General features: G+C 36.1%; 2 protein-coding genes and 1 non-coding gene across 4 annotated transcripts; 1 reads left to right on the top strand and 2 right to left on the bottom strand.

The window, feature by feature from the left end:
* The first annotated feature begins 3,742 nt into the window (after window positions 1-3,742).
* LOC132626451 (zinc finger A20 and AN1 domain-containing stress-associated protein 8-like) lies at window positions 3,743-5,972 on the top strand. Of its 2 annotated transcripts, none has more exons than XM_060341322.1 (2): window positions 3,743-3,899; window positions 5,123-5,972. In XM_060341322.1, exon 2 carries the CDS (start codon window positions 5,136-5,138, stop codon window positions 5,637-5,639), a length of 504 nt encoding a protein of 167 aa, XP_060197305.1. In that variant the 5' UTR covers window positions 3,743-3,899; window positions 5,123-5,135; the 3' UTR covers window positions 5,640-5,972. The 2 variants fall into 2 exon arrangements, with proteins under 2 accessions (XP_060197305.1, XP_060197306.1); XM_060341323.1 differs by lacking the exon at window positions 3,743-3,899 and adding an exon at window positions 3,979-4,001.
* Window positions 5,973-20,499: 14,527 nt separating this feature from the next.
* On the bottom strand, window positions 20,500-22,193 carry LOC132628524 (uncharacterized). The gene is made up of 3 exons (XM_060344304.1): window positions 21,226-22,193; window positions 20,956-21,122; window positions 20,500-20,657 (listed from the first exon to the last, which is right to left on the bottom strand). The coding sequence occupies exons 1-3, from the start codon at window positions 22,191-22,193 to the stop codon at window positions 20,500-20,502; spliced, it is 1,293 nt and encodes a 430-aa protein (XP_060200287.1).
* A 7,186-nt stretch (window positions 22,194-29,379) lies between these two features.
* Window positions 29,380-29,486, bottom strand: LOC132629586 (small nucleolar RNA R71). Its single transcript, XR_009578354.1, has one exon. It is a non-coding gene; the product is annotated as a small nucleolar RNA R71 (small nucleolar RNA).
* Window positions 29,487-72,089: the final 42,603 nt, after the last annotated feature.

Here is a 72,089-nt window from a genome sequence, read left to right on the forward strand (position 1 = left end):
ATTAGGCCCATAATAGTAATATGAAAAATTGAAATGATTAGTAGTGTGCTTCAATATTTTTACAATGATAGGATCCAAATATTTTATTAGGATAAAGTTTTTAATTTGTAATAGACAAATTCCCTAATAGTTTAAAAGATAAGAGACAATTGCAAAAAAAAAAAAAAAAAAATTGAAATAAAAGACAAATATATGGGTCAAAAAATTAATTTGATGTATAACTATATAACAAAAACTTTAGTAGAATTTAAATTAAATTTTAAAGATAATACATTTATGATGTAAGACTACACGATAATATTTTCACTAAAGTACTTATTAACAATATATCATTGTAATTATTAAAGAAGAATAGAAGCAAATATTGTATCATGCTAACAACTTTTCTGCTATCTGTCGAGATAAATTACGCATTTGAATTATGCGCTGAACTTTCTAATTTTTATTTGTGAATGGTAAATAAGAAATGATTGATCTTTAGGAGAATAATGTATAATGACTCACAGCTGTTGTATAAAATACATTTCAATCTAAGAAGCAAATATATATATATTTGCAAACCTAATAAATTTATAGCATTAAGCGATAGTAAAAAACAGATAGAATGTTAGATTTTTAGTGCGTTCTCATAATTAAAAAATAATAAGTTATGTTACTTTATTAAATTATACTATTAAAGTTTTAGTTAGGACCAGTAGAATGTAAAGATTTCAACGGAATAAAAATTTTGAGATGAAATGAAACCAAATAATTTCCTGTACATATTTCTTCAAACTAAAATATAATTATACTAATATTATATTTGTCGTTAGCTCATATTAGGCCTATGTGCACGGGCATCAACATCTAGTTTTCATTATATATAAGTGCGGTGGGGGTACGAACACAGCTGCCCCCACTTGTATAATGAGCTTCACGAATTGTACACGGAATGAATATTTGTACCATGAGCTATATAATTTTTGTACACTTTATCCAACTATTTTTTATATCCCATGTAGACATATGTCATATTACTTAATATTTATTCCCTTCTCATGTATAGACGTATGCACTTCAAATTTAATTCTCCGACATATTTATTTCCTCTGTGCCCTTTTACTTGTTCACTTTTGACTTTTTATATTTTAGTTGAATATTTATTCTCTTCTCATGTATAGACATATGCAGTTCAATTTTAATTCTCCTACACAAATTTATTTCGTCTGTGCACTTTAATATGTTCACTTTTGACTTTTCACATTCTTTAAGAATTAATAAATCCCACGTGGATATATGTCATAGTACCGAATATTTATTTTCTTCTCATGTGTACACGTGTGCACTTATATTTTAATTCTCCGACACATTTATTTCCTTCGTGCGCTTTTACTTGTTCACTTTTGACTTTTCGCGTTTTTGCTGAATATTTATTTTCTTCCCATGAGCTTCACAAATTGTACACTCAATGAATGCTTGTACCATGAGTTATATAACTTGTACACTTTATCCAACTATTTTTATATCCTACGTAGACATATGTCATAGTACTTACTATTTATTCCCTTCTCATGTATAAACGTATGCACTTCAAATTTTAATTCTCCTACACAAATTTATTTCGTCCGTGCACTTTAATATGTTCACTTTTGACTTTTCACATTCTTTAAGAATTAATAAATCCCAGGTGGATATATGCCATAGTACTGAATATTTATTCTCTTCTCATGTATACACGTTTGCACTTCTATTTTAATTCTCCGATACATTTATTTTCTCCGTGCACTTTTACTTGTTCACATTTGACTTTTCACGTTTTTGCTGAATATTTATTTTCTTCCCATGTTTCTAATATATATAAGTGATTTGAGGGTACGAACACAGCTGTTCAAACTTAACCAAAAGCTTCACAAATTGTATACTTTTGACTTTTTACATTCTTTAAGAATTAATAAATTCCACGTGGATATGTGTCATAGTACTGAATATTTATTCTCTTCTCATGTGTACACGTGTACACTTCTATTTTAATTCTCCAACACATTTATTTCCTCCGTGCGCTTTTACTTGTTCACTTTTGACTTTTTGCGTTTTTGCTGAATATTTATTTTCTTCCCATGAGCTTCACAAATTGTACACGCAATGAATGCTTGTACCATGAGCTATATAATTCGTACACTTTATCCAACTATTTTTATATTCCACGTAGACATATGTCATAGTACTTAATATTTATTCTCTTCTCATGTATAGACGTGTATGCACTTCAAATTTTAATTCTCCTACACAAATTTATTTCGTCCGTGCACTTTAATATGTTCACTTTTGACTTTTCACATTCTTTAAGAATTAATAAATCCCACGTGGATATATGCCATAGTACTGAATATTTATTCTCTTCTCATGTATACACGTGTGCACTTCTATTTTAATTCTCCGACACATTTATTTTCTCCATGCACTTTTACTTGTTCACTTTTGACTTTTCATGTTTTTACTGAATATTTATTTTCTTCCCATATTTCTAATTTCTAATATATATAAGTGGCTTGGGGGTACGAACACAGCTGCCCAAACTTGTACCAAAAGCTTAACAAATTGTACATGCAATGAATGCTTGTACCATAAGTTATATAACTTGTACACTTTACCCAACTATTTTTTAATCCCACGTGGACATTTCTAATATGTCATAGTACTTAATATTTATTCCATAGACATATGCACTTCAATTTTAATTCTCCGACACATTTATTTCCTCTGTGCACTTTTACTTGTTCACTCTTGACTTTTCGCGTTCTTGAAAAATATAATATGTGTATGTCCAAATTACTTGTTCATTTATAAAACCAAAGTAAAATTAACCCTTTCTAATAAATATTCTTGAAAATAGTCTATTGGAGAGAGACTATGACAAATGTCGAAGTGGGATAAAAACGTAATTGGTTAAAGTGTGCAATTTATATAACTTTTGGTACAAATTTGCATTGCTATTGTTCGTCCTCTTTTCACGTTTAAAGTATTAAGAAAGAAGGAACCGTTTTCCTTCTTTATCAACACTTTACTTATCTTACTCTCCTTTGCATTCTCTGATTATTGTTTCTTTACATTTATAAAATGTATTACTTTATATTTTCATTTCGGAATTAAAATTTGGTGATTTACGATGTAACATATCACATTTCTAATATGTCATAATACTTAATATTTATTCTATAAACGTATGCACTTCAATTTTAATTATCCGACATATTTATTTCCTCATATTTTTAAATTAATTTAATAAAATTTTTTTATTAGCTTTGCTTTTAAAAAATTCAATATATACAATAATGGTTCTTATGTTTAGATTTGAACAGTTAATTGATTGAGATGAATATTAATTTGTCGGTATACATATAAGATATTAAACAATTTTAAAAAAAATTAAAATCTAAATATTAATTTTCCCTCACCTTCTTACTAATTTTCTTTTTCACATTGATGAACAATTTTTATTGTCATAACTATGAAATTTTTTTAAAAATTATTTACAAAATATAAACTTTAAAAATAAATCAATTAAAGTGAATAAACATGTTCGGCCCAATAGGTGAAAGATAAACCAATTTCAACGAGTTGGATTAAAAAAAGAGAACGAGCGAGTTAGGGTCATTTTTGGCCCGTTTCCCAAGATATTTTAAAAAGGGACTTGCGCAAAAAGCATTTGTTGAAAAAGTAGAAAACGCCACGTAAAGTATGCACGAGCACAAGACAAATAGGAATCCCACACGATACATCTAATCAGTACGTATTGACAGAGAAAACAAAGAGACATACAAAAAGGACAAAACAAAACAACTTCTCAATTTTCCCATAATTCAAGAACAAGATTATCTCTCTCTTCGCTCTCTTGCTCGGTGATCTTAGTCTCTTGCGCGGTCAGTTCTTAAACCCCTTTTGCTCTTATCTCTCAATATTTTGTTCATTTGAATAATTCTTTTTGCTGTTTTTGTGGATCTGTGAATTACTTCAAGAATTGGGTAATATTTTGGTTCAATTATTAGTTCTTTGGCTTAGTTTTATGTCTTTGAGTTTCAATTTCAAATCTTTACCCTTTTAAGAATTATTATTGTTAATTGGGGATATAGCTTATATGATTATAAAAATTGTGATGTTGATGAAGCTTGACATGAGTAGTTGAGTACTCTTTTTTTTCTTGGGTTTTGACTTTGTGAAGAATTAATATTGTTATTAATTCAGAACCAAAAGCGCTGTAACTCATTTTTGGTTCTCTATGGAACAAAACGCTGAGCTTTTTCAGAAGTAAAACTCAAAAGGATTGCAGAAAGTTAGACTTTATAGAGTGATTGTGACTAGTTTTAGTGGCTGTAGGCAAATTTGAATATCTTGCTCATATTTATTTGAATAAAGGGGAATAGATAATAGAAAATTCATATAGCCTACCCCAACTGATTTCGGATGGAGGCGTAGTATATTACTTGCAGTCCATTATTGGCAGTCATGCATTTTCCTTTTTGCTGAGTATTGATCTGTTTATTGCGTCTGATGAACACGTGTATGTTCTTTATCTTGTTGTCTTTTCACTCCCAAGAACGGCTTCATGTATTCTTGCTTGTTTACAATGTGGATGATCAACCTGTTTGGCCAAGCTTCCAAAATTTGCTTACATTGAAAAGTTCTTTTGTCAGAAGTGTTTTTCGAAAATGTATTTCTGGATAGTAGCAGTTTGTGTTTGGCTAATATGTAAATTTCTTTTACCAATATTAGACCAGTGTTTTGTGCTTGGCTAGTGTTTTAAAAGTGTTTATGGAGAAAAACTACTTTTTAGCTTCTGAATAACAACTTTTGTCTTCTGCTACTACTGAAAAGCACTTATTTTTTCCCAAAAAGCTTGGCCAGACACCTTGACTTTCTAAAATAAGCATTTTGGCTTCCCAAAAGCTTGGCCAAACAAGTTAAGAGTACTTGGTCAGAACTAGCTCGAATAGTCCATATCATAGCTACCTAATGCTACATGGTTTACAGCAAGCCAAAGCAAATATATGCTCTCGTTTCGATCTTGTCTTCTCTATGGAGAAGCAGGTTTATGAGGTTTCTTTTATAGTTTTGTATTAATGCTGTTCAATTGGATATTGTGCAGGTGTGTTGACAATATGGAGCATGATGAGACGGGATGCCAACCCCCTCCGGAAGGCCCTGTTTTGTGTATTAACAACTGTGGCTTCTTCGGAAGTGCTGCAAACATGAACATGTGCTCTAAGTGTTACAAGGACACGGTATTGAAACAAGAACAAGCTAAGCTTGCTGTATCATCCATTGAAAACCTTGTCAATGGATCGAAAGGAATGGTCGTTGTTGGCCCCGTAGATGTGCAAACTAATGCTGTTGAAGCCAAGTCTATAGCTTTGCCATCATCTCAAACATCAAGCTCTAGTGATGTGGCCGAAGTAAAGGCCAAGGTGGGTCCCAACCGCTGCGGCGCTTGTAAAAAGAAGGTTGGCATCACTGGATTCAAATGTCGATGCGGCAACCTTTATTGTGGAGCACACCACTACTCTGATAAACATGACTGCCAGTTTGATTACCGCTCTGCTGCCCAGGATGCAATAGCAAAGGCCAACCCTGTTGTTAAGGCAGAAAAGCTAGACAAGATCTAGAAGGGGGAAGTATTGTGCTGAAATTTGGTGATTTGATTTAGTGTCCAGAAGGGTCTTATTTTTAGATCTTATTAAACCTGGGGACGAAGAAGAAGAAAAAAAGATATGTGCAGGTTGAAGAAATATTAGGGGAATTTGGGTGTCGGTTCCAGTTTCAGGTCTTTCATTTTGCTGGTTTGATATCACTTCGATTATGTCTTGTCACGTGTCGTTCTGATTAACCTGGTATTCTATCAGATTTTACATGTCTAAATGCTATGTGAAAATCTAGATAACATGTAAAAGTCCATTGACTTGGTTGTGCTTTATTATTGTAAATTTCCCTTCATGATCTCTTGTATGTCTTCATCCTAGATTTCAGATGCCATCTTCATTTCATTTTGCTTTCTAGATATGTCGCACCTGTATTGGCAGAAATCCTCTGAAATTTGGTGATTTCATTTAGTCTAGAAGGGTCTTCCTCTGATTGGCGACATATAACATGAGATCTTACTAAACTTCGGGGCAAAGAAGATAAATTTGTGAAGGTTGAAGAATTATTTTGGAGAATTTCTGTGTTGGCTCCAGTTTCAGGTCTTTCTTTGTGCTGGTTTGATGTCACTTTGGTTATGTCTGTTACATGTCGTTCTAATTCACCTGGTATTTTATCAGATATATTACATGTCTGAATGGTATGTGCAAGTCTAAATAACATGGAAAACGTCCATCGACACGGCTGTGCTTCACTACTTTGGCATTGTAATTTTCACTTCATGATCTCTCGTATATCATATTCAATTCATTTTGCTTTCTAGTTATGTCTCACGTGTTCTTGCTACTATTTTGGGAGCTTGAACTTCACTTATCAAATTATCCGTGTACGCATGTGTTTATGGACTAGTCATGTTTCCAGGAGCAGATACATATTCCACTAAGCTTGCGTTTTAGTAGTTCATTTTAGGAACTGGGAGTCTGGAAGGTAAGGCTTGTCAGAAACAGGATACACATAACCTGCAGGAGCTATGTTTAAATTTTCATAGATTCTGGTCTATTGATTCACCATATTGCAGAGAAATGAAACAACGGAGAGGAAGTGACATATTGGTTCAAATCTCAGGATTAACAAAAAACGTGATTTCTTTCTAGTTGCCTAAGCTTTTGTGGGCATAGAGTTATCTAGTACCTCTTATAGTAGAAGATATGCGGTGCCATAGTCAAGGTGTGCACAAACTGACAACAGAAAGTTACCCGAGGTACCCAGTGGAATAGTGAGAAAGGTGTGTGCAAGTTGGCCTGAATATCAACATTATCATAAAATGAAGTTATCTTATTATTATCTATGTAACAACTTGCTCCTAAGCGAAGGATCTATGAGTTGTTGCCATTTTTTTTCTCGGTTTCTCGCTAAAATCTTTGAGCTGTGGGTGAAATTTAGGGCAGCATGATGAACTATATAACTTCAACCCGGTGTAAAGTTGCAGTAGCAGTTAAAATTTAGTTTTTCATCAACTTTTGTTTTATGTTGCATTCTGCTACAATGAAGAAATTGACTGAACACCTTCAGGGCGTGAACAGGGTTTGAGTTTATTAGCTGAATCTCGTCCAATGTATGCCTGCCAAATTAGGTTGGTATGATTTGTTCCTATCTTTTGAAAATACGGTTTCCTTTTAACTTCCTTTCTATGGGTGATCAGGCAGGACATTACGAAGTCTTCATTGACCCTCCTATCTGGAGGTCGAGGATTAGGGTAGAAAACTAGTAGTAGATAGTTACGGTTTTTGCTTTTCCTTGCCAGTAGAATTAGTAGTATTATTTCTTTTAAAAAAATTATTGTATTGTTTTTGTATTTCTTATCCTTAATTTTTCCATTACTATGTGTTGTCTCTTCTGCTTCAATTTTATTAATATCTTGTTGTTGTTATCGCTTATGCTTTTATAACTGTTGTGTTTATGATTTTCGTCAGCCAAGGGTCAATAAGAAACAACCTCTTTACCTACGCAAAGAAGGCGTACTGTTTGCGTACCCACTACCCTCTCCAGACCCACTTATGGAATTACAAGGAGTATGTTGTTGTTGTCCTTCTTGTTGTCCTTCTCGGAGGATTGAGATGGATTCAAGATTTAAATTGAATGGGTTCAATTTTCATATTTTTTTAGCATTGAACTTGCTATAATGTTAATATTTGTTTAGGTTTTAGTAGCTTTTTACATATATCTTTATACTTTATGTTGAAAGTTATAATTTAGATAAATCCATAGCTGAAAGGCTACATTCCCCCTAATCGAGGGGAGTGTGAGATGGTTGAAATCTCTTTATTCTTAATTAGAGGCATCGAATGTTACTCCCGCAAATGTTTGAAATGGAGAGCTTCTTGTGGGAAGTGTTTACTCTTTTAGTGGTGGGCCCATGCGGCGTGAATGCGATTAACTATTGCGTTGCTTACGCCGGATTCTTAAAAATAAGAGGGAGTTTTTGCGCGGATTATCCTTCAAATACGCTGGTCTTTAGTTTTTGCCCCTTATATATGTGATTTTTAATTTTTGTCCCTGCTGCTTATTTAATGAAAATCAAGACTTGCTTCGCTCGACATAAGTTCTGTAACATTTTATCTTCTACAATAGAATTTTTGCCTCGCTTGACACAAATTTTGTAGGAATTAAGTTATGCGGCATAAGTTGGTGTAGTATTTTTTAGATTATGTTAAGTGTTGAAGGTTTTATCTTTTTCGATATAATTTGTGGGATGATATGATACATTGAATCTAAATGCAAACTATGCGGAGCGAAATTTAAGTTATGTCTTGCCAAAAATGCTAAAAGAAAAAAAGTTAAAGATCACAAATTTTGAAGGACAAAACTTAAAGATCACCCCGAAATAGGGGGAATTGTGCGAATGACCCAAAAAGAAAAAAAGAGATCCAAAGAGATGGAACATGCTAATAAATGGACATCAGCTAGCTTTAGATCAAATGCATTTTCTTGTTGTGACCCCACGAAGAAAAGATTATGTTACTATGTTGTCTAGCATGATATTCGCAAAATTTGCTGACGCAATAGGGCCTAGCAGCAGGCGAATGAAGAGTTCGAAGGAAAAATTGGGTGGCAGGACCCTAAAGTATTTTTCTAAGTGCAGGCCTTCATTTTCTTTTCCTTTTATTTTGGTCCAGAAATTACTATCACTTGATTAGCAAACTCGAGGGGGCCTTTTTTTATTTTAAAAAATTTTATGGTCCCTTTTTTCTTTTCCTCATACTTCTTATTTCTTTTTCCCTCCAACATCACTGATCATAAGCTTCACATTTTCCCACAACTCCATCTCCAAAAAACTTTGAATGAAGTTTTGGGATCGAAAAAATCTATTTCAAGAGCCAAAATTTTATTATTTCAGCTGAAGAACAGTTGCAGGTTACAAAAGCCCTATTTTTTTTTCCTATTCTGATTTCTTTCAAGTTCAAAATGGTATTTTTAATGTGATGTTCAGAGTTTACAGTCATGGCGAAGCCCAAATTTGTTGATTCTGATTGTTTATTGATTCTTATTTTACATTCATGGCCGAAGCCTTAATTTCTTTTCGTTCTGTTTTTTTGTTAAGTTCCATTATGTTTTGCATGTCTTATTTGTAGAGTTTATAGTCATGGTGACGATTAGAGGGTGTTCCGGATCACTTTGGAGAGTTGACTACAAGCCTTCTTCATCTAGAAAAAGGTTAAGAACAGAGGTCATTGACCTGGATTCCGACGTAGGTGAAGATGAAGCCCCAAAGAAGAAACAATCAAAGAAGTTAAATAAGAAACAATCAAAGAAGTTAAATAATAGAGGAAAGAAACAACTAAAGAAGTTAAATAATAGATCAAAGAAACAAGAAGAGTTAAATAATAGACGAAATGAAGAACCAGATGAGTTCATCAATAGATGAAATGAAAAACCATATGAGGTGATTAATAGACGAAATGAAGAACCAGATGATGTGATTATTAGACGAAACGAAGAACTAGATGAGGTGATTAATAGACGAAATGAAGAAGAGGTAGAAGAGACGTCTCTTGATAAGATTCTCGAAGAGATTGATGAATTTGAATTTGAAGAAGAAGAAGTAGCCAATTGTGGTGTTGGAGAAGAGGATTTGGCGAATGCGAGGTTCCGGAAGATGAGAAGGACAATAGTGATGAAGAAGTAGTTAATTGTGGTGTTGGAGAAGAGGAATTTGGCGAATGCGAAGTTCCGGAAGATGTGGAGGAAAATAGTGATCGCCTATCTGTTCATGAAAATGTCAAGTCCATCGCTGTAGAAAAGCTGGAAAGGCTCGGATTGACCTCATGGATATTGGAAGGAGTTGATTTCCCAGCCGGTGTCATGGTAGGGTCTTCTATGAAGTTGTGATTCAACTTTAAAGTTCAATTACGAAAGCATTGTAGCGGTTCTATTTTTTCCGATTCGGATTTGCACTTGCCTCATTTAAAAAGGAAAGTGTCCCGGGGATGTACGGTTGCCAATCGTACCGGGAAAAAGGAAAAAATATACTTCTACGTAGATGGTGCTCTAAATGGATATTGTTTAGAGTCGCCAACTAATTTTTAGGAAATTAGGAAAATCGATTCGAAAAGGGTTCATTTAAAACGGTTAAATATTTAAAAGAAACCTAATTTAACCAAAGTATGGGTAAGGGTTCTGGTGATTCCCCGGGGAAGGTGTTAGGCACGGTACTAAGGATCCGTAAAATACGGTTTACCTACGGGTTCTAATAGTATGCCTTTGTAGATATGAATTGTTTATAGTGAAAAAACTATTTTGGTTTATATTTCCGCAACAAAAAGTTAGTCATTCATGCGAAATATATCACGTTTCAAGAAACGAAAGTGGTAGAGTTTTGTCCAAAATTGGGCGTTGGGTTTCGGATTAGAACAACTAGGTTAAAACCCGAAGCCGTTAACCTAAGTAGAACACTACGAAGTCCAACCAAGTTTAGAAAAATGTTTTTTAGTAAAAATGTATTTAAGTATAGAAAATAGTTTTTGAAAATAGTTTTTATAGACATACTAATATACTCCATAGGCTAGCCATATTTTTAGAACTTTTATCCAATTCTTGGTTTTAATCTTTACAAAAAGTCTCAAAGTTAACTCATTAGCTTTTTTAATAGTCAAAACAGTTCACCCAAAATGATAATCCAAGTTTACAAAACATCTTTTCCAACTCAAGTTTCAAATCAATCATAGTAGTCCTAAAGTTTGCCTATAAGTTCAAAATCATATCAAAGATATCCAAAATCCTCAAAATCATCCGCAATCCTAAATTTGCCTAAACGGTTTTTTTGTTTTTAAATTTTGAAAATCAATTTTAGCAACTCTTAGGCTTGATAATCTCATTCAGGGTTCCAATGTATATACAAGCATACATATATATAATCAAGTAAATAATATAAAGAGTAGGGAATTGGGCCGATCAAGCCGAATAGAAAAATGATAAATAAATATTTTCGCTCCAAATTATGCTCCAATGCCTTAGTCCTTACATGATAAGGGTTGACTTAATCTAGAAATGTTACTGAGCCTCGAAAGATCCACCAACAAATTGGGGAGGTCACAAAAGATAGGTGTACAAAACATTAGTAATAGACCGAGGTCAATTATTTAATTTACAAAGCCAAAAAAATGAATTACAATACTTTTAAACCAAGCCCATAATTATCATACAAATAAATCAAAGGACAATTTATGCAAAAGGCCCAATAATTGCTATGAATTAGTAACAAACTCACAAGAACTAAGGTTTTTTTTTTTTAATTTTTTATATATATATATATATCAAAAGCTAACAAGAATGAATAAATCACACTAAACCTATCAACACAATGTCAAAATTCTAACTTAAGCTACTATTTTTCTTATTTTTATTAATTTTAATTAACCTAAAATCACTTAACATTGTCAAAAATAGTAATAAATCCATAGGTTACTCACTCAATCATGTAAACAAAGTTAGGCTAGCACATAGTCCTTTTCAACTACACAAGCATCATAAATAACATATAATCATAACTTAAAATGAAATACGGGGTGGAATCTCTTTTTCTTATTTTTTATCGATTTAACTAACCTAAAATCACTTAACATTATCTAAATCAAATTTCTAATTTATTTTCATTTTTTCAAATAGTAATAAATCCATAGGATACTCACTTAATAATGTAAACAAAGTTAGGCTAGCACCTAATCCTTTTCAACTACACAAGCATCATAAACAATATATAATCATAACTTAAAATGAAATAAAGGATGAAATTTTTTCTTATTTTTATCAATTTAACTAACCTAAAATCACTTAACATTGTCTAAATCAAACTTCTAATTTATTTTTATTTTTTCAAATGGTATCAAATTCACATAATATCCACTTAATCATCAAGCAAGACTAAGCTAGCAAAGAATTATTTTTAACTAACAAAACTATCATAATAAATATATAATCATAACTAGAAATGAAATAAAGGATATCACGAGATGTTACCTTTTGATGGGGCAACCTAAAGATCAAAATGAGGATTTGTTCAATCTTCTTCAAACACCAAACACTTCACAAATCTTTAAACCCCTTTTTCTTTTAATTTTTTTTCTCTTTTTCTATATGTATATCTTATATTTCTATCTTTTGTTGCTAAGCTTTGAATATATAAATCAAACTTTAGCTTTTAGGATGCCAAATTTGAACTCTTTTTTTCCCGTTTTTTCCCCTCTTTTTTTCTCTCTTTTTCCCAAAAAATAGAAAAAGAAGATCCCCCCTTTCTTTTTCTCTCAAAAACGTCCCCCCCTCCCCCCTCCCCCCCCCATAAAAAAAAAGTCCCCTTTTCTTAATGTCCATCCCTTCTATTTGTAGGCAAGCCAATTTAGAATTTCATGAACAAAAATAGGCCATGTGACCATAGCTTTCCCCGTCAAAATCCTTATTCAAATTTTCAAAAATCATCCAACTAAGCAATTAGAATTTTATGGAAAAATAGGCCACTTGGTCGTACTTTCCCCCCCAAAAATCCTTATTCAAATTTTCAAAATCATACAACTAAGCATTTAGAATTCTATGGACAAAAATAAGCTACTTGGCCGTACTTCCCCCCCCCCCCCCCCCCAAAATCCTTATTCAAAATTTCAAAATCATTCATCTAAGCATTTAGAATTCTATGGATAAAAATAGGCCACTTGGCCGTACTTTCTCCCCCAAAAAGACCTTATCCAAATAGTACCAACAAAGGTACAAATGGATAAAATCCCCTTCTTATTTTTCATAAAAATGTAGCAAATTTTTTATATAGTTTTAGGTTAATTAGTCTAATACGCCCCTCGTAAAATAATATTTTGATGAAATAAAAATTATAATACGTCGTTTTAAAATACGAGCTTCAAAACGAGCCCAATATTGACATACTTCCGAGCAATATTTAAAAATGTGAAAAAATGCGGTCAAAATGAGCCGTAATTCATACGTCATTTTTAATTAACAATTTTCCCGATTTAGACAGAGCGGGATTTGTATCTTCTTTTCAAATCACGTTTGTGAAAGTAAATAACTCGTAATTTCTTGTAATTTTTAATTTTTATGAAAATAATAATTAAACGTCAATTTTTGCAATTTTCTCGGGATTTTTAAATTTTTATTTTTTTATTTTTTAAGGGCATCTTTACTCCGTCTTGGACTCGGGAAATTTGAAAATTAAAATACGCATTTTATGAGGTGAAAATTAGGTGTCAACAAGCATAAACTTGTAAATATGTTTCGTAAAACTTGTTTCGGCCACTTCTTGGACCTGCCCTTACATTGGGATAAATTTAGTGGAAAGTTTGTTCTTTCGCTTCTTCTACAGCAAATTGTTAACCGAAAGAAAAAGCATGTGATGTGCTTTTTGATTGAGGATATGCCATGTTGTTTTGGGCTAAGGGAGTTTGCATTGGTCACTGGGTTGAATTGTGGTGCCATCCCCAGTGAAAAGGAGGTCATACAAAAGGAGAAAAGTTCAATAAAACACTTAAAACTTCAGGTGTTACCCAGGATTTGCTCATGAAAAGCTTGGAAGACAAATCATTGACCAAATCAGATAAGCTTAAGGAGTCGTTGCTGTGGTTTGTTCACTGCATTTTATTGGCACATGATAAGTCTAAAACAATTGAGAAGAGATGGATAAACTTAGTTGATTCGTTGTCGTGCTTTAACAAATATCCTTAGGGAAAGATATGCTTTAATCTGACACTGGATTACTTGACGAATAAGGTGGACATGTTGAAATTGTTTAAACAAGTAAAAAATGACCCCACTATAAGGCCAAGAATATGTCTTTACGGGTTTCCCTGGACATTGATTGTAAGTTGGAAAGTTATCCATATCAATATCATTTTATTACAGACCACTGGTATTTGGTTGACCCTATTATGTGTTGAATTCCATTACAGGCATGGGCATATGAAACAATCCCCTTTGTTAGACGTAATTGTGCCAAATCAGGGATTGTTCCGCTTCCAACTCCAAGGATGCTGAAATGGCGCACTTCAAGCCAAAAAAATTCTAATCAATTCAAAAAGAAAATAACTGCTGAAGAGGTAACAATTCGAACTTAAGTCTATTAGAATGTCAATATCGGTACATTATAAACTACTTGATGCATTCAAAAAGAAAATAGTTGTTAAAGAGGTAACAATTCGAACTTAAGTCTATTAGAATGTCAATATTGGTACATTATAAACTATTTGATGCATTCAAAAAGAAAATAGTTGCTGAAGAGGTAACAATTCGAACTTAAGTCTATCAGAATGTCAATATTGGTACATTATAAACTACTTGATGCATTAAAAAAGAAAATAGCTGCCGAAGAGGTAGCAATTCGAACTTAAGTCTATCAGAATGTCAATATTGGTACATTATAATCTACTTATTTTATGAACTGATCTTGTTGATTTCTTGAAATTAAGAGGGTGCGTCCTTTTCTTTACCCAACTGTTGGTCAAATGGAGAAGGACTACATAAGAAATCTTGTGTCTTATGACGACGAGGAGGTGGATGAGGAAATAGATGCATTGAGGGAGGAGATTGCGGATGCGACATGGATCAATAGGCTAGGAGAGCCCCGACAACAACATGTAGTGGATGAGGAAATAGATGCATTGGAGGTGGAGATTACGGATGCAACAACATGGATCAATAGGCTAGGAGAGCCCCGACAACAAGGTATAGTGGATCAGGAAATGAGAAATCAATTTCCTAGTAGTGCATTTTGCAAGGAGTGTGGTCGAGGGCTGAATACCATTCTAGATAGACTTGCAGCAATTGAGAAATCAATTGTTGAGTTTAAAAATGCATCAGGCAATTGATTTAGTTGTGGACAACTTGTACTATTAGGACAATTTGTAATACTTATCTTTGTTTGTGGGAAGATTTAATGGATGACTTTAATAGCTATGCCAAATATTAAGTTTTGTTGTTGCATTACTTTCAATTAACTTTTAGAATTTGATCTACATGTTCAAATTAATTAGTTGCGCCAATTATAATTTGATTTGTACTATTAGGACAATTTGAAAAACAAAAAAAAAAAAAAAAAAAACAACATGAGCACCCAATGTAAACATAATCCTACAAATGGATATACATTAAGTGTAGACGTGATAAATCATAAACTTAAACACTTTGAAAATGCATCGACAATCGCGCACCACTAGTCTATGGATTAATTGCTGCTACATATTTTCTGCAAAAAATCTAATGATTACACCTATTCATCCCTTCCCAATGTGGCTTTTCAACCTCTAAACAAGGAAAAGAGGGTTTTACAATTAATGGTTTGATGAGAAATAGAAAAGACATTCATTTTAATCCCTATAAATAAACCTCTCCATCTTCAATCATTGATCATAAAAATTCAGATTTCATAAGCTCTTCAAAAAACTCCTATACTCTTAAAAATGGCCAACTTCCACAACAATACAGACCTTTTCAATGGCCTTCCAAATGGTCATTATGACCCCAACCCCCCCCCCCCCCCCCCCCCAAAAAAAAAAAAAATCTAACGAATACCCTCGGGTTGGTACATTGCTGTGGCAAGTTCCCGTTGCCAACGGGAGCATCCACACTCTTTTTGGGCTTGTTCGTAGGCTTCAAGAGGACGTGTGGTTTGTCCGTCAACTTACTTTCAGAACCAGACAGGCGATGGAGCAGCATCATAGGAGAACAAATAGAATTCTCACTGAACTCCTCGCTGATCGGAGAGAGGTGCTCGAAGACTACAACACCCCCTCCTTCTTCTCCACATTCCCCTAAAGCTTCACCCCCACATTCACCTGAAGTCTCTCCCTACCCCCCGAGCCCCCAGTAGTTGTAGTTTCTTTTTTTTTGTTGTGTTTAGGATGATGCTTTTGTTGTTTTGTTTGACATGCCATGCAAATCACCCTTTGTTAATATTAAGGTTGCAAGTTGGCTTTATCAATATTCACTTATTTCCATTCTATTTTATCTTCTAATAAACATAGACACTAGACCTAATTTTATCTTCTAATAAACATTGTTGAAATTTGAGAAAAATATGCTTTGATAGCTTAATTGTTCCAGCACAGACACTAGACATACCTGAGTCTTCTACTAGATCCTATTGAAAATGGGGAAAATAAGAAATAATTGCTAACTGTCAAACATAGACACTAGAACTAATTTTATTTTCTACTAAGCGTTGTTGAAAAATGAAAAAAATTGCTCTGTTATCCGCCACACATAATTGTCTATTCTACTAGACGTTGAACATTGGGAAAATATGCACTGATAATTTAATTTTTCCATCATAGACACTAGACGTAATTGAGTCTTCTCCTAGACGCTATTGAATTAACTTTAAAATAAACAGTAGACCGAATCTTCTACTAGACGTTATTGAAAATAGGGAAAATAGGAAATAACACCAATATTAATGGGAAAATTATGCACGTTAAAATTGATGAGTTAATTCTTGAATTAACTTTAAAATTACGCATATTCATGAATTAACTTTAAAATTATGCACAATGATGAATTAACTTTAAAATTATGTACATTGATTGATGAATTAACTTTGATATTAATGGGAAAATTATGCACATTGATGAATTAACTTTAAAATTAATGAATTTATTCTTGAAACATATATTGGGGAATTTAAATGAGTACTTGATAAATATATAACGTCATATTTTATTACTATATAGAAGCACCACTTTGAGCACTTTTCGTCGTCCGTTTTCAATCTAATAAAAAAAAAATTATGGGCCCCACCCATATATCTTAAACAACAAATAATATTAAAAAAAATTTGTAGGTCCCATAATTCTATGATATATATATCCATTCCAATTTTTTTTTTAAAAAATTGGGCCCCACCCATATATCTTAAACAATAACTAATATAAAAAAAAATGTGAGCTCCATAATTCTATGATATATATATATATATATATATATATATATATATATATATATATATCCGTTCAAAATTTTTTTAAAAAAATTGTGAGCCTCATATATATTAAACAACAACTAATATTAAAAAAATAGTGCAAATTAATAATGTCCAAAAAAAAGTGCACCCCGTATTAAAAAATCAAACAATATTCATGTAATTTTCAAAGTATCTCATTAAGTCAATAATGATGGATTCATTGCCACGTGCGTATTCGTAGCAAACACTAATACAATAAAGTTTTAAATACGGAGCACAAACTACAATGTTATATTAATCGTATTTTGAACATAATATCCCATATTGACAAAATCAAGCGATATATATATATATAAAAGGTGAGCCCAACCGGCTTTTCTTAATAGTAGAAATATAATAAAGTTTTAAATACGGAGCACAAACTACAATGTTATAGTAATCGTGTTTTGAACATAGTATCCCATATTGACAAAATCAAGCAATATATATATAAAAAAAAGTGAATCCCATATTAAAAAAATAAACCATGCCAAAAAAAAAAGTGCAAAAAAAATTGTGGGCCCCATAACTCTAATATATATATGCATAAAAATAGTGCAAATTAATAATGTCCAAAAAAAAAAGTGCACCCCATATTAAAAAATCAAACAATATTCATGTAATTTTCAAAGTATCTCATTAAGTCAATAATGATGGATTCATTGCCACGTGCGTATTCGTAGCAAACACTAACATAATAAAGTTTTTAAATACGGAGCACAAACTACAATGTTATATTAATCGTGTTTTGAACATAGTATCCCATATTGACAAAATCAAGCGATATATATATATATAAAAAAATTTAGCCCAACCGGCTCTTCTTAATAGTAGAAATATAATAAAGTTTTAAATACGAAGCACAAACTACAATGTTATATTAATCGTGTTTTGAACATAATATCCCATATTGACAACATCAAGCAATATATATATAAAAAAAAATGAATCCCATATTAAAAAAATAAATAATGTAAAAACAAAAAGTGAAAAAAAAATTGTGGGCCCCATAATTCTAATATATATATATATATATATATATATATATATATATATATACGGAGCACAAACTACAATGTTATATTAATCGTGTTTTCAACATAGTATATGTATATATATTATATGCATAAAAATAGTGCAAACTAATAATGTCCAAAAAAAAAAAGTGCACCCCATAAAGGGTGGACCTCATACTAAACAACATCAAGTAGTATTAAAAAAAAAAAAAAAAAAAAGAAAGTGAAACCCACCATCTCTCCAAACTCACTGTAAAAAAAAAAAAAAAGTAGACCCCATATAAACAAAATCAAGCAATATCAAAAATATAAAGTGAACCCCATATTATATTAGCCTGAAATCTAATCTAGATATTAAACTGTTGTATTTACTATTCCGCTATGTCATTTATTTGTTATGTTCACTAAAATAAATATACTTAAAATATTTATATTTTAAAATAAGATAAAACTTAATTACTTTTTTATTTTTATTCTTACTCTAATAAATGTGAAAAGAGATTAATGTCGTAAAAAAATATATAAAATGGAGATCAAATAATGAATAAAATAAATTAGTTAAATTATAATTCTAATCAAACGTTTTCTTAAAAAACCATCCAAAAGACAACATGACAAGTAAAATGAGCTAAACCGAGAATATTTACCAAAAATTAAAAAATAGTATTTCTTCGTTTAAATAGAAAATCAATTTCTACTTTGTTTCGTTTTAAACATGTAAAATTAATTTAATAATTGGAATTAGAATTATCCAAATCAAAATTTGATAAAAAATAATAAGTATTTTACACCTTTAAATTAATCGAATTAAAATTGAAAGTATCAACTGATGCTTAAATATTGCTATTGTTTTATCTTAAAGAGAAAAAAATAATTTCCTTTTAAACAAGTTTTCGCTTTTTTAAAAAAATATTAATAAATTTGCTGATTTTGTATTCGTAGCAAATATTAATATAATAAAATTTTAGATACGGAGCACTAAGTACAATGTTATATTAATCATGTTTTGAACATAATATATATATTCACTATTCAAAGACAAACTACATACATATAGATGCACTATACTCTAAAGTGTTGGGCCCGTGCGCAGCACGGGCATAGGTCGTCTAGTATTAATATAAACGCCAATATCAATGAAAATAAATATGATGTTCACGTATAGTTATGTAGCAATTTCTAGTTGTTACATATGATCATCACAACCAAAGACTTTCACTAGCATATTATTGACATTAATCAATTAGTGTCATTGTTTAGATCATTATAATGTTGTTTCACTAATTCCACGATGACAACATATTGTTTAGTCTAAAATATAAGTTTTAAATTCAAAATTTAGTTCAATTATTATTTAATAAATGTTTTTTCGTTGGAAAAACATGCGTTGAACTGGATATTCTACTAATATGATGTTGGTCAATTATAAACGTTGAAATAACATGTGTTACATTGGATAATCTACTAATATGTTGACGGTGAATTATAAACGTTGAAAAAAACATGTGTTACATTGGATATTCTACTAAAATGCTGTAGGTGAATTATAAACTAAACGTACAGAACTAGTATATAACTACAAACGGTAACTTTTTTCAAACCCAACGTTTAAATAACGGTAAATTTTCCAAATCTTCCATTATAAATACCCTCATTCGCAGGCTTTCTACAAGAGAGTAAAAAGCCCACATTCTATTATAACTCAAGGGAAGATTATCAGAAGCGTGGATTCATTACTCACTAAAATGTCACAGAAGTCATCGTCTAGTTCGTATGGCACATAAAAGGGGATATACATATGTGGTGATGTAGCACCCATTAAGACTTCAAAGACACCACAAAATCCTGGAAAGGAGTTTCATTGTTGTGCGAAGGGAAAAGTTAGTATTTAATGTGCTTATGTTTGTTTTAACTTGATACACTGCAATTTTTTTTAATTTGTGCAGAAAGAAAATGGTGGCTATGGTTATTTTAAATGGGTCGATAATGATACCCCATTAATGGTTGGGGTTGACAAATTTAATTTAATGTACAGGCTGACCAAAGCTGAAGAATCATTGGTAGAAGTCAGAAGCCTCTTCCTGGAGGCGGAAGCATCGAGGGACTGGTTTAAAGATCAAATGAAGGATGCTCAAACTGAGAGGGATCAAATAAAGAAGGAATTGAATGCAACTGAACTTGTGAGAGATCAGGCAAAAAAAGAACTGAAGGCAGCTGAAGCTGGGAAAGAAAAGTCGAAGAGGATGCTGTGTCATTTGTAATTACCAAATGGGTCATTTGTGGTTCCTTTTGATTGCGTTTCCTTTTATAATCAATTGTCAGCTTGTTTTATGTCTAGACAGAATGCATTCGTTAAAAGCTTGGTGGAAATAATGACAATGTTTACCATAGACCAACAACAGTTATAAATAGACCAATAACAATTATAAATACACTGTAGCCATATAAAAACAAAAGGGCAATAGAAATACAATCCCTGCATCCATAAACTACAAAAGGGCAATAGACCAATAGACCAACAACAAAAATACATTTTACTGCTGCCATAGCAAACAAAAGAGCAATAAACCAATATTCACTGCTCAACTTGTGATGAATTCTGCTCAACTTGTGACGAATTATGGTCAACTTGTGACACATTCAGATTACAAGTGGTTCTCTTGTGTCCAGGTTATTTGTATGGGGAGCATTTATTTCTTCTCTTGGATGGTGTGGTATAACTACGTTCTCCCTTCAAGACACCCTTCTTATGCTTATTACTCTTTCGACCCAGTTTAGGAACGTATTTTGGTGGGGGAACTTGTGCGCCTTGCATATATGACAGAATCATCCACTTACTATCATGAGGAATTTGGACAATATCACCTTCATATACTTTGTAGTATGTATCTGCGGAGTAATATGCAGAAGAGTGGTTATAAACAGAGTCTCCAAATGTATCTGGATACCTCTTACTCAGAGCTGCTATGGCATGTGGGCACGGGAGCTTCTCCACATCGATAACTCTATAAGAACATGACATAATCAACAGGTTGACAGTTGCATGGTCGCCGTGTCCGCACGCGGTGTACTCGTTTTCGTTTACCCCAATGACAACTACCTTTTTACTCGCTTCCATTCTCTTTTATCCTTGTTTCAGAACGAGGCATGGCACATTTTAGGAGATTTTTCGCAAAGGTACGCCTTTCATTGAATTTGGTAGCAAACCTCGTATTAATGGCATTGAAAAGGTCAGTTATGGGGAACTCTCTCTCTACTAGAAACATTGAGTTGAATGATTCAGCAATGTTTGACGTCAGCACTTCAAATCTATTCCCCCGAAAAAATGCCCTGCTCCATTTATCGAACCCAACTTCATCCCTAAGGCAATCAGCTACATTCGTTGCAACGCGCTGTATTTCACTAAAGTGATCATAGAAAACCTCCGAGGTATATGCTTTTGCTGCTCTGTAAAAGAATTTCTCGAAGGATCCGTTATGGAACCTCCCACTCATTCTCTCACAAAGATGCCTTGTGCAAACACCGTGGTGAGCATTGGTGTAAACATCTCGTATAGCCTTCTTAATACTGAGGTGCCTATCAGATATTATGCAAAAATCTAAGCTGTTAGGCACAATGTCAAGCAACTGTTGGAAAAAGTAATTCCAAGAGGCATCACACTTGTAGTCAACCACACAACAGGCCACTGGGAAAACATGGTTCTCCACATCTTGTGCTACAACAGTCAACAAAACACCTCCATACTTTCTCTTTAAGTGTGTGCCATCAACTGCTATGACCTTTCTCATGTGCTTAAATCCCCTGATCCATGCTTCAAAAGCTAAGAAGTAATATAAGAATCTCCCCTCCTCATCGAGGTTTAAGTCTGTCTTGCTTTCGGGGTTTGTTCTATGTACGATCCAACTATAAGGAATCAATTTCGAATACCCATCGTCCGCTGACCCCCTTACGAATTCCTTAGCAATTATACCTGCCTGATAGGCCTTCCAATAGCTAATTTCACAACCAAATCTTTCAGAAACTTCCTTCTGTATTTGTTTGGGAGTGATCCCTGTGCCTTCTTCAAATTTACCCATAATGTGTCTTGGCATAATTACACATGATGCCTTTGAATAGTTAGTAGAAACGTGTTGTATGCCGCATGTGTGCTCGTTACAGTACACAGTTATAATAAACCAAGAACTTCTTATGTATTTATTGGCACAGTCTCTACTTGCAAGAATCATCAATACATTTAGCCACATATTTTTCTGATTTGTTCTTCCAAACATAGAAATTGAAGCGTGCCTTCAAAGCAGCCGTCCCAAGTTTTTCCACTAGCGTACGCTTGTCCTTGAAAGTGTCGCCACTCTTAAAATCTGTTCCATTAACATAGCTATGGTTGCTAGAAGCAAGATTCTCCAAATCATCTCCATGATTCTCCAAATCATCTCCATGAACATTATCAGGACAGTCATTGTCCATTGGAGGTTTCCAAGGATCTTCATCGATGTCATTGCCAATTGGAGGTTCGTAAGGGTCTTCATCGATGATAGGTGAGGCTGCCCCTGATGAATTTGCTGTAGCTGATGAATTTGGACTTTCAACAATCCTCTCCTTCAAACTTACATATAACCTATGCCTGGAACCATCTTTATCAACGTTCATAAGATATAGACGGACTTGATGGTCATTTGTGATGTAGGTAGGAGGCAGTCCCTTTTTAGGAGCATCAATTACGTAGCTAATGGACACTTATGTCGACACGGGGTCTATATTACTAGACAGAAGCACGCTTCTCAACAAATCATCATAGGTGTAATGATTATCTAATTCAACAGGTTGGATGTTTTTTGAAGAATTCCATTTCCTGGCGATTTTAAAACAAACCCAGTTACCAACGAAATCACCAGCTTGTAACGACCTGTTTGGTCGTTATTGCTTTTTTTTGGCGTTTTTGACCATTTCCTGAGCTTTGTTAGCTCACATTTGACTCGAGAGAACCATTGACATGCTTCCCTAGGTCTTTGGATATGATTTGGGCCATTTTGTGAAAATTTGGGCTTAAAGCGAAAAAGAGTTGACTCAAAGTTGACTTTTAGGTAAATGGACCTTTTTCGGGAATTCTTCAATTCCGAGAGTTTCGGATGGTCTTTTAGAACTTGTGTGTATATTCAGTTCGGTTCCCAATGCACTTGGGTGCATTTTGGGACTTGGGTTGGAAAGTTAGTTTTGAGGTATTGGGGGTTGACTTGGCAATGACGCCTCCAATGGGAATTCTGAGGCCACAGGTCGACCATAGCGTGTTTTTATATGTGCCTGCATATATGGCATGTGAGCAGATAGCCTCGGGTGATAGTCGGGATTTCAGGATTGGGATTGTGATTATTTGGGGAATTCTGGTTCTGGTGCCCGCTATAGCGGCACCAGTACAACATCAGCGGCACCGCTATAGCGGTGGATTTTTTGCCACAACGGCCTAGTGTATTGTGGACTGACCGCCGTAGCGGTATGAGAGATCATCGAGGTTGGACCACCGCAGCGGTCCGGTTGTCGCAGAAGCGGTATCGGGCAGTTAATTCCATTAACTGAGTATTAAAAGCCATAAGTCCCTCATTCTTTATTATTTCGACTGTAGAGTTTTTGAGAGATTTTCAAGGTGATTCTTGGGGGAAACTCTTGGTGGTAAGTTCTTCTATCTTCTTTGCTATTTCACTTTCCATAATCACCTTAGGATTCCTTTATCATGATAGTTCATTAAGAGTTTGATGATTTAAAAGAGGGTTCAATGAGTTCTTCTTTCTAGGCTTCTAAATCTTGATTTATTGACTGGGTTAGCTTCATTAAGCATGTAATTGATGATTAGAACCTATTATTGCATGATTCCTTCCTAATTAGTGGCTAAATTATAGATTTGGAGTTCGGGTTTATACCCAAATTTGGGAGTTTTGCATAGAATCCAAATTTGAGTAAATTGTTGGTTCTTCTAGCTTGATATTGATGGGAATTGATCACCTAAAACTTTAATTTCATGTTGAGATCTTTAGATTCCTAATTTTACCTTTGTTGTTCATAAACCCTATTCCATAGGTTGGGGATTTGGGTCTTGAATAGAAGTAGGATTTGAATGATGTTCTTCTTGATTCTAATTTCAAGATTCGGATATGTTAGACTTTCATTATCTCGAGGCTCAAAGGAAAGGGAAGACTAAGGAGTGATTGTTGGAGTCTTTGCTGTTCAGCTTTCTAAGTAGGTTACGGTTTACCTTATGGTGAGACTTCGATTAGCGAAGCATATGTTTAGATGATATTGTCGGAGAATGCATGTAAGCCTTCGGGTATGAAGTTGGGCTGGATATTGTCTTAGATTGGGCCTTGTTGTATGCTTTGGGGGCTAGCCACCCTGTTGTGTTGTTGACTTATCTGATCAATTACTTGTTGGCATTGTTGACATATTGATACCGTGGTAATTATGAATAGTGATACATAATGGCTACGATATCTCGATACTTTACTTGATTGATATTGAGATGAGAATAGTGATTACATTATGGTTTATTGTGTAGCCTTATCATTGATATTACTTGCGTCCCTTGAGAGGTGTTGCTGAGAGTTGTGATCCATTGTGGCTTATTGTGTAGCCTTATCATTGATATTACTTGTGTAACCTGAGAGGTATTGCTGAGAGTTGTGATCCACTATGGCTTATTGTGTAGCCTTATCATTGATATTACTTATGTACCCTGGGAGGTACTGCTGAGAGTGGTGATCTATTGTGGCTTATTGTGTAGCCTTATCATTGATATTACTTGTGTGCCTGAGAGGTACTGTTGAGAATTGTGATTCCATTGTGGCTTACTGTGTAGCCTTATTATTGATACTACTTGGGTGCCATGCGTGGTACTGTTTCGCATAAAATTGGTTGTTGATGTCACATTTCATCATATTCATACGCATTTCCATGATACACTGACATATGCATGGTTCTGGTACTGATGATGATATGTGAGAGAGTGTAGCCTCTAAGATTTCTGCCGGAGTGCGTAAAAGATAGATGAGTGTTCGTTGCCCGAGGTTTCTTGCCTGGAACGATGGAGTGTCCGATGGCCGAGGTCTTTATCGGGATCGTGAGAGTATGCTCGTGATCTGAGATCATATTCTGAAGCGAGTGGTACATGGACTTCGCGGGTCCCCCATGGGTCATGATCGCCGAGACGTGGAGTCATTCCGTCCGGGACATGTTGTACAAAGCTACATATGCATTGCATTCATCCTACATATATTATTGCATTGCATTGTATCTTGGGTTCTGTTGATTGTTGTGATACTACTGTGATGTATTGATTCAGATTGCTATACTGAGACTTGGCACAGTTGGGTTTAGATGCTACAACATAGGTGATGACTTGTACCATGAATATGGCTTATTGTTGACTTGTAATTGTTGGTTTATATGTTTATCTTGCTTTGTTGTCTTTATATACGTTAGCTAGTCTTAGTCGGCCTGTGATACCTACCAATACTTGTTGTTTGTACTGACCTGCAATTGCTGCATTCTTTTATGAATGCAGAGTATCAGGTGGGATCGACTTCTACTCCTCGTGGCTGACTGTTCGAGGATTTGTTGATTCGAGTCTTTCAGGGTGAGCATGAGGACGTTCGCTGCCCGAAGACTCCTCTATCTACTATGTCTTTATTTCCGTTCTAAGACATATGTTTTGAGGCTTTTGATGATTCTTCTATTATTCAGACTTGTAGTATTTAGTTATATGCTCTTATATGGCCAGACCAGATACTGGGGTGTATTTCCTTACTTCCGCATTTTCTTATATCATTATCAAAAGGCTTACGTTGTTCTATCTCTTCCGCTTATTTAATTATTAATTTCATATTTTTATGATAGTTGGGATAAGGGTTCGCTTACCGATGTGGGAAAGGTAGGTGCGCGCGCGACTTAGTGAAATTGGGTCGTGACACAACTGCTATCTTTTTACCCTCCATAATAAATTTAAATTGGTCTATACTATATGCAAATTACCAGAAATTATAAATTTTGAAGAACACGAATTAAAGCTTACCAGATCACGAATTAAAGCTTATCAGACCAAACTATAACCAAAATGAGTAATTCCCAAGCCTTAAAACCCAGAAATAACCACCCAAATCGGAATTTATTTTCAAAAGCTTCAACGGCTTTAACAATGGCAGCCTCAACAATGGCAGCTGAGAAAGAAGGAATAGGAGGAGAAAAGGAGAAGGAAAGCTCTGCTATACTAGGGTTAAGATCGAAAGAGAGGAGAAGAGCTGATTTGGGAGCTTCATTTGAAAAAAAAAGCAGGAGAATGGAAGAGACGAATAGGTGTATTTTTTATTTATAATTTTTTTTTATTTAGATCCTTGGACAAAAGTGTATTTTTAAAAACTTGGGGGCTTATTTTGACTCCCCTATAGCTTGTATCCACTTAACTAGCACTAATCATAAAAGGGGTCCTACTACCTAATAATTAAAACTTGGGGTCTAGAACCCAAATAAATAACTTGTTTGGGCCCTGTGACCACACTCCTCCGAGTTAGAAACTTGGATGGTTATTCAACTTTGGTTAATTAGCCACTATAGTCACTCAATTTTTGTTGGTCTTTCAAAAGTCACTCAACTTTGAATTAGAAGCTTGGATGGTCACTCAACTTTAGTTTGTCTTTCAAAAGTCACTTCATTTTAAGTTAGAAGCTTGGATAGTCACTGAACTTTGTTTTATCTTCCAAAAGTCACTCAACTTTGTCTAGTTAGCTTCAATTGTCATTTTAGCCCTAAATATAATTTAGGTACCTGTTTAATGACGTGGTAGCTATAAATTTTTTAGAAAAAAATATTTAAAAAATTAAAATTAATATGTAATTTAGGATCCAATTGATCATAATTAGCGCATATAATACTAAGTGTTAGATTATTATTCATCATTAACATATAAAACTATAAAAAATTTAGATTGAAAAAGCAACTTAAACAGGATATTCAAAAAACTATACTAGTTAAGTAAATTAATTAATTAGAGCATATAATACTAAATCCTAGAATAGTATACATCAGTAATACATAAAAACAATGAACGTATAAATGAAAATTTATATGAGATGTCTCAAATAATATTGTAAGGCATAAATAATGAATTTATTTTAAGAATATAAAATTATTCTATTGAATTAAATAACTGAGTAACTATGGCGGTCAATTACCCAAAATTAAGTGATCATACAAGCTTCTAATTCAAAGTTGAGTGACTTTTGGAAGACTGATGTGCCGCGGATTTGTGGTACATTCGACACCTTTTTACAATGAATTTTGGTTGTTTTCAAGTAAGTTTGGTTCTTGTTAATATGTTTTGTCGTGTTTTAGGAAAACAGTGGCCCAAAAGCAAAAAGCAAAGAACAAAAGGAAAATTGGCCAGAAATGAAGAATCGACTGTCCGTCGATCAGCCGACGAACCGTCCTTTCAAGCGTCGATAAGCTCGATTTTCCAGTGATGACAAAGTTGAAGACGACAAAGGACGGAGGCATCGACGAAGCGTCGAACTGATCGACGGTTCGTCGTTTGTATCGTCGAACAGGATCTATCAACAAAAGGAGAAAAAGACGGAATACTCGACGGAGCGTCGAACTGGTCGACGGCACCGTCGAATGTTACACAGTGCTGAAGGTACAAAGGACGGAACACTCGATGGATCGTCGAACGATCGACGATCCGTCAATCTTGCTATCGGGGGCACTTTTGTCAGTTTTCTGCTGTGCGTTTTGGGAGCCTATTTAAAGAACATTTTAGGTTTTTTGTTTGTATCTAGATTTTATTATACTCACTTAAAAAGTCCCATTGATGGGTGAGCATTGAATACTCCCCTTTTGGAGCTTAGTGAAGACATAAGATTCCATTTTCCACCATCTTTATTACATTTGTAAGCTTTATGTCTCATTTATTGCTTACTACTTTTGAGACCATAATGTGTGAGTAGTTCCTTTAATCAAAGTTGTGGACCCAAATGATGGGTGCTATGTAATGGGTATCTAACATTGTATATATATATATATATATATATATATATATATATATATATATATAATGGGTTGTGATGTGTTTTATTATTTCTCGTATTCATTGTTCTATAAGTGGTTGCAAACACTTGTTCATGCACAAATCCTAGTTTATTTGGAAAGATGAACTAGGGTGTGATTTGAAATAACATAACAAGGACTCGAGGCGCTAACCCTCGTTTAATGAACTCGGTTAGGAATAAGATGAGTTCTACTTGGCATATTTAATCAACCTTATTTATAACTTTTCTGCATTTGGGAAAATCATGAAAAGAAATACTTTCTAACTATTGAAAAATATTAGAAAGTGTGTTAGAGATTAAGTGCATACATAACCGCGACCCATTAGAAATATATCATATTGACACCCATATAATAACGTCTAATCATTGTGGGGACACAACTTTGGTTCTCAAAATCCAAACAAATTCCAAACAGTTCAAAATAGCAAATACAAACCAAATCTCCTTTTTAAAATACTCGGAATAGGATTAAAGCCTTTAAAGACTAGTATCGCATACAATTAGTACCCTTTTCTCTCCATATTCCCTGTGGGATTCGACCCCAACTTTGTTTGGGTTACTATATTTGACAACGTCCGCTTTACGCCATTAATAGGTGTAATTTGAGTGTATAAAATTTTGGCGCCGCTGCCGGGGAATACGGTTTAGAAATTACTGATTGTTGTATACTCTTCTTTAAAACTTTTTCTATTCCATCACACCTTGTTTGCTGTTGTGGTGAACCAGGTGAACATGGCAGGAAGACCGAATCGGAATCAAGGAAACCAAGGTGGACTCCAAGTGAACCCACCTGCACCAGAAGAGGATGAGGATGAAAATATATTTGCGGAATTCATCAATGAACCTGATTATGCTTCTGCTGTGGTTCCTCCTAGAACTGGAAATGCTACCTTCAAAATTGATAGTTCTATCTATCAGCTGCTGAAACTTGAAGGTTATTTTCGAAATTCTTCGGAGGATTGTCCACTTCGACATTTGAAGAACTTCTTGCATGTATGTGCTCAACAATCCCGAGGTGCTGTTTCTGTCGATGCACTTCGGTTACGGGTCTTTAAATATTCCTTGGCTGGCCAAGCCAGGGAATGGTATGAAAAGCTCCCCAGCAATTCTATTCATACCTGAAACGAGTTAGCCAATACATTTTTGAAGAAATGGTTCCCTCCAAGCAACAAGGCTAAGCTTCGGGAAAAGATCTTTGAGTTCAAACAACTTTCGGGGGAACAATTATATTCAGCATGGGAGCGTTTCAAGTCATTATCTAAGTCAATCTCCAACCCACGAATTTCCAGATGCTATTCTCACGGAGAAATTCTACAAGGGCTTAGATACGATGAATTAGATTGCTGTCAATACTGCGGAAGGAGGATGCTTTATGGACAAGTCATTTATCGTTATCACCTGTTTGCTTGATAAGATCTCCACCCACAATCAAGCTTGGCACTCGAGTGATAGTGAAGTCTTGTCATATGGTAGTCCCTCTGCTGCCGCGGTGGCCAAAGAAAATCATGAGCGAGATCATGCTTTTGCTCAATTGCAAACCACCGTGGATTTATTGTCAAAGAGGCTTACGGAGAAAGAAGCTAAAAGTGTGAATGTTGTCGAAGAGATGCCACCTCATACTCCCGAAATGTACCAAGTCTCGGAGAAAGCTTATCTAGAGGGGCAGCCACAACGTGAGGATACAAATTATATCGATCACTCTCAAGGGGGTTATCAAAAGAAATGGTGACCCCAACCACAAAGCAATCAATATGGCCGAAATGAATATGGTTGTTCGGACATGAGGGATTACAACAACAACAATTATGGTAATCGGAATCCCAATGCCTATGTTCCACCAAAGGGCCACACGTCTAACTCTCAGAATTGGTGAGAAGGTCAATCCAATGATCAAGGGACTTATCGAATGGAATCTATGCTTGAAAAGATACTGGACAACCAGCATAAGAGTGACAAGAAGATGGAGAATTTTACCGAAGTGGTAGGCTCTCACACCGCTTCAATTCATAAACTGGAGTCACAAATGCGAGATCTTTCTCATGAGAAACATCCACCGCAAAGAGGGGGCCTTCCTAGTGACACAGTTCCGAACCCAAGGGGTAGTGGAGGCGATCACACTGCCTCATGCAAAGCTATTTTCACTAGAAGAGGAAAGATCCTTGACGCGGTAAATCAGAAAGTGGTTGAACCTATCATTGTCGAGCCAATTATTGATGAGGTTGATGAAGAAGAGGGTGAAGAAGAAATAGAGGCACCAATTGAAGTGCCTATTATTGTTGAGAAAGAGAAGGAAGTGCACACTAGTGTTCAAAAGGGTGACGAGGAGCCAAGTGTTGAAAAAACTACCGGTGAGAGCTTTCAAAAGAGCAAGGTCACGGGGGCAATTAAACCCTTGACTCAAACATATAAGTCTCCTCCCTCGTTCCCACAAAGATTGATGAAAAGAACGGAGGGTGCCAAGTGCCAACGATTCTACGACCAATTGAAAGGGTTGTCAATGAATATCCCATTCCTAGACGCATTCCAAGAAATGCCGGGATTTGCTAAATACTTGAAAGATTTGTTGACAAAGAAAATGCCAATCAAGCATGATACGGTGGGAGTCACCCACCGTGTGAGTGCTATTATTTCGTCATCAAAGGTTGAAAAGAAGGGAGATCCCGGGGCTTTCACTATCCCTTGCACCATCGGTCATCATGATTTTGATCGTGCTTTATGTGACAATGGAGCTAGTATTAATTTGATGCCACTGGCCATATATAAGCAAGATGGTTTGGGAACACCTAGACCAACGAGCATGCGTCTCCAAATGGCCGATAGAACCATCAAAAGACCGGTAGGGGTTGTTGATGACATCCTTGTGAAAGTGGGGGAATTCTTATTACCGGCAGATTTTGTCATCCTTGATTGTGCGATTGACAAAGAAGTCCCAATTATCTTGGGAAGGACATTTCTTGCCACCGGGAGAGACCTAATGGACTCGGAAAAGAATGAAATAAAATTCCGGGTCAATGATGAAGAGGTAACCTTCCAAGCTAGCAAGGGGTTAAAATTGCCTAGTGCTTATGAGAGCATTTCGGTCATTGATTCATTCGATGTGATAGATGAAGCGGTGGAGCATAAGTTAGAAGAGGAGCACTTTGACGTGTCTCTTTCGGCTATTTTGGTGAACTTCGAGGTATATTGAAACAATTAATTCTCTCATTGGACGGGGTTCATACTCTTATGAGCCGAAGAAATTATCTCTTGATCTTGATAAAAGAACCACTCCTCCGGCTAAGCCTTCGATTATTGAGCCTCCAAAACTTGAGCTCAAGCTACTTCTCTCTCATTTGAAGTATGCTTTTCTTGGCCCAGATAATACTTTACCGGTTATTCTCTCATCTTTGTTAAGTGAGGAACAAACTCAAAAGGTGCTTGAAGTGTTGCGGGCTTATCGAAGATCTATTGGGTGGACTATTGCGGATATTAGGGGAATTCCCTCCAGTATTTGTGAACATAGAATCGAGCTTGAGGAGGATAGTTCATCGAGTGTAGAGCATCAAAGGAGGCTAAACCCTCCTATGCAAGAAGTGGTCAGAAAGAGATAATCAAATGGTTGGATGCGGGTGTTGTATACCCAATTGAAAATAGTCCATGGGTTAGTCCGGTGCAATGTGTCCCAAAGAAGGGGGGCATCCCTGTTGTCCCTAACTCCAAGAATGAGTTGATTCCTACAAGGACAGTCACCGGATGGAGAGTGTGTATGGACTACCGAAATCTAAACACCGCAACTTGTAAAGACCACTTCCCTATGCCTTTTATTGATCAAATGCTTGATCGGCTAGCTGGAAGAGCTTATTATTGCTTTTTGGATGGGTACTCGGGGTACAACCAAATCAACATTGCATTAGAAGACCAGGAGAAGACCACTTTCACTTGTCCTTATGGCACTTTTGCTTTCAGCCGCATGCCTTTCGGCTTGTACAATGCCCCGGCTACTTTCCAACGGTGTATGATGTCTATTTTCTCAGATATGGTGGAAGATTTCTTAGAAGTCTTCATGGATGATTTTTCTGTTGTTGGTGACTCCTTTGACGAATGTCTTGCCAATCTCGGTAAGGTATTGAAGCGGTGTGAAGAAACCAACCTTGTACTTAATTGGGAGAAATGTCATTTCATGGTGACAGAAAGGATTGTCCTGGGCCATAAGATTTCCGAGAAGGGCATTGAGGTAGATCGAGCAAAAGTTGATGTCATAGCCAAGCTCCCTCCACCAATCTCTGTCAAAGGGGTTCGCAGTTTCTTGGGACATGCCGGTTTCTATTGGCGATTCATCAAAGATTCCTCCAAGATCGCCAACCCGATGTGTAAGCTTCTTGAAAAAGAAGCTAAGTTTGCATTTGATGAGAAGTGCCTTAATGCATTTAATGAGTTGAAGGAAATTCTCACCTCTACTCCAATTATTGTATCTCCGGATTGGTCAATGCCATTTGAGCTCATGTGTGATGCAAGAGTGCCGAAAGTACTATGTCAAAGGGGCCACTACAGTCGACGGGGGTCATCCGAGGAGAAATATTCAAGAGGAAGAACAAATCAGTATGAGCGGCTTGGAGAGCTACTCTCGGATCACCGATCTCATCCAGCACTATCATCTTGAGGCATTCACCCAGCCTCCAGGGGATTATTTCCCGACCATGGTTCGGGAATTCTATGCTACATACAGGGTAATGCTCGAGCATCGCCACAAGAACAAGAGAGCTTTGAAAGCCGCCCCTCCGTTGGACATAGTGTATGTTCGGGGTGTCCATGTTGACGTCTCAGCACGCACAATCAACCGGTTTTATTTTGGTGATGACTTCGTGGCACCGACCACAGTGGAATATGATGATAAATTTGAAAGACGGGCTGAGCAATCTGTACGGGAATGGTTTGCGACGGTGATGGCTAGAGGGCCAACGGACCAGGCCCCATGGTTGAGAAATGAAGGTGCCAAAATCCATAAGGCAGATATCAGCTTGGAAGATACATTTTGGTGGAATTTCGTCATTTATCGGGTTCTGCCCACGGGAGCAGATAACATAGTCACACCAGATAGAGCAATGGTTGTGGCTGCTATGCTATCGAGGTACCCAATGAACTTGGGTGATTTGATCAGTAGGGACATTCGGGCATGCGCACCACAAGAGGCGACAACCTTGATATTTTCGTGCCTCATCACGCAGTTGTGTCGGTTGGCCCAGGTGAGGCACCTTGATGCATTTGCAGCTACTCTTCAACCAACAAAGGTGTGCGATATCACACGGAGTAGGGATGAGACCCTCCGTACATCTCAGGCCACCAGTACTTCATTGCTAGAGCTCATGGGTGAGCAGGCTGAGCATGTCACGGATTCAGTACCTAAGGGCACAGACGGATTGTCCACCACAGAGGCCTCCACACCATCTGTAGCTGCTGCTACCCCTTCTTCTGAGGCACCACCTCGGCCTGCTATTCCATCTGTATCTCCTATTCCTCCGACAGCCACAACATCAGCTTTCGAGGATCTCTTTGTCCTCAACAGAGCTAACTTCAGAGAGTTTGCAATCAAGGCAGAGCGTGCTGATCAGCAGATGACCCGGATACTACAGCAGTTGGGTAGGTTCATCTGGAAAGAGATTGCACCGGAGTTGGAGCCCCTTCAGGAGGCTATGGAGAGGCATCATGCTAGAGTCAATGCACGACTTAATAGTTTGGAGATGCGGATACTCACTATTGAGAACAAGAGTGACTCTGGTACTTCGGGAGATTTGAAGACCGAGCTTGACCAGATCCGAGCTGAGATTGCGGCCCTTCGGACGAGAGAGTAGATTATTGTGGATGACCCGACACCACCTACACCAGTCGCCAGCATTTCCGATTTGATCAGAGTAGTTGATTTGGTGACTGAGGATAAGCCTAGGGAGAGTCGCAAAAGAAAGAGGCCTGTCACAAGAGCTGATGATGAGGATGAGGAGGAGGACAATAAGGACGAAGACCTCGAGCTTTAGGAGGGTATTCGGCGGTCACGCCTCGACATGAGGTTCACCAGCGCATCTTCCAGCACTAGTGTTATCCCAGCGCTAGTCAGGCCGATCACGATAGACCCTCAGGACCTGCAGCCACAGAGCCAGTCAGCTCCACCGCTTCAGTCCACCGAACCAGCAGTAGAGAGGGCTCCCATTCAGACTGCTGCGGGGGAGGCACCTCAGCAGCAAAAGCAGGGTTAGAGTATTTCAGGTCGGCACCACCACCATGGGGTGATGGTATGATTTTTGATGCATTGGGGACAATGCATCTTATTTTTGCTGGGGGTGGGGTAACCTGATGTACTTTTCAGTATTTATATTTATTTTATGGATTAAAGTAATTGTGACTTTCATGGTTGTTGCATTTTGAACTTATGGCATGAATTTTGGATGAAAAAGAATATTTATGATGTGTTTTATGGATTGATTTGAAATTGACCCCTCCAAAATTTGATTGCGTATCTCAGGTTGTAATGAATTGACATGTATGGTTCTTTTTGTGACATCATAGATATTAGAGTGTGTATGAATTGAGTGTTCAAATCCTTATGCCATTGTGAGTGTGAGAACTTCTTGTGTTCATTATTAGCATATGTGGATCCAGAACTTGCCTGGTAGGTCATGCTATATTGCTTAGGATAGTCGGTTGTGAAGTGATCATAGGCTTTTCTTCTGAATAGTCACGTCAGCCTTAAAAAGCCCAAAACCTGTTCTATATGAATATCACTAGTTTCCATTTTGAGCCTTTGACTTTTTCTCTTGATTAGCTGTAACAAACCTTTTCCCCATTTCATGACTTCATTCCATCTTTGCACCCATTCCCTCCTTGACACTACTAGAGAAAAGAGGCAAATCGCCTAAGCTGGGGGTGTGTGAGTTGCATAATCAAGGACTAGATGTGATAGCAGATTAAATTTGAGAAAAGTATAAAAAAAGAAAAAAAAGAAAAAAAAAGGAATTGTAAATTCATGTACATATGTGTATGTATATATATGTATATATATATAGTTTTATAGCAATAATGATATTGTCTCATAAAAAGATTGTAAATTCTAGTAAGAGTAAAATCACATCTTAGTCAAGAGTTGAAGAATGAATAGATTGGGCATGAGAAGAAAGGTCAAATTCTGTAGTGTCGAGGAGGATGAGTCACTAATTCCCAAATGAATATCCTACCCGTCCCCGAGCCTACATTACAACCCAAGAACAAGTCCTATAGTGATCACAACTGAACCATCCGAAGGTGTTATTGAAATTAAAGGCAAGCATATGGCATCTGCACTTGTAAATCATGAACTTCTTTGTGAGCGCGAGTGCTTTCTATTCTCATCCATCCTTCTCCCAATTCTTATTGACAAATTGTGTGTGGGGCATTCCCCAAGCTAAGTGAGGGCATAATGGCGAATACTCGCATGCATAAATGCTTCTAATAATGTGATGTCATCAATTGAAGCGTGAAGGTCAATTATAACAAATTTGTTTTGAAAGAACCCTGTTTGGGAATGATGAAAGAGGGAGTTGATTTGAAAAATGCACATGCCGGTAGCAATGAGCAAACACCATTGTAGTCACCTTTACTTTATTTTCGGCATAGTTGCAATTTTATTATGTGGTTGTTTTGTCTGACTTGCTTGAGGACAAGCAAAGATCCTAAGTTGGGGGTATTGATGTTCCGCAGATTTGTGGCACATTCGACGCCTTTTTACTATGAATTTTGGTTGTTTTCAAGTAAGCCTGGTTCTCGTTAATATGTTTTGTTGTGTTTTAGGAAAACAATGGCCCAAAAGCAAAAAGCAAAGAACAAAAGAAAAATTGGCCAGAAATGAAGAATCGACGGTCCGTCGATCAGTCGACGAACCGTCCTTTGAAGCGTAGATAAGCTCGATTTTCCAGTGATGACAAAGTTGAAGACGACAAAGGGCGGAGGCATCGACGAAGCGTCGAACTGATCGACGGTTCATCGTTTGTATCGTCGAACAGGATCTCTCAACAAAAGGAGAAAAAGACAGAATACTTGACGAAGCGTCGAACTGGTCGACGACACCGTCGAATGTTACACAGTGCTGAAGGTACAAAGGACGGAACACTCGACGGATCGTCGAACGATCGACGGTCCGTCGATCTTGCTATCGGGGGCACTTTTGTCAGTTTTCTGCTATGCGTTTTTGGAGCCTATTTAAAGAACATTTTAGGTTTTTTGTTTGTATCCAGATTTTATTATACTCACTTAAAAAGTCACATTGGTGGGTGAGCATGAAAACTCCTCTTTTGGATCTTAGTGAAGACATAAGATTCCATTTTCCACCATCTTTATTACATTTGTAAGCTTTATGTCTCATTTATTGCTTACTACTTTTGAGACCATAATGTGTGAGTAGTTCCTTTAATCAAAGTTGTGGACCCAAATGATGGGTGCTATGTAATGGGTATCTAACATTGTATATATATATATATATATATATATATATATATATATATATATATATATATATATATATATATATATATATATATATATATATAATGGGTTGTGATGTGTTTTATTATTTCTCGTATTCATTGTTCTATAAGTGGTTGCAAACACTTGTTTATGCACAAACCCTAGTTTATTTGGAAAGATGAATTAGGGTGTGATTTGAAATAACATAACAAGGACTCGGGGTGCTAACCCTCATTTAATGAACTCGCTTAGGAATAAGATGAGTTGTACTTGACATATTTAATCAACCTTATTTATAACTTTTCTGCATTTGGGAAAATCATGAAAAGAAATACTTTCTAACTATTGAAAAATATTAGAAAGTGTGTTAGAGATTAAGTGCATACATAACCGCGACCCATTAGAAATATATCATATTGACACCCATGGCATAACGTCTAATCATTGTGGGGACACAACTTTGGTTCTCAAAATCCAAACAAATTCCAAACAGTTCAAAATAGCAAATACAAACCAAATCTCCTTTTTAAAATACTCGGAATAGGATTAAAGCCTTTAAAGACTAGTATCGCATACAATTAGTACCCTTTTCTCTCCATATTCCCTGTGGGATTCGACCCCAACCTTGTTTGGGTTACTATATTTGACAACATTCGCTTTACGCCATTAATAGGTGTAATTTGAGCGTATCAAAGACAAACTAAAGTTGAGTGACTATTTAAGCTTCTAACTCAAAGTTGAGTGATTTTTGAAAGACAAATCAAAACTAAGTGACTATGATGGCCAATTACTCTAAATTGAGTGATCATCCTAACTCGGCAAATGAAGGTTTCATTTTTGAAAATACGGAAAAGGACCAAAAATACCCCTAACCTATTGGATTTGGCTCAAAAATACCCTTCATCTATCTATTGGTCTAAAAATGCCCCTCCGTCTACCTATTTGGATTAAAAATGCCCTCAACATTATCTTTTGGTTTAAAAATGTCCCTAAAATTGACGGTTGACTAGATGAAGCTTTATAAAAAGTCACGTGGCAGTGTTTGATTGGTCCAGATATTAATTAAATGTGAATTAAATTACTAGAAGAGTTTATGATGATCCAGAAATTAAATCACATTTTGACATTCTAGCGTGGGTCACTATGTCAAAGGAATATTGTATGAGAAAAATGCTCCTACAACTTCTTCGTTGTGTTCCATCAACCGAGGATGTAATCTGCAAGGAAATGGATGATCGTAATCTAGCTGGCAAATTGAAACAGAGGTTGTGGAAGCGCAGGTACCTATTTTTTTTTATTTTTTATAACGGTGATGTCCGGGCCAACTTGCTCACACCCCTACTAATATCACGAAGGAGTTGCTACCTCCCACCAACACAGATATCGGGTAACTCTGTCCACCAAGACTTGAACAGATGGGAAGAAATCACCTAGTGTGATTTAATTAGAGACCTCATAGTTCTCAACTCACTTCATATTGGCCACGCCCTCGGGCGCAGGTACCTAGTTGGCGTGAATTCAACATTTTTCTCAACGATTTGTTCAGTCGTGCTAGATACTGATCTCTTATTGTGAATTTATATTAACAGTCGAAATTGCTTTGATTTGCTGCTCTTGGTAGTGGTTCACGTGTGAAATGCTGCTTAGAATTGTGATATGAGTTGATTGAAGATCTGGAACCTCGTTTATGATATTGGCTTCAATATTTGAACTTTAGTTTCGGTGTGACTCTACTGTAATTAATGTTCCAGTGAGCTCCATAGTGCAGAAACAAACCAAGGAAGTTGGGTTTAATTTAGTTGGTGGGTTGGGTTTAATTGGGTGGGCAGGTTAAAATAATATAAAATGGTGGCCAGAAATAATTTGGAAAAAATATATATTACGTATGCGCCATGTTGGAAAATTATGATGGGACATGGAGATTTAACAGTGTACGAATAAATACATATGAACTACCACGTGGCTTTTTATAAAGCCCCATCTAGTCAACCGTTAGTTTAGGGCCATTTTTAAGCCAAAAGATAACATTGAGGGTATTTTTGGTCCAAATACGTAGACGAAGGGGCATTTTTGGATCAATAGGTGGAAGGAGGGTATTTTTGAGCCAAATACAATAGATTAGGGGCATTTTTGGCCCTTTTCCGTTGAAAATATGAAACAATACTAGCCCGGTCAAATGATGACTTTCATTACCTTCTTCCAACTTTCAACGTCAAAGATTTTTTTTTCCCCAACTTCTGTCAAATGTTGTCCAAAGTAGGCGTTTGGACACGTAATTTAAATTTGAAATATAAAGTTTTTGATCTCAAAACTCAAATTCACATAAAAGGTAGAATTTCATTTCCGAATCCGTGATTTAATATTTTAAAATTTTAAAATTGACCTGTAATTTAAGTTTTGCCAAAAATAAAGACTTATTTATTGCAAAAATAATTGTTCAAGCCTACTTTAACTAGAAACCAGCTCCTTCTCCAAAAAGTCACACCTGCTCAATCCGGCCCATTGTGGCTGTCCCAATCCGCGGGCAAAGGTTACTCTACCAGCACCATCATTTGCAACAAAACTTTTTAACGGTAATTTGCAGAAATATCGATAGCTTTCACAATTTGTGAGGTTTTCATGTTTATGAAAAAAGTACAATTTATGAAATTCAAATTGCATGTCCAGACATAATTTTAACTTTAAATCAACTTCTACTCAAATCATGATTTCAAATTAATGTCCAGCATATGTAGTAATTAGAAGAATGCTCGTGGGAAGGACGCCTGTGGAACACCCATTCATTGACGCACATAAACTTCAGGAGGAAGTTCGGTACTCTATCTGGATGAGAAGTGAAAACAAAGTTGAGGAATTCTTGAACTTGGAGGAAAATGTTAATGTATGATACATCCCAACCTAGCACTTACAATATTGAACTCTTGCAAAATGATATCAAGGCAAAGGAATACTATAAGAGGTCAAGTGTGAAGGCTAGTTTTGCAATCAATCAATATATAATATAAAGCTAGGCATACACAATCCTATGTGACACCTCTCTATGACCTCCATTGACATTTATTTTTTTTCCTTTTTTTTGACATTTTTCTCTATTTTTATCTTATTTTTTTATTAAAGAATTAACTATATTCTACCATATTTATTAAGTTTCATTAAATTCTTTAACAGCCATATTAATTCATTGTGTATAAGTTATTATATTAATTATTATAATTATTAGTGGAGACTTGAAAAGGCACCATCAGCTTTCAAGTACTTCAATCGTGCCCTCTCCTTGCTTATTCCTTTTAATTACTCTTTTTTAATTTTCCACTCTATCTTTTGTGAATTTAATATTTGTTGAATGTGGTATATATTTGACAAGTGAAATTATTGTGCCTAGAGGTCTCTATTAAATTCTCTAAACATTATGGTTATAATGTCCTCAAGGCAGAAGATAAAAAACGTTAGTTCTTCTCCTTTCCCTTTCATTGATTCTTATTAATGTGTAGTAATGTGCTAATTAAGATAGGAGATAAAAAGACAATGAACTAATTTAACCTATTCATATATGGTTCATTCATTTTAGCTCCACAAATGCTGCATTAGAAAATTCTCCAATATGAGATCCAGGTATATTTCTTTTTACTTTGTATAGTAACAATTTATCTTGTGAAATTTATGTGTTAGTGAATAGTTTATCTCGATTGAATTTATTTATATGTGCTATCTTGCCTGCAAATTCAAATAGACTCATTTATAATAGCAAAAGATTTGACAACGTTATTTACCAATGTTTTGATTGAAAATTTTACACTTTTACGTTTCATATTAATTTCTTACTCAGTATTTGCTAAATTTTAGTGTTTTATGTTATGTCATCAGCATCAAAAAGAGCCTCGCACACTCGGTGATATTTACTTCAACGTTGGATGCATTTCTTTTAAGGTAATTATATACACCCTCTAAAATTCATAAACTTTCGTCCACTCCTATTAATTTTAATTTAATTTCTTTTGCAATGCATAATTTTTTTGATTAGATTTGTTTTAGAAATTGACATGGAACGTTGGAAACTATTTGAAACTTAACGATAAAAAAAATAGAGGCAAAATCTAGAAATGATGATTTGCTTCGCATTTGCTGTGAAATCGGACATAAGCTGTAGAACAGGACATTTTTTTGGTTGATGTAAATAAGACATTTCTTTGGTTGATGTAAATAAACTTAATTTTTAACTATATATATTTACTACTCCATTTTTTTATTGATAAAAGGATGAACTTTTGATGAAAGAGGAACTTGAAATTATGTTTTTTAAGTAGGAGGATGATCTTATGGTGTAAAGAAAAAAAGTTGATTAGGAGAAAAATATTGATTTGAAGGAATCTTAAAGATAAACATGTTAGTTTGGAGGAATCTTGAAGTATGTTTTGTCCTAAAGCTCATTTCAACTTGAAAAACTAAAATGAGTTCTTTTTTGCATTATTTCTACCCAATTGCTCTACTTATTTAGGTTCTTTAATACTATAATTTTCTTTAGCAAACAAAAACTATATATAATTATTTCTTGATTTTATGTTTTAGTTTACATCGGAGGCCAAAAAGATTGTTTTGTTGATATTTCTACAGATTGTTTTGTTGATATTTCTACAACAATTAAGATAGTAAAGAAAATGTTTTGTCCGCAAAGAAAAGTTTCTTTTTGTTTGTTTCTTATCCTTTTCTTTTTGTTGACAAAGATTGTTTTTATGTACATAATTATATGTAAGAAAAGTGGGGAAAGGGAAATGACAGACATAAGAGAATCGAATCCTTACCAATAAGGTGAGAGTTCAGTTAGCTAACAATTAGACCTCTAAAATTTTCGAAATTGAGATCTAGCTAATATTAAGTTAATTATGCTGTTTTTCATCTTCTTATTTTTTTTTTAATCTTTTGAATCGCTTTACTTGATAATTATTTTGGTGACCAATCAAAAAATATTGTGTTCATGAAAAGTTTAATCCGATGGTCTTTCACAGAATATTAAATTGCGACCAATCGTTTTAAAAGATTTATCTTCACTATTACACACCCTAAAATCATCTACCAAACACAACATTCAATATGCGTAATTATAGGGACCAAAAGCTTATAGTAAAACAAAAACTTAAAAAAAAGGTAAGTGACTACCGGTACAAAAAGAATAGGCTACGGATTAATGTTAGGAATTTTAAAAAATTGGTTAAATTTAAATATTTCATGATCCAAAAAAGAAAATTATTAAATTGATTTATAATTTTTTTTTGTTCTTTAATTTTCGAATTCCTAATAATTTGTTCATTTTTTTTTATCATGTTCTGAACTATATTAATTCTTTACACAGTCTCAAAGTAAATTGAATAATTAATTGATAATAATATATATACTTCTTTGTATTCTATAATATGTTCTTATGCACTATTTGTTTATGATCTTCTTTTATATATATTTATTTATGCTGTCACTTGAGAATGTTATCTTTTGGTTACTTATTTTTATATTAGGAAGTTAAGGAAGAAAGAAAAATAAGATTTGATATGCTTTTAAAAAAGAAAATGTGCAATTGATATCAGAAATAAGAAATTAAGAAAAAGAATAAAAAGGATAAAACATAAAGATGGTAGAAGGGGAAAAGAGAAGAAAAAACATGACAAAATATACAAAATTAGTTAATAAAAAGCATATTTTTTTTCCTATTATATGCATATATTAAATGTACAATGACATAACCATGTTGTTTTAAGATTATTTTTTCTAAGAGGGAAAAAATGTTGTTTCCCTTGCATAGATTATACTACAAGTTTAATATATGCATATAATAGGAAGTCAAGAGGATTCTGAACATAGACAAGAGAGAAATCCCAAATTTGAGAACAAGAACCATCCAAGATAAAGCACCAGACTGACAGCAGAATTGCCACTACTGTGATCACAGTTTGCCAACAAATTGTGAGCATTTACAACATTTGTATTAGGGTGGTATCAGTGTGCTATGCATGCTCATTCCTTAATATAAATGGTGTGATGCTCATGATATGGATAGCAGGCTGTACTTAGAGGATGGTTTCATGTAAAGGATTAAGCTAGGGGCAGGTATTAAATTGAAAGAGATGCATCAGATTCAAATGCTGCAAAAATTAGTAGGTGCTTGCTACATATGTCCAGGTACAATTAATAGTTTCCATGAGTTACCAAGTAAAACTAGGAGGATATTGAACATAGTGAAGGCTGGAATTCCAATTTGAGAATAAGAACAACACAAGATAAAGCTCTAGACTGAAGATCAGGCATATAAAAGAGCCATTTCCAATATGCAGACTGAAGCATAGACTGATGCAGCATCTGTGTTTAAGGTGATATTAGTGTGTTCATCATGCTCATTCCTTAATATGGATGTTACAACATTCCATGATATGCTTAATGCTGCTTTGGTAATGGTACAAGTTTGAGAGTGGCCTAGATCATATACAGCAGAAGATGCCCACAGATGAACACAATTATATTCAAGACTGCCTGAAGAATGATTCACATGATTTGAAACATTCCACCTGTGAGACTTTGAAGGTGTGATAGGTATTATCAAGTCAAGGCCCTTGGATTTATAGTTGTCACTAATCTGTTACATTCTCCTTCTGTATTTTCTTTTCCACTTGCTGTTTTTTCATATATTTTTGCTGTTTTTCTTTCTTTGATCAATCACTTTTGGATTGATCACCCTTTTCTTTTTGTTGTTTCTTCTCTTTGATCAATCACTTTTGGATTGATATGTACATAATTTTCTTTTCAATAAAATTTTCACCTTTTTGGTGGCTTTAAAAAAAAGAAGAAGATTATACTACAAGTTTTTTTAGAAGACTAAAAGCTCCTTTAAGTAACGAAAAACCATAGTAAACTATATAAACTAAGTGTTAACAATACAATTGGTTTAAACTTGAAATATTTTTTTAAAAAATAGAAAATTTAATATTCGAAAGTCTAATCCGCGCGAAGCGTGGTAGATTTCACTAGTTAATAATAAGACCTATTTTGGGTAATAGCCTAATTAGCAAGGAATTCAATAACTGCAAGGAATTCATGACCGAAATTGAAAAGGAATTTGTCAAGAATGAAAGGGCTGGAATTCATACAGCCTTGACAAGTCAAATTTAAATGAGGTACATAAAGAATAAGGGAATTATTGCGATTATAGCAACGCAAAGGAAACAACATAAGGAAGCAACTAAGAATAGTTGTTTGTTTAGTGGAGCTGCAGGTCATAAGAAGAAGGCTATTCTTCTTAATTTTGTTTGTTCTAAGGTTAATTTAATTTTGGTATCAAGACGCACGTGGTGGATAGATTTCGATGAAACAATTTACATCAGTGTGTCTATGTAATGTTTCCTGACTTGCCGAAATCCTAATGATGGTGAAAGATACATTTAAGTTGGTGACAATAAGTCGTTGAAAGTCGAAGCAATCGGAACTTGAGATTTTTTTATGAAAGATTCTCCATTGGTAATTTTAAAATCGAAAGAATCTAAATAAAGGCGCATACGCGGGAAGGGCCCCCACTACTTCTTCATTCAGGGGGGGGAGACTAGCCTCATTACATCCCTTCGATTATTTTTAAGAACCGACTATTATTTGGATTTGAAGGGGACTTTTGTTGTACCACCTTTTAGACGAAGTTTGATTTCCGTTTCTGTATTGGACAAGTTTGGTTAATTTGTCCATTTTAAAATGGAAAAGTTAGTCTCCCTCATAATTCAAAATTGGTAGGTTTCGATTTTTTTTTATCTAGTGTAACGACCCGTTTGGTCGTTATGGAAACTTTCTGCGGGTCACGTTCAAAACCAAGTCCTACTATGTTAAAAGGCTAGGTCTGCTTAGAATTATTGCGTGAAATAAGAATCGTGATCAAAATTGGGTAGATTAAAATTTTGCGGGCCCGGGTATAAAAGGTTCGCTGCAGCGGACCCGTGACCGCTGCAGCTGGCTCGTTGCGGCGAGAAACCCTTCGCTGCAACGAAGCGAGCCAAAATAAAAAAATAGTTTAAATAGCCCAATTTCACGGTTTGTCCTACTTGTCTTCTCAAACCCTATTCTAGACCGCCCTTGGAGCTACTTAGATAGAACCTTCGGAGACTTCATCAAGGTAAGCCCTCAACCTTCGTTATTGCTAAGAAAATTCATAAAGATAATCCATCCTGTAGTAAGTTCCCCCTCGGAATTAATAAAAGAAGAATTGTCCGTAGACGACATAGAAGCATTAATCACGATGGAGTCTAGACTAGTTATGCATGCTTGATTTTGACTATTGTTCTCCGGTTCGTGAAATTCTTAGAATTTGCTATTAAGGCTTCGGTTCAGGAATGCGATAGGAGGAGACTCCACGACGCTCGTGATAGCTGCTTGGCATCGAGGTAGGTTATGGTTTACTTGAGTTAGACTTTGATTAGTGAAACATATATATGACGTAGAATTGATGAGATAAAGCATGATTAGGTCTTCGGACAAGAAGTTCGGTTGGACACACGATAGGTTGACATTGTTAGCATTAAAAAGGGATTGTAGTGGTGAGAGACTTAGCTAATTGTTCTAAGAGGGATATTAGTGTTGCATGTGTAATCATGGAAGGTCTAGAAGGGTTGGGCTTGATGCGGTAGTAAATTGGTCTTAGTATAGGTTGGATTACGATATGTTAGGTAGCACGTACTTTACTATAGTAATTTCTGTTGTGGGTATGCATGATTAATATCGAGTTCTAGCATGAATTGTGGTAATTCGATTGGTACATCACTGATTCTGGCATCACTTCGTGTTTATGATTTGATTATGTTCGACCAAGACATTATGGATAATATCTTGTAATGGAAATTATTGATAATATATTGTGATGGATAATACTGATAATAATTGAAGATGGAACATATACATCTACGTAAGGCACATTTGACAGGGGGTGATGATGTAGTCTTGTGGTGAACTCGTGGTCCGAGGTTCTTTCCGGAACGAGTGGTACATGGACATCATGGGTCCCCTGCAGGTCATGGCTATTTGGGGAAAACATTACCATTTAGCATGTGTGTACATGGTTGGTGAGAGACTACATTTATTTCATTGTATTTTCGTAATTGTTTCCTTCTTGTATGTGTGTGTGTGTATATATATATATATATATATATTCTGTTTGATGGTGTTCACGAGTCTTATGGCATCGTATTAAAGTATGACTCACTTTAGAGATTTCAAAGGTTGGATCCTTTCATAGTAAAGTAATTGTGGCTTTTCATGCATTTAATATTTGCGTCAGGGAAAGCTAAGAATGGAATACATAATTTGGGTGTTCCGTTGTTCACGGGATGTTGATATTTGTTATAAGGAATAATTTATAAGTAGATAGCAGTTGAGGGTTGTCTAGAATCGTTGTATCTCTGTGTATGCCCGTTAATTAGTAAGTTCACTATATTGTGGGAAATAAAAAGGGGATGTTAATCAGTTTCGATAGGACGAAGCGGTATGAAGAGTTGTCCTGATTTCTTATTTCGAGATATGAATGTCTGTGAGTCTACGAAATAGATGAGGCTGTTGGGTTGTGTCATTCCTTTATATGCGACTATATAAGTGATTGTAAGAGAGGGGTTCCGAACAATTTCAGGATACATTGTTACTTAGTGGGAATAGTTAATAAGTATAATTATTAACAAACTTATATGTTTATTCTAATTGCTTTTATGTATATTGAATAAACTAATCTTAGTCGACCTATGATGCTTACCAGTACGTATGGTGTACCGATACTACTCTTGATACATTCCTATTGGGGTGAAGATGTGTTTTCAGGTTATTGCTTGGAGGTTTCAGTGTGCTGCAACGGTAGATATCCTCAGACAGCGTTTGTGTATCTTCTTCTAGACAGAAGCTGTGTCATTATTTTATTTTTACTTGACCATCCTTGTATGCCATAGAAGCTCTTGTACACGTCTAGACTAGGTTCGGGGAACTGTACTGTTAAAATTGTAAGGTGTGAATTTTACTAGAAAAGCATTTTATTTACTTATTTAATTCAATATTGTTGGCATGAATTGGTAAAACAATTATATGAAGGAAGTGTTGGGTAAGGGTTCGCCTGCCAAGTGGGATAAGGTAGGTGCCCGCACGACCCATGAATTGGGATTGTGACAGTTGGTATCAGAGCTTGGGTTACCGGTCTCACGAGTACAAGAGCAATGCCTACTAGAGTCTCGTGGAGTGGTGCGATGACGTCCGTACCCATCCCCGGGAGGCTATAGGATATCTAGGAATTCCTCGCTTCTTTTCTTTATATCGTGCGATCTCAGTCTCTTAAAAAATTCTTAACCTTAGTCCAATTGGTATCTAGACGATTCCAATTGGTATCTCGGTAAGTCAAATTGGTATCTGGCTAAGCCAGCAGGCGTCTATCTGTAGCATTTTGTCAACAATATTATGGTTTATGTAATTAGACTAATGAGCAAATGAGTTTGGGTGTTATGTTGTATTGGTTGGGGGATAATCCTTCCCTTCGTTGCAGTGAAAATAGGCTCGCTGCAGCGGGTTCATCGTGACGAAACAAGGCTCGCTACAGCGGACCCTCACCTCTCTTTAGGTCATCGTCACGAAGAATCGATCTTCGTAACGAGTCCGTTGCAGCAGAAGGCGTCCGCTGCAACGAACCCTGAACCAGTGACCTATACCTGTAGAACTATTTTTTTTTAAACCTGTACAAAATTCAACAAAACGAGCCAACACGAGCAATTCTAAACACAACCATGCATGAAAACCCATGCCCAATGAAGGCTACTGTCTTACAACAACCGAATCAACACAAATATGCAACAAAGTATGAGTACAACAAATGAAATGTTACACCTTGGAAATTTCATGTCGTCGTGTAGTGAATGAACCAACGCGAGCTTAAGGATGACAGGAAGTTCTTAAGGCTATAAGACAGATATTTAGTAAGTCCTAGGATGCATACTTTAAGATTTTGAAGTTATATAAATTGATGAAATAAGGAATGATAAGGACGAGCGGAGTATAAGTGGGGTTTAGGAAGGTTTCGTAAATCATTGCGTTAAGAATTGTTTGGTAAGGCCTTGAGGGAGAATTATAGGAATGCTTAGATCATTGATGAAGTACTAAACAAGTGTTAAGAAGGTTGTATAAGGATTGGAGATCAAACGAAACGACGAGGAAAACTTCGGAAAAACTGTGAGTTACACGACCACCTTATACGGACCGTATAAGGGTCCGTATAACCCAATGACAACAATTTTTTCCATGGTGGTGAACCACAGACACTTATACGGACTGTATAATTTTATACAGACCGTATAAGTGGTCTGTATAAGTCCCGATGTGCTGAGTATTTCCAAGTATTTAAATGTGATCCCACCTCATTATATTCATTCTCCTCACTTCTTCACTTCTCTCCAAGCTTCTAGAATATTCCATACACTTCATTTTCAAGAATACAAGGGAAATCAAAGGTACATACCATAAATTCAAGTGAATCAAGTGCAAGGAAGCTCCTTGGGGTTGCTAGAGTCAAGAAATCCCTTGGAAGTTGAAGCTAGGGCTTTCTTCAAGTGAAGTTTTGCCAACCAAAACCCATTCCTACGCATTCAAAGGTGAGTTTTATGATTATTTCATGTTGTTTAAGGTATTGAAAAGTTGAAACACTTGGATTATGGAAGAAGATGGAAAATGGGTTACAAAATATGAGATTAGTGGCAATTGTGAATAGTAGATTAATATTGTTACGCCCTATTTTGAACTGGATCCAATATAGTTTGCAACTTCCCGGTTCTTCTAACTGGTTTTAAAAGGGTTAGAGTCGCCACCTAATTTTTAAGGAAAAATAGGAAACCTATATGTATTTGTGTGTCTACTCCATTTTAGTCCACGAAACCTATGAGATTCTAGATAAGGGTTTTATTTACCCCGAGGGGAAGGTATTAAGCATCCCTCAGAGCCTGTCCGAAGACAGTCCTTAGACTTAGTTTAATTGAACATTAGAGGGGGATTATCTATCTGTTTATCATTATTATTACTTGTTTTCAAAATGTTATGACTTCATGAAAAGCTACACTAGGTGATAATATAATAAGTATATACAGTGTATAAAAATGTATTTATATCAAGTATTCATAACGAATGTATAGTAAAAAAAGAATATATAAAAGAGTATAAAGAGAATGTACCTCGTAAGTATAAAAGTGTATCTGTTAGTACAAAGAGTGTATATATATGTTAGTGTAAAGAATGTGTAACTACATTAAGAATATAAAAAAAATGTAAGACTATGTAAAAAATAAATATATCTAAGATATAAAGAATGTGTGTCTATGTAATGTGCGTCTATGTATATTAAAAGAATGTATGTATATTAAACATATAAAGAACATATTTCAAGTGTAAAAGAGTGTTACGTCAAATCTAAAATGTATAAAGAATTGTATAACTAGGGATATTAGTGCATAAAGAATGTAAAAAATAATTTACGAATATTCATTGGTGTAAAGATTTTATATAACGAAATTATTCAGAAAAGTGAAGTTTATTTGACTTGTTTCTACCGTTTAGTTAAAAAGAGTGTTTGTTTAATGAATATTCTATCAAAAGAATACAGAACAAAATAATTGTAAAAATTATTAGTAAAAAAATAAGTATAAGGAATTGTGGATAAAAATGAGTGAAAATGTGTAACGCCTCTAAAAAATAAAAGATTTGTAAATGGATGACTTAATATTTGCCTAGCGTCAAAATGTGAATTTAACTTAATTAAAAAATGTATTAGTGTACACGAAACAATATAAAATATAAGTTGTATTAAGAGTGTATAAAGAATATAAAATAAAGGATGGATTAGTATTTTTGCCTAATTGTCAAAAATGTGAATTTATTTAACAAAGTATTTATACCAAGTCAATTTAATCTAGTTATGAAAGAATTGACGGCCTAAGTCTTGCCTAAAGCGAATGACAATTTTAAGTTTAACAAACAAGGCGACAGGTAAATAAATATATCAACCCGTCATTCCAAAAATAAGGTTTCCACTATACTATGAGTTTATGTTTTGTACAGTTATAAAAAAAATGCGGAAAGTAAATACAAACAGTGATTCGATGAAATCTTCGAGTTCCTTCCGAGTGTCGTCTCCGGGATGTATCTCCTTGTACCTGTATAAACACTTAGTAAAAGTGTTAGTAAGAGAATAAATAACTATCGAATGAATTAAAGAAATAATGAATAAACTTTAAATAAAAAACCCGTCTTTTGTCCATGGGAGGCCTTGGAAATCGACGGAAATTTCTTCATCGACCATTTGGGTTTAGTATTCGCCCAAATGAATTTAAGTAAACGCGATGAAAAGGAGCAACGGTACTGCTATCCGCTAGAGTAGTAACTTACGTGCTAGAGTAGTAACTTACGAATACCAAACTAATATTTATATAATGAAAAAAAATGTGCGTCAAAATAGTCTAAAAAGTCAGCCAAACAGTAACAACACAGTACCAACTCTATTGGAAAGCAAGAATCAGCGGAACATAACAAAATCATTAATTAACATAACAAAAAGTAAAACAAAACAGTCAACACAATCTCGATTCGGAGCAGCAGCGAGGTGTTTGTTGGAGAATACAAAAAACCAGCTGAAACACCTAACAATGGTGATAAAAATAGAGAACAAGTCCACCCGAAAATCAAGCTTCTCCGGTGAAAACAGCACTAACAAACACACATATGTTCACAAACGCAAAAGAAAAGAGGGGGTGACCAATGATTCTTGCTTCAATGTCATTTTAGACACCGAAGCAACGACCCAATATATGAGTATCATCAGAAAACAAAAGAACGACCAGATCTGTCCACTTTTTTTTTTTTTTTTTCAATGGTACGTCGGAGTTGAGGGAGAGGGATGGCGGCGGTGTTGAGTGGTGGTATGCGGGCTGGATGAAGGGATGTGGTGAGGTTGTTCGTTGGTGTTGTTGGGGGGTTATGGTGGTTTCGTGGTGGTGGGCGGCGGTCGGAGCAGCGGTGGCGATGGGAGGAGAGAGAGGGAGACGAAGTGGGGCAGTGGGGTCGTGGAGTGGTGGTGTACGGGCTGGTGTGCACGCTGAAGGTGGGCGAGGCGTCGCCGGAGCTCCGAGCTCCGGCGTGGTGGTGGCGTGGCTGAAAGTGGAGACAAAATGTTTTGGGTTTTTGAAAAAAAATGAAATCTGCAAGTGTTGTGTGTGTGTGTAAATATGTGTAGAAGATAAAGGATGAAAAAAATAAAATTTAACCCCCACCTTTTCTTATAATATCAATGAACACCCCCTTTTGTCCAAAAAATAAAAGAACTTCCCCCTTTGTCCCCTCAATGCTTATTTTAATCCTTGGGTTATTGTCCAATGGGGATTTCACCCTTTTAACCAATGTATAAAATTTTATTAATCAATGGATCAAGAACCCAACCCATCACCTCAAATGTCAACTTTTTTTTAAAAAAAGTGATGAGACCTTGACTTGTTCGAATTTTTGCTCTGCGTTTAAAAATTAATTGCTCCAATTTTCTCTGCACTGACGGACTGTACTAAAATATAGTTAACTAATACATGTATAAATAATAATGTAAGTATAAAACATGAAATATTAATGTATAATATATGAAAATGTATTGCTATAAAATTAAGAAACAATTATTAATTGCATAAAAATAGTAGTATTACGCTGTACATGTGCAAAATAATGATTCTTGGAAAATGACGTTAAATTGATAAAATTCCTAAAATAAGGATAATCATCAATAAATTGTTAAAAAATGTAAAGTAAAAAATGTATTTCGCGCTCTTTAACGAATCAGGGCCCCAAAAAACGTTAATTTTAAGCACGTCGAGCCAAAATTAGGTGTCAACAAATATGAATCATGATTCTTGATACGCTGTGATTGTAATTACGTTGTGAATGATGTTAGGAGCATGAGAGAAACATTAGATGAGAAAGAATGTAACGTTGTATTATGATTATGACTATGGATGACCTTGAGAGGAAATTGAGGGGATTGTATAATGATGAATTTGACTAAAGTCATTGATGATGATATTATGAATGTTATTATTGACGTTTGGGAGTTGATATATGATATGGAGAAAGTAGTAGAAACAAAGGAGATGCTGCTCAATTTTCTATAGCTTTAGTTCAAACATGCTTATGTTATCGATTATCTAATATGAGTATAAACTTTCTTGAAGGTAGAAACGCGGGCAACGAAGAAGAACGATCAAACGATAGAATAGCTAAACGAAAGAGGTATGTAAGGCTAATCCTTTCCTTCTTATAGTCCATGACTATAAGAAGCTACCTACGCACATGATAAAGAAAGGAGATACGATACGAGCATGATAATGAATATAAGTATGAGGAATCCTAGAGTAATATAAGATGTCCATGAAGCTAATGATCCTAAGTATTGTGTCATTGATGATTTACCTTGTGTACTCTCACCTTAAAATGCTAGTTCCTCCAAGGTGAGACATGACTATTATGATAACTCCATAACGTAGTTGGGGGTTCACGGCCTTATGTCACCTCGACATAGCCATGATTACCTCCAAGTTCTAATGTAGGATTAATGATGAATGTATGATGATGTTAAGTTATGGTAAGATTATGATATGCCTATGAGATGTGTAATAATGATGAGTTTATGATTGATTGTACAACGATACGATTCCACCGTGCCTAGTTGGCCGGGCATGTCACCGCGAAGGCGGGATGCATACGATTACACCGTGCCTAAATGGACGGGCATGTCACCGCTAAGGCGGGCTGCGATGTTTACACCGAGCCTAGAGGGCCGGGCATGATCACCACTAGTGGGCGGCATATGATGGTTACCTGGACGCGGGTTAACGATGATGATTCCTATGATACGATGATATATACGCTATGATGATGCATGCACTATGACTATATATATATGATATACGTATGAAATGTATCCACCATTAAAATTTACGCAGGTTGTGTCTTCACCTTATGACTTATGATTTCTCTATCATGTTCATTTCATTCATGCCTTACATACTCAGTACAATGTTTGTACTGACATTCGTTTTCTTTGGACGCTATGTTCATGCCCACAGGTAGACAGGGAGGTGATCCAGACTCGTAGAGTTATCAGCAGATTTACAGGAGCACTCCTTTCCTCCGGAGGTGCTATTTGGTTTATTCTTTTGTGTATATATGTATATATGTATTTTGGGCACGACGGGGGTATTGTCCCGTCCATATGTCTAGTACTCTAGTAGAGGCTAGTAGATACGCACGTGTGGGTAGTATGGTCTCACGATGTTACTATTATATCTATATTATTATTTTGATAGCCGAAAGGGCTTATGTATATAAAAGTAATTATGTTTCCAAATGAAAAACGGGTTTCCTATGATTTGAGTATATAATTAACAAATGTACGTTTAATGAGTATGATAAGCAATAGAATGAGTGGTGCTCGGTGGTTAGCCCCGGGTACCCGTTATGGCCCCTAGTCGGGTCGTGACACGAAAATTGTCCAAACATTCCAAAAACAAACAAAAACCATTGTCTGAAATTAAAATCCCTACACGGGTTGTGAAAAACCATGCTTAAAAGAGGGGGGATCATCAGTTTCTGGGGCCACTGGTTGCCTCGTCGCCACTGACACTCGAGCTACTGGAGCCATCGGTGTCAAGACCAGACACGCTAAGGAAGGAGAACTGCTGGGCATCGGCCTTGACCGCTTTGGAAAGCTTCGCTAGCAGTTTGATCGCCTTCAGAATACCCTTGATGCCCTTCAATATACGAACAAATAGCTTGTCCCGAGCCCTGTTATTTGCTTTCTCCTTATCCAGATCCTGACGGAGATCCCTGTGAGCCTCAGCCAAATAACCATATACACTCTGAAGGGTGTCCACTGAGTCCTGCAGCTTGGTTTGAGTCCCACCCGTACCAGCAACACCACTCGATGACCCCACCTCAAAGGAACTTCGTGACCAACCAGCCATCGCAGTCTTCATAGCCACTAGCTGGGACTCAATCCGCTCAAGAGGGCCCTGGGGCTGTGAAGTATCAACCTTGTTCCCTCCCTCCTTGGAACTATCACTATCCTCGTCATTCTTGTCAACCTTCCTCTTCTTGCCTCGGCTTTGGGAGCCCTTTACCCTCAGTGGTGAAAGTCAATATCAGAATGGACCCACAAATCATTATGCTCCCTAGGAATGTTGGCACACCATATACCATAGTAATGAGGGAAGGGAACATCAAGCTCGCCCCCACTTTGTCCATAAAGCACCTAAGCTCTAGGATCACCCGACTACCTACATTCACAGACACCCCATCTAGCACATAGGCCACCACAAGTGCTCGGGGGTAAGTGACATCATAAGTGTTGCTCAAAGGATGGATCCTGCGAGCTACAATGTTCAGCCATCTCCAAGCCTCGGCAATAAAATGGCAGGACTTGATCCCAGTCCGGTTGTTGACCCAAGTAATCTCCCTTCTCTTTTTCTCTACCACTAAAGTATCCACTAGCCACTAACCATTGCCCTCATGATCCCTAGCCTTCAACGCATCCTCGGGGTGGTCATCAAGCCTATAAACATCATTGATCACCGCAGGGCCAAAAGGCACCACAACACTCCGAAGCTGAAGCATTGGGTTAGGGGAAGTCAAGTCGTAGTAGGAAGCATAGCATAGAACTCCCTAACCCAGTATGCGTTATATTTGCCCGGGGAATCTACTAGCTTGGTCCATTTGAACTCGTGAAAGAGGTGGTAAAAATTAGGGGCAAGCTCATCCGCCCGGTTCATGATAAATCCTCTCTCTGCCAAAATTCGCTTATTTTCCTGCTCTAAGAAGCGTGTCTTACATTGTGGAGTGACAAACCGATTGCAGGAGAGAGGGACAACTTGGGCTAGGGCCGCGAGAGGAGCACTTTGATCTTGGGCCATAGTATAGAGAGAACAAGTACCTGTAAGAAGAAACAACGTTAGTCCCCTACTAACAATGAGTAGAATAACATTAAGACAGATAAAATCGAGCAAAGTTGGGGAAAAATTGTGTAATGAGGTTTCTGCCCAAAACTCCTTCGCTGCATCGATGGCAGGCTCGCTGCAGCGAGATCATGAAAACAAAGCACGGGCCGCCAGGGACAAAAACACCCCACCCCACGTGTGTCGTAGCCACAAGACCTTGGCTCATCGTGACGGGTCTGCTGCAGCAAAAGCGAGTCCGCTGCCGCGAGCCCATCATCTTCCTCAATGAGACAAACCTTCTTTTTTAAAAATGGGGTCTTGAAATTTCAACCAAATACCAACAAAATTCAGTCTAGATTGGGGAAGATGTTATCATGCATGTAGTTGACACCCTATAGCACATCATTTCAACATTTAGGCTTCAGATTTCAAGAAAATACCCAAAATTGCACCCATCGCTACACCCACCACCCCAACATGATATTGCCCCTATTTTTAAGCAGATCTTAAGTAGAACACGGTTCTAAGGCCATGTGAACATTAAATAACTAGTTACAATCTAAAATCTCCCACCCATGTTGGTTACAAACCCTCCTTCAAACAAATCAGAATTTCTTTCACAAATCCCAACATAGTTACACTAACTAGTAACAGGCATGAGAAATTTTGGAATCAGCATGTAGAATCACAGTATAGAGTAGAGGGACGTGAAACTTCCCTTAAGAAAGATGAAAAGTTGATGAAATTGCCCAAGAAGTGTGACCCTTGCTGTGCATTAGGAGTTATATTTTTCTTTGTTTTGAGAATGTAGGGAGAAATGAGAGAGAGGGAGGAGTTTAAATAGGGGTAATGGGAAGTTTGGGAGACTAAGAGGAAGTTTCTAATGAGGGATTTTTCGTGGGGAAAGTGAAGGGGGATGGTTGAGTAAATATAAGAAGGGAGGGGAGATGAACCCCCTCCCTAAACGACGCTTTCTATTTCTAGGGTGTTCACTGCAGCGATCCACTCTTCGCTGCAGCGAGCCCATCGTGACGAGGGTCTGTTTGTTGCAAGCGGCTCCCTCCTAAAAATTTTAAATCTTCCTCGTAAAGTGTGTTAGCGTTTCTTTCTCCGGGTCGTTTTCCAAACAACATAGGAAACCATAGCGTATAGCTAAACGATGTACCTACGACAGACGCAATGATATGACTTATCGGTCCCTCCGCTATCTTAGGCCATTCGGGGACGAATGGTTATCCAGTTGGTATCTAATGTAACGACCCACTTGTTCATTATGAAAACTTTCTGCGGGTCACGTTCAAAACCAAGTCCTAGTATGTTAAAAGGATAGGTCTGCTTAGAATTATTACGTGAAATCAGAATCGTGATCAAAACTGGGTAGATTAAAATTTTGCGGGCCTGGGTATAAAAGGTTCGCAGCAGCATTCCCGTGACTGCTGCAGCGGGCTCGTTGCAATGAGAAACCCTTCGCTGCAACAAAGCAAACCAAAATAAAAAATATGGTTTAAATAGCCCAATTTCGGGGTTTTTCCTACTTTTCTTCTCAAACCCTATTTTGGAATGCCCTTGGAGATGCTTGGATAGAACCTTTGGAGACTTCATCAAGGTAAGCCATCAACCTTCGTTATTGCTAAGAAAATTTAAAAAGATAATCCCTCCTGTAGTAAGTTCCCCCTCGGAATTAATAAAAGAAGAATTGTCCGTAAATGACATAGAAGCATTAATCACGATGGAGTCTATACTAGTTATGCATGCTTGATTTTGACTCTTGTTCTCGGGTTCGTGAAATTCTTAGAATTCGCTGTCAAGGCTTCGATTCGGGAATACAATAGGAGGAGACTCCACGACGCTCGTGATAGCTGCTCGGCATCGAGGTAGGTTATGGTTTACTTGAGTTAGACTTTGATTAGTGAAACGTATATATGGCGTATAATTGACGAGAGAAAGCATGATTATATCTTCGGACAAGAAGTTCGGTTGGACATACGATAGGTTGACATTGTTAGCATTAAAAAAGGCTTGTAGTGGTGAGACACTTAGCTAATTGTTCTAAGAGGGATATTAGTGTTGCATTTGTAATTATGGAAGGTCTAGAAGGGTTGGGCTTGATGCGGTGGTAAATTGGTCTTAGTATAGGTTGGATTACGATATGTTAGGTAGCGCGTACTTTACTATAGTAATTTCTGTTGTGGGTATGCATGATTAATATCGAGTTCTCGCATGAATTGTGGTAATTTGATTGGTACATCACTGATTCTGGCATCACTTCGTGTTTATGATTTGATTATGTTCGACTAAGACATTATGGATAATAGCTTGTAATGGAAATTACTGATAATATATTGTGATGGATAATACCGATAATAATTGAAGATGTAACATATACATCTACGTAAGGCACATTTGACAGGGGGTGACGATGTAGCCTTGCTGTGAACTCGTGAACCGAGATTCGTTCCGGAACGAGTGGTACATGGACACCGTGGGTCCTCTGCAGGTCATGGCTATTTGGGGAAAACATTACCATTCAGCATGTGTGTACATGGTTTGTGAGAGACTACATTTATTTCATTGTACTTCCATAATTATTTCCTTCTTCTATGTGTGTATGTATATATATATATATATATATATTGTTTGATGGTGTTCGCGAGTCTTATGGCATCGTATTAAAGTATGACTCACTTTCAAGATTTCAAGGGTTGGATCCTTTCATAGTAAAGTAATTGTAGCTTTTCATGCATTTAATATTTACGTTAGGAAGGGATAAGAATGGAATACGCAATTTGGGTGTTCCGTTGTTCATGGGCTGTTGATATTTGTTATAAGGAATAACCTTGTTACACCCCGCACTTTCATTGTTACACCCCGTACATCCGAGAAGCACTGGTTAAACTTGAATGTAAGTATGTCGAGCTATGGCTAGGTAAAATAACTTTTGAGTGTGAGGAACGAAGTATTATTAAGTATATTGTTTAAGTAAATGATGAATTATTATCTTATAAGTCGTAACCGGGAAGGATAACTTTGGAATCAAAGAACATGACCATTATCAAGTATGATTAGTAATAAATATCATGTATGGAGAGTTTCGGAAGGTTTCAGGATCAAGCGAATCGAAGAAAATAAGTTTGACGAAAATTTAGAAAAAGTTGGCAGGATTTTTGGCAGATTTTTAGTCAAATTTGGAGGGGTTTATCTCCTCGTATATTAGGAGTTTTAAGGTGTTTCAAAATCCTAAAATAAAGTTCGTCGAGTCTATTTTCCAACACAACAAACCGCTCATCGATACGACGTCGGAATAGAGAATTATGGACGTTACAAGTTAGGCGGACAGAGTAGGTAGCGCTGCTACAGTGACGCTGCAGCGCTGCTCTAGTGCTGCTACAGTGATGCCGAATTTGGGACCCTATATAAGGGGCAAAGCCCCATTTTTTCTTCACAAAAAATTTCCCAAATGCTCTAGAAAATTCAGCGACATATGAGAGCATATATATACCATAAAATCGAGGATTTTGAGAGATTTCAAGTTACGGAGTATTAATCGAGGTCCGGACAACGTGTAGTCACGATTATAGTTTTGTCTTGCGTTGGAATTGACTTGGATTCAAAGTAAATATTGAAGATATTGCTGCTCTAGAAAGAATAAAGTATGAATCTCTCCTTATTAATATTAATTTCAGTTTATTTACGGAGATAAAGTTATTAAATAGTCGTATAATAAGTTGGATAGTTGAGAAACTTGGAAAACATTGTGTGGGATGTTTTATGGATCCTATTGGTGTTGATAGTGTTGTTGTGATGTTGGTATTGTTGTTGTTGTTGCTGTTGGTTATTGGATTGTGATTTCGGGCTAGGCATATAAACAGGGGAGATGCTGCCCGAATTATGGCAGATTCTAAATGGATTTAAATTACAGGTTTAAGACGAGCGTATGATGTTGAGCCTAACAATAGTATGAATGGTCGTATATGTAGATTACGAGGCTACGAATGATCTTAAGTGAATTGCAAGACAGGAAGTAAGTTGGAAGTCGAGAAATTATCTTCCAGGTATGTTAACGTTATTCCTCTTTCTTTTAAAGGCATGATTCTTTTCCTAACAACCCATGCATGAATTCCATAAAAATCCTCATTTCCAAGAATGTTAGAGATTCATGACTCTTAAAGTTTTTATGGTGCTAAAGATGAATAATTTTTTTTTTATGATAACCATGACGATGATTATGAGGGATTTATTTATCAAAGCTCCAAGGCATACAGATTTCATGATATTATGAGATGATTTTATTCATAGAGATTTCCAAGTACATGAGCTTTATATTATTGTGAGGTGATTGAACTTACTTTGCAATTTCTTAATTTTCTTCATTGTTGGTAGTCTCACCTTATGACCCTTGTTCCTTCAAGGTGGGATAAATGATGATGATTGATCCATAATATAATCGGAGGCTACCGACCTTACGCCACTTCGATATAGTTGTGGCTTTTGATTGGGCTCTCATGCATGCTTTATATATATGTATGTATTTTCTCACACCGCGCCGCGCTATAGTCAGCCGGGCATGGCACGTAGATGTGCACATCACTGCAGTGGGCATGTTATGATATTGCCCCAGACGCGGGAGGCCCAGATGCGGGAGGCCCGAACGCGGGCTAATGATGATAACAATGAGCCTTAATGGCCGGGCATGATACTATATATATGACACCGAGCTTTAATGGCCGGGCATGGTACTATACATATGTATAAAAATGTTTTTTTTTTTAAAAAAAGGCTAAGCATGCATGACGCCGCCTTATGAGGCATCCAGATGTACAGGTTATCTCTCATATTCCATGTTATCTTTCATATCTATATTATGTTGTTATTCATGCCTTACATATTCAGTATATTATTCGTACTGACATCCCTTCTTGTGGACGCTGCGCTCATGCCCGCAGGTAGGCAGGGAGACGTATTAGACGCGTAGGTGTCCTATCAGCGAATTCTCAAGAGAACTCCACCTACTTCGGAGTTGCAGTCTATTTGGTATTGTCCTTATGATCATTTATGTTCTATGTAGAGGCTCGTAGACACGTGTGTACAGTTAGATGTTTTATAGCTCCACTGGTTCATATTGTTGTATAATATATTGGTGGCCTTGTCGGCCTTATTTTGAGCTCTTGATACTTTATTGTTAGCCTTGCCGGCTTTATGATATACGTTATGTTGTGGCGACCTTGTCGGTCGGCATATGAACCTATGTGCTGAATGATTGAATATTCTTGTGTTGGGCCTTTTCTATGTGCAGGTGTTCTTTGAGTTATGATTTATAATGTTCAAAGTAACGGATAAGTGGGGTGTAGATGTGTTTTCAGGTTATTGCTTGGAGGTTTCAGTGTGTTGCAGTGGTAGATATCCTCCAACAACTTTTGTGTATCTTCTTCCAGACAGAAGCTGTGTCATTATTTTATTTTTACTTTATCATCTTTGTATGCCATAGAAGCTCTTGTACACGTCTAGACTAGGTCCGGGGAATTGTACTGTTAAAATTGTAAGGTGTGAATTTTACTAGAAAGGCATTTTGTTGACTTATTTAATTCAATATTGTTGGCATGAATTGGTAAAATGATTATATGAAGGAAGTGTTGGGTAGGGGTTCGCCTGCCAGGTGGGATAAGGTAGGTGCCCGCACGACCCGTGAATTGGGATCGTGACATCTAGTTACAATAATCTATATTTACTTGATGTGATTGCTTCGTGATGTTAGGTGTATTTATACGTCTAACCGCCGTATTTCACCCATGTTTCTACCTTATTTAGAGCACTAATTGTACTAGATACACCTAACTGACGTTGAATCTCGCATTACGAGCTAATGTGTATGTTATTGTTGCATCTAGGTACTTTATGTGGAAAATGCGTTGATTCGGAGTGAAATGAGATGAGATGCAGAAATATGACTAAGTACAAAATGGAAGGAGGCCCTCGCCGAGCGACAACCACAGCGAGAGCCCACCTCGCCATAGGCCTCACCCAGGGAGCCTAGTGTTCCCAAAAGTTTCTCACGAAAATCGGCTAAGTATGAAATGCAACAAGGCCCTCGCTGAGCGAAGGCTACAATGAGAGGACACCTTGCTCCAAAGCTCACTCAGCGAGCTCAAGATAGTTCGAAGGAAAAGTTGAAAAATTCACTAAGTACAAAATGAGAGGGACACCTCGCTGAGCGAGGGCCACAACGAGGTACCCCTTCGCTCAGCGAGCTACGCATGCCGACAGGAAAATTATTTTAAGTTTCAACTTGTTTCGGATGGGCTTTGGAGAGTTATTTCTCCACACTATAAAAAGACCATTTGCATGATTTTTACATGACTTTTGACTAGCGAGAGCGAGGAGCCACCATGGAGGCCGGAGATTATTGGGTTTTATCTTTTCATCTTCTTACTACTCGTTTTATATATTTCTTTGGATGATTTGTTGTATTTCATCCATGTCTATGTGGAGCTAAACTTCTCGTTCTAGGGTTGTGGGTTAACCATGAATATTGATGTTTGAAGACTATTTCTATCTTAATACGAGTTGCTGATTTTGAATGTCTCTTTAATTCTATGAATAAATTGCTTGATTGTTTGGCTAACAATTAAGTTCTATCGACTATCTAATATTCATACTTGGGAAAGATGTTGTTAGATTAGAGAAGAAGTAAAAAGGGCGTGATCTGATTATCCCTATAGTTGGACTAGGATTTATTGTTAGGATAGGAATATACTTAGTCGCCACGTTCAACTAAATACCGTAAACGAATTGTGGTCTTAACAGTTCAATTCCATAGGAATATAGGCGGCGAACTGTTTTGAATAGGCGAGTAGTGGTTCGGGAGAATACTACGAGAGTTAATAATACGGTTAATTAACAATTGTTGATAATTCAGATTGAGAGAAAGTAGTTTGATAACTAACTCAATCAGATTGGTGAACCAACCGCAACCCTGGAACATTCATATCTTCAATAACATAAAACTCACTCTTTTTTGGTTGAAGTTCATTATTTGTTTTCTTTTATTTTTAGTTAGTTTATAAATTATAACCTTCGCACTTCATCTCTTGTATAGATAATTAGGATCGTTTAATTTAGTAAATACTTAATCATAAGCTCACTTGGGTTCGACATCTGATTTTTAAAATCACTATATTACTTGTACAATCACATATATTTGCGTGTGCGTTTGGGAGCAACACTTCCTTCAATGAATCTTTGCTACTGTTATATATAAGGGCCAATCTTAAGTTTTGTCATCCCCACAGCACTACTAGAGTTATGAACTGTTGAATGATATACACGTCCATGGCTGTCATTTTTTTGCCTAACTATTCCACTTTTAACACTCAATTCTTCTTCTTCATTCCATTAGACGTGGGCCTGCAAGTTTTGTTAATCCTTTTTTACCCCTTACTCCCTCCCATTTATGGTATTTTCAGTTTCTATACTTAGTCCAATATATATAGTTTTTACATAATCAAGAAAATATTAGCTTCTTTTTTCTTCTTTCCAATCTTAAGCTTCTTTCAAATATTACATAATCAATAAATGAGCTTTTTTACATAAATCAATAAATTATACTATTTAATTAAGGATTTTTTAGTGAAAACGTTTCTTACTCTTTAGGGGTAAGTAATTTTTTAAGGAGTATGTCCGAACTAAAAACACCATATAATATGAATCAGAGGGAGTATTAGATTATCCTTTACATTATTTGTCATCCTACATTTTGGTGAAAAATAATCAATTGTGGTGCCACATTTTAGTTTCTAACAGGAGCATTTATTAGATCTTACTAATTACTCTCCCTTCATTTCAATTTATGCGGCACTTTTCATTTTTTGAGAGTTAATTGGACTAAATTTTGAAGCTAAATTATCAACTAAATATTTTAAATTTATACAAACAACAACAGCAACAATAAATACCCAGTATAATCTATTTTTGAGCATGTCATATATGAAGAACTAAATTGATTCTTGAGGTTCATTTAATGAATTTAATTTTTTCCTTAATTTCGTCTAAAACTAAATTTAAATCAGAAAATTTAACTAACATAAAATCTTGCAGCACAAAATATCATGAGTGAAATTAAAACTTAGTAAATACCAGAAAATCTACGTTTATCTAAAACTAAAGAAATTATATACTCACAAATTCATAAAATATCAATATGGTTTATGATTTTCATTGAGTTGTAATTATTTTATATAATTTAGCTCATGTTACTTCATAGAATGTCGAGTCACTTGTAGTCGAGTTGCTTGTATCTCTTTGCTATTTGGTAATTCTCCTGCCAAATTTCCTTCATAAATAATTTTTTTGGATAAAACGTATCTAATTAGCTGATTAAGAAACTTTTATAATTATGAAGATTTATCAACAATACATGTTTAACATGCCATTGAATTATATTAATTATGCAGTAAAAAATTGATACAAATTATATTTCTTTAATTAAAATATTACTACTTTTATATTTTGAGTTTGAGCCCGGGCTTTTATCCTTAAACGCCCAATATTTTGCTAGCTCATATACGGTTATTATCCTAAAATTATTTTCAGATATAGTTTTAAAATATTTTACTTTATTAATGTACTTTAATTATTATTTACTAATATTCTTGTGGGATCACTAGGTTAATTTGTGTAAAGATCTAAATTAAGGCTATAATTATTGCAATATATATTTGAAGTTAATGAATTTTTTTTGTTGCGTTAGATGATTTAGAAGATGAAAACATGAGTTTTATTAATACAAGTGAAAATAAAATACATTATTAAAATCTTAAATGAGGTTAAGTTTAGCGCACAATGAGTTAGAAGCAGAGTGGAGCTAGAGTATCAGCGACAGTTTGGATCCAATCCGGCAGCTTAGGTTCACAAATTTTGTATTTGTCTATAGATTATTAATTTAGTATTGAATAACTTAAAAATTATAATTTAGAATTCATAAACTCCAAATCCCGGCTCTGCATCTAAATCGAAGTAAATAATTTCATTAACAATGAAAGATAAAATGTTAAGAGTTTGGATCCGGGCTTAGCAAGGGCCTCGCGAAACTAGTAGCTATTAATAAGAATGAATTAACACGTGATGGTTTCTCAATATAACATCATAAAGATGTTATTATCCAAAAATAACAAATTAAAAATTGTTACAAGGAAATTGATGTAAGGGATATGAGTATAATATTGCAAATCATAAGGAAGTTTAGTGTTATGAAGTCAAACGAAAGGGGAAGCCTCTGAATCGTCACAATACTTTAATATAAATATATATTTCAGAAAAGAAAAACTCACCCACTAATTAGAAAACAAAAAATAGTTTTCACGAAAAAATTACTTTTTCGAACCAAATATTAAAGTTTTTCTCGAACAACAGATGTGTTCTGAACGATTCAAGACATTTATGAGTCATTGACCATGACCTTCTCAACTATAAAACAAAAATAGTAAGGGTGTGTTCGGTATGGAGGAAAAATTTGATTTTTTTTTTTTGGTTTTCCACACCATCCACCACCCGCCCCCTCCAAAATAAATTTCTTAAAAAAAAGGTTTTGAAAAGTTTTTTTTTTGTTTTCTACACCACGCCTCCACACCCCCACCCCCCCGCGCTGCGATCCCCACCCTCCAAGTTTTGTTTTGGGTTTTTTTACAGCACCCACCAACCCTTACCACCCCTCCAAAAAAAAAAAAAAGTTTTTTTTAAAAATGTTTTGAATTTTTTTTTCTATACCACCCACCCACCCCCTCTAGAATTTTCGACTTCATATATTTTATTTTACTTTTACAAAAAATTTCTGAAAAATGGAAAGTTTGGGTGGTTAAATTTGGTGCGGGGGTGGGTGGCTGTGGGGGGTGGGTAAGAAAAAATTTCCCTTTTTTTATAAAATTTCATAAAAGTGAAATAAAATAAATGAAATAGAAAATTTGAACGGGGGAGGGGGGGGGGGTTCGGTGGAGCGGTGGTGTGGTGTGGTTGAGGTGGGTGGTGGTGTGGGGTCGGGTGGGTAAAGATGAAGTGTGTTCTAGAGTGATGGTTAGGCAGGGGTTGAATTTGGTTTGGGGTGGGTGGTGGAGGGTGGGTGCTTGGATTAAGTGGTGGGTGGTGGGGGAGGAGGTGGTGGGGTTAATAGGGTTTGAGTGGGTACTTTCCAAAAAATGCTTCTGCTAACCAACCGAACATGAGAAAATAAGTAAGAAGTTCACTTATTTTTCATTATTCAACCGAACATGAGAAAATAAGTAGAATCCTTTACAGAAAAATATTTTCCGTCCTCCATACCAAACACACCCAAGTCTGACTTATTCATCTTGTGATTATGTGAGTGATGACTGTTCGTCTTCTAATGCTATCTTATAAAAGCTTGATTGATTGGTGCTATATTTAATAGTATTTGATTCTTCACTCGTTTTTCACGTTTCCTATAAATTCTGCCAACTTTTTCATGCTATACTCTAACTCCAAGGTGTCACATCTCTTTTTAGACTAATAAGATTTTCTAAATCTTAGCCAACTAAATTATAGTTTTTGATATGATTATGTAGTAGAGTTTGTTAATTTGCCCACATCTACTCAAAGTTCATGAAGAGGTTACGCACACTACTCCCTCTTTAACGTGATCGCTTTTTTAGATTTTAATATATTGGTAGGGTTCAGCCTAACTCTCTATCTCCGCAATTACATGGCGTCATTTTATTGTATATATACAAATTAATAGGAAAAAAGAGTACATTTGAGTCACTCTAAATCACTTCTCGTGGTTGGCAATGTTTGAGGAAATGTTAGTACCTACAACATCTTCTGACTCAATTTAAGTGATATTATTTCCTTTTAAGTTTATTCTATAAAGAATGAGAATTTTATGTATTTGAGAACTAGTTAATTTAGGAATAAGGCACAGGTACCCCTCAATTGTACTCGAAGTTTTGGGGATACAATTTTTTTTTTTTTTATGGATATCCTATTACCTCTTGAACTATTTTAAAGTATAATGAATATCCCCTAAGTGATGGCGTGGCACAAAGAGTGTGCTCACTCTCTTCGAGCCGTGTGAGAGCCAAAAAAATAATTTTTTTCTTTTCTTGTAAAACATAGTGCAGTTTCGTCCAGCGAAAAAAACCCCCACCAGAGAAGCCTAGGTCTTGGTAGCTATGCTTAAAGCTTGCTGTCGGAGACTGTTATCCCAAACAAAAATAAATAAAGAACAGAAAGAAGTAAGTAGCAGATCACTGGATAAGAATACAAAATAGCTAATATTCGCAAGCGTTAGCGATTCTGGCCAAACCCAGAGCTATCAAAATCCAAACTGATACCGGATCTAGAGCTCGTCGAAGCTATGACACGAAAGAAAGGAAAAAATGGCTTATGGGTTTAGTTCAAAAACTACGACGATTTTAATATGGGTTATGGATTTAGTTCGAAAAATCCGGTGAGTTAAGGGCTATGACAGAAAAGAAATGGGAAAAAAAATATCTTGTGGGTTTAGTTCGAAAACTCCAGTGAGCTTGTCGGATCCGGAGAGATCTATTTCAATTTCTTTTCAAAAATTTGTGAAATTACATGTGTCAAGCACGTGTAATTTACTCATCTGGTTATCTATGTCACGTCAGCACTTAGAGTGGTGTATATTACACTTTAAAATAGTCCAGATCGGAGTTAATAGAACCGTAAAGGAAAAGTGTGTCTCTAAAACTTCGGGTATAGTTCGGGGATACTTGTGCTTTATCCCTTAAATTTAACATCTTTATTTTTTCTTAGTAGGACCTTACTTGATATAAAATTTTATTTTTCATTAACAAAAATAAAAATAAAGAAAAATATGTAACTCTTACCGACCATATCCAATTTTACTATTGGCACTACAACATAAGGCATCTATAACTACAAAAATACGTGGTAGCTAAATATGAAAATTTTCGTGGCTAAAGACTTTAGTCACAATTTGTTTTTCCGTAGCATCCGTAGCAAAATGTAGCATAGCTAAAGGTTAGCTACAAACCTTTGGTGATCCGTGGCTAAGGCGTAATACTCATTGCTATAAATTATTTTGTGTTGTAGCTGTGACGGTAAAATGTTCTTGCCACGAAAAATATATTTATAACAAATAATTTTATTCTTTTGCCACGACAAATAAAACTTGTAGCAATCTTTATATTTTAGCTACATTGTGTTCTTTTGTGGCAAAAGGTTTAAGTTATTTGCCATGAAAATTCAAATTTGGTGGTTATTTTTATAGTTTAATCTCGTGGCAATAATAATGTATTTAGCTATGAGTTCAAAAATCTATAGCTATGAGTTCTAGTATTTGTTACAAATATATTTGTATGTAACTAAAGAATCCATTCTTTTTGTCGTGAAATATATAAAATTATAGCTAATTTTTTTCTACATTTGCTACGAAAAGTAAAAATGCGTAGCCCTGTTTTTGGAAATTATATGTATAGTTAGCTACGAATTCAAAATTTTCATCGCTACATATTGAAGAATACGCCACAAGCATTGTTAATTCTGTATTCCATAATAGGTTTCAAGTTACACATAGTTACATATCTAAAATTTCAAACATTCAGAATACATCATTTGTCTATGACACAATTACAATAGATTAATCTTACTTGAGACTTGTAGGATTACACTAGGTATGTTGTTATCTTGCTTGAGACTCAAAGTTAGCATGATCTTTTCATTTCTCTCCTCCCACGCAGCCTCTAACCGCATCTTAATTTTGTCACGACCCAACCCGCCATGACTGACACCCACACTAGCTCCTAGTGGGCGAACCAACACATAAGTCATCTATTTATTCCATTCCGTTTTTATATTAACCAATTCAATCTGTTATTACTCATTCATGCACAAGATAATAAGAATAAGTCATGCCATAAAATAATGAAGTAAATGCGGAAGTCCTAACTATTACAAAATCCCCAAAATCTGAAAGTCATCGTACAAGGACTCTAAGCTAAAACATGTCTAAGGAATGTAATCTGTCTAAATAAATGACCAACAATGTCCGGAATAGAAATAGACATCATAAAAGAAGATCTTCGGGCGGCCTGGCATAGATAGAAGCTCACCCTAAATCTGTCAGCAACAGTCTCAACGCTAGATGTGAGGACGGGTAGCAGTCTCTGTATCACAATCATAGATATGAGCTCACCCTAAATCTGTCAGCAACAGCCTCAACGCTAGATGTGAGGACGGGTAGCAGTCTCTGTATCACAATCGGCACTCCAAGAATGCAGCAAGGTAGTATCAGTACAAACACTATGTACCGGTAGATATCATAAGCCGACTAAGATTAGTATCATGCATATCTCATAAAGTCAATAGAATAAACAAGCCAACCAACAGACATGAAATCAATAAACCATGACAAGTCAACCAAGGGTAATCACAGATCAAGTCACCCAAGATATCAAATCAAATTTACGAAAACAACAACGGGAACAAGTCTACCACAATAACCATACTCACTGTACACACATGCTAATTGATGTTATTGCTCAGTAGTCATGACCTGCAGGGGACCCATGGTGTCCATTTACCACTCGTTCCGAATAGTCATCAGACCCGAGCATAAACCTCCGCTTCGAAAAGAACCTCGGACGTGGGCCACATCAATTTATCTCTCATTTTCGGAACTAACCTCGGACCACGAGCCCATAATCTAGGTCACAATTGTGCCTTTTTATATATCCATGCATAACATTATTTCTTTCCATCTTATTATCAATGCTCAAATCATCATTTCGTATCACACTTTCACCAAGAATATCATATTAACTTCTCATCACAACAATCAACTGTAGATTCAACACACATGAATAGTAGAATGAAGCCTACATAGTCACTCAATCAATTGCACATAGGAGTTCAACCACACAATATCATGCATGAAGACTAGACATGCTTTCTCCTAATGAATTCAACACATACAATCAACTAATCAAAGTCTAACTCAAGTAGACCGTAACCTACCTCAAACGTAGAGCTGGAACAATGCGAATTACTCCGCTACAGCTTTTCCCTTCCTTAAAGCCTCAAAACGCCCAAAGTCTAGAAATTAGAATGCTCAATGAGTGGTAATTATTCTAGACACAAAATCAATGCAAGACACCCTTCCCTTTAGCCCCATTCCAATGGGTGAGTGATTCCTAGGTGTAAAACAATCTAATCAAGGGCCTTAGTGATCACTAACCATCAATTATAACAATATTTCATCAACATTCCAAATTACAACAATATGTCATGAACATTCCAATTACAAGCAGTCTCCATGGTCAAGCTACCATTTTTATGGAACCCTAAGTCTCAATTCACTTAGTTCATGGATCTAAAGGTTCAATTTATGATTAAGAGGAGTTAACCCTAACCATTAGATGATAAATAAGTGATAATAATCCTAATCCATCAAATATAGAAGGTTTATTAATTTCTAGGGTTACTATTACTATTTTCACCATTGAAAACCCATAAAAGGGATGATAATCATGAAGATGATATGGAATGATTGAAAGGGATGGATGAGACTTACCTCTCAAGAGTATTCTTGCCTTAGCTTAGAATTTCACCTATGTTCTTGTGGGGAACTGTGTTGGAGTTTATGAATAAAAAATGTGGAACTAAGTGTTTAAAACACGGTGTTCCGCCCCCCATCGACCGCTGCGGCGGTCTCGGACCAAGAGAAGTTCGACCATTGCTATGGTGGCCCATGTTCCGCTATAGCGATATCGCTATAGCGGGACGTGGCCTACCACGGCGGACATTTGAACAATGGCCGACCGCTTGCGGCGAGGGGCCCACCGCTATAGCGATGCCGCCATAGGGCTACAAGCCCCGCCGCAACGATACCATTTGGGCAGTAAGCTCGACTTTTGCTTAGTTTTCCACTCTATCACCCAACATTTCATCCGAGGCCTCACAAACACAAACAAAACATGCACATATACATGAAAACATCATACGAATCCACCCGCGGCCTCGGAATTTCCAACGGAGTTTTAATTTCCTACGTCACCCCCTAATGGACTCAACAAAATTACACAACAATCATAAACAAGTCATGTTTTTAGTTCTTAGCCTTATACAATCGAGTTTCTATTAGCTCGTTTTACCCTTGGGAAGGTTCTATTCGGTGGGGTGATCCTACATTTCCCATAACGACCAAGAGGGTTGTTACACCGGATACCAATTAAAACACCGTTCGCCTCCGAACGGACAAGGATGAGGGAACTAGGAAAAGTTACCTGACGTGGCGAAGAGCTGAGGATACTTGCTGCGCATATCATATTCTGTTTCCCAAGTAGCTTCCTCCACCGGTCGATTCTTCCACTGGACTCTCACAGAGGCTATTTCTTGGACCTCAGCTTGCGAACGTCCCTATCTAAGATAGCAGCAGGCTCTTCGTCACGACCCAAACCGATGAGTCGTGATGAGTGTCTGACCTCTAGCGACCAAACACCCCTGTACTCGTATATGAACCTTACTGAACATCAAGGGCCCACAAGTAACTAAAACTGATCTCATACTGCCTCATAAATGGGTGACATCATGAACTCTATACAACCTGTATATACATAAACATACTGAAAGAACAGTGCGAGCCAGCTAGGCTGCCACATATATTGTACATAAAAGAATAGAAGCCGATAAGGCTACATCATCTGACATTACATACAACTGTCTACAGACCTCTCCTGGAATAAAAGCTGTAGAAAGGACGGGACAGGGCCCCGTCATACCCATATGCATGTACATCTCAAAGGACTAGCATACCAAAATATACTGCAGCTTCAGATCAATGGAGCGCACTGACCACGGCTGGATAGAAGTCCTACTAAACTGGACCACCTATCGGTCTACCTGAACCTGCAGGCATGAACGCAGCCCCCCGAGCAATGGGGAGTCAGTACGGATAATGTACTGAGTATGAAAGGCACAAGAACAACATGTATATATAAGAATCATGAATAAGATCTGAACTCATAAGCTGAAATTACTATCTGCATGTACTTGTATGAACTAGTATCTGTATGTATCTGCATAAATCTGTATAATTGACAATGCCTCTGTGGGCGCATAGTATGCATGCTCATGCCTATCAATGTGGGTCATATATATATATATATATATATATATATATATATATAGATCGTATCAAATGGGCTATATCAAACTCGCATGCCCAGTAACCCATGTGTGGTATTTAAAACGTCTTTCTAGTTATATTGCGAATCTTTTAGATAAACCTCTTATATATATATATATATATATATATATATGTGTGTGTGTGTGTGTGTGTGTGTATGTGTGTGTGTGTGTGTATAACGCCTGACAAGCCTCTATGGCATCCCATCATATCATATCGGCCTCTCTGCGGCCATCATCATATACATTGTTACGGTACGTGTAGCCCGATCCTTATATCATCATCATGGTGCACCAGCTGATCAGGTGGTAATTCGTATATAACGCCTACCTATTTCCCCATACCTCATATACATATAATGCTTGCGTATATAACACCTTCTGGTCACGGGTCAATATGCATATATACGAAATGAATGTAATGTGTGAATAAACTGTATACATAAAATTGGACCCATGAACAGAAGGAACAATAGTAAACAGGGTACATGAACATCAAAGACTGAAGTACTCCTACTACTTCTAAGAATAGAGTAATATGAAAGCTCACTTACTCGTTTGTTGGTTCATCTCAGAAGGTCATACCAAAACGGAAGAAAGGATAGACTTAACATACCTTAGAATATATCTAATCATCCAACTCCTACTCCTGGAACTTGTAAGTCTACAATCAAGATAACGTAGGCCTTAATTAAACTATTTACTTTGTTTGCTAACCATTTTGAATTACAATTAGAGCTTAACGAATAATGAACAACATTTCCCTTGTAGGCTTACGACCCTTCAACTTCCCATTCCATTCAACACCAACCACAATATCCACAACAACAATGACAACACTTACATATCAAAATATACTCAACTCCATTCCCAATCACCTCTTACAATAGCCCCATAATCTCCATTTTTCCCTTCATTAACTTACCACTTTCATAGCTACCTTCTCTTTATTCAAAACCACTAAAACCCTTAGTAATTAACTTAAGTACCAAAGTAGAAATCATTTACATACATTGAGGGGTCTAAGATTCCAAGGATCAACTTCAACTCCAACTTTCTAAGCTCTACAACTTTGAAGAAACCCTAGAAACAACCTTCTTTTTAACAAGCTCGGGTTTACGGGGCTCGGATCTTGCCAAATCTCCACTAATAATGGTAGAAATTGTTGGGAGTAAAATACTAAGGGTTTCTCTGACTTGGCAGAGAGGAAATGAGAAATGGGGTCGTGGACCACCTATTTATACTC

This window comes from Lycium barbarum, chromosome 2 (assembly GCF_019175385.1).
Source record: "Lycium barbarum isolate Lr01 chromosome 2, ASM1917538v2, whole genome shotgun sequence".
Lineage (NCBI taxonomy): Eukaryota > Viridiplantae > Streptophyta > Magnoliopsida > Solanales > Solanaceae > Lycium > Lycium barbarum.

Excerpts from the sequence above, each read along its gene's own strand:
- LOC132626451 (XM_060341322.1), top strand. The coding sequence starts at position 5,136 with ATGGAGCATGATGAGACGGGATGCCAACCCCCTCCGGAAGGCCCTGTT.
- LOC132628524 (XM_060344304.1), bottom strand. The coding sequence starts at position 22,193 with ATGGGTAAATTTGAAGAAGGCACAGGGATCACTCCCAAACAAATACAG. Across the intron at positions 21,123-21,225 it reads ATAAAAGAGAATGGAAGCGA|AGTTATCGATGTGGAGAAGC; the intron begins GTAAAAAGGTAG and ends ATGTTCTTATAG. Across the intron at positions 20,658-20,955 it reads TGTCCAAATTCCTCATGATA|CAGTAAAATGTATTTTTGTT; the intron begins GTAAGTGGATGA and ends TTGCTATGGCAG.